Source organism: Scardinius erythrophthalmus, assembly GCF_964197995.2.
Source record: "Scardinius erythrophthalmus genome assembly, chromosome: 21".
Classification (NCBI taxonomy): Eukaryota; Metazoa; Chordata; class Actinopteri; order Cypriniformes; family Leuciscidae; genus Scardinius; species Scardinius erythrophthalmus.
In genome coordinates, this window is record NC_138241.1 from 20,685,238 (window position 1) to 20,757,326 (window position 72,089).

General features: G+C 38.6%; 1 protein-coding gene across 4 annotated transcripts; it reads right to left on the reverse strand.

Annotated features, from left to right (window-relative positions):
- Nucleotides 1-22,335: 22,335 nt before the first annotated feature.
- pax2a (paired box 2a) lies at nucleotides 22,336-48,080 on the reverse strand (the record flags this gene model as incomplete). 4 transcript variants are annotated; one of them, XM_081351176.1, is made up of 10 exons in its annotated part: nucleotides 22,336-22,457; nucleotides 22,808-22,894; nucleotides 25,523-25,624; nucleotides 33,032-33,152; nucleotides 35,138-35,313; nucleotides 41,738-41,857; nucleotides 41,999-42,081; nucleotides 45,360-45,557; nucleotides 46,253-46,418; nucleotides 48,032-48,074. In XM_081351176.1, 10 exons carry the CDS (start codon nucleotides 48,072-48,074, stop codon nucleotides 22,336-22,338), a joined length of 1,218 nt encoding a protein of 405 aa, XP_081207302.1. The 4 variants fall into 4 exon arrangements, with proteins under 4 accessions (XP_081207302.1, XP_081207300.1, XP_081207303.1 ...); XM_081351174.1 differs by having other exon boundaries at nucleotides 35,138-35,421; XM_081351177.1 differs by having other exon boundaries at nucleotides 22,400-22,476; nucleotides 48,032-48,080.
- Nucleotides 48,081-72,089: the final 24,009 nt, after the last annotated feature.

Genomic DNA, 72,089 nt, shown 5'->3' on the forward strand with positions numbered 1-72,089 from the left:
TCTCTCTCTCTCTCTCTCTCTCTGCTTTGCTTATGGCATTTGGCTGTAACTGTACTTGCTTTGTTTTCACGCGTTTGCAACTTTTAATTGCACACAAATTAAAGCAATCGGCATAAAAATGGAAAGTCATTTTTGGAACACAAAGTAAATACCATTCACTCGAGACATCCTTCCTCCAGTTTATATTGCTCTCTCTTACAGAGCACAGTATTGCAGATGGAAGCTTTCCAATTGATAGTGAGGCCACTGATCAGGAAAATTATTTCAAATAGTTTTCACCACTACCCTCCCCACAGCATTGGCCTTTGTAATTCCGCAGGAATGGCATGTTTATGGATGTTCTGCGACGGGAATTTATTGAGATAATTGTAAATGTAGAAATATTTAGCCTCTTAAAATCCCACATATAAAATTCTATTTGGAATTTATATGAATAATATATTCGTTTGTTTTAAAATAGCAGTGACGCACTTGATTCGGCTTATCTCTTTTTGCCTCTCTTGTAACAAATTCTAACTTTTATTTTATTTTGTTTTAAATAATTTTTTTTCCTTTTATCACTTCACAAGCTCAATGTGTTTTTGTATTTTGTAATTTTGCATAATGAAAACCCAGTCTGTGCTGAGCTCTGCACTGTGATCTATGAATAAATGTGTAGATTTTAACTCGTTCTGGCAGTTTATTTCTTGAGAAACAGTTTTTTTTTTTTTGCTAATAGGGGGACATGCACATATGGATTAGTTTTTGTCACCGCTGTCACTTTAAGCTCCAAATTAGTACATCCACCCTCCTTTTGTTAGAAACCCTGAGAGAGACTGCGCTCCTTATCTCAGAATCTTCTCAAATCACAGAGCAACACAAGCAGACAAACAAAAACATTTCCTCCAGTGAGAGGCTCGTCTCTTGCAGGGCGAACATTAACAGCTCCGTATGCAGCTGTGCTTGTAATTGTGTTTTTTCTTCAGAGAGTCGTAAAGATGAACTTCAAAGACTTGGTTTAGTGCTTTAAACTAAAGGAGAACCATTCCGATCCCAAAGCGCTCCCCTTTCTCAATTACAGTCGGTTCTTTGCTTGATGCATTTTAAACTGATAGGTTAGATGAGGGTTACTTTGATCTCAAAAGTCTCAAAAGTACATTCCAAACCTGTCCCACTGCAGACGTAAATAGAGCAAGTGGACATCATCCTGGCAATTTATAGGCCTTCAGTTACCCCCGGTTGTCGTTGGCATGCCTAAACTCCGAGCCTGGCTCTTCCTGTCAGCACCTGTTTGTTGCTGGGCCAAAGTGCCTGGGCCGTGGAGCATCTGGAAGTCCCCACAGCGTTAACCTGCCTTTAGCACCTCCTCCGTCATGCTGCCGGCCGGCCTGCGTGAAGGGTAAATTCAGGCCGTGCGACGGCGGGCCCCACTGGAGCCTCCGACCAGCAGGCTCACATTAGAGGACATTTGTTCCACAATATTGCTGCCTCCTGCTTTCCCTAGGCTGGGCTCGGCGCAGAAGGTAGAGGCAGATATTTGGGTTGTGGCCAAAGCATCTCCATAGCCACCTCGCTAGCACTGCAGGTGCTGAGCTGGGCTCCCCACTGCTAGCACTCAGGGTCCAGAGCCCACACCGCCTGATGGAACAAATGCCGGCCACACGCCGAATAAACTTATCTTGCTTGCATGACAACACATACCCTCGGGTTAGAGCACTGAGCTAGTTTTGCAAAGCAAGCGGGGTCAGGAGCACATCTTCGGCGCGAGGGGGAGGACGAGGAGGAGGGGTTCCTCCACAGACAGAAGAGAGGATGAAGGATGGCGTCCTTCTTGCATTCGTATTTGGCTCCAATATGCATTTTTGATAAATGAGCAGATACAAAGTGTTTTTTAAAGAGATAGTTCACTGTTCACCCAAAATGAAAATTCAGTCATCGTTTGTCATATCATTCCAAATCTCAACTTTCATATGTGGAACACAAAAGATGTCTCAGCGTTTTTTTGTCCATACAATGAAAGTCAGTGGGGTCCAGTGATGTTTTGGACCCCATTGACTTTCCCATTGTTTTGCTTTGAGGGCACTTCCCCAGTAACAAGCTTTTATACAGGTAAGATTTAAAAAAATTTTTTTTGAGTGTTCAGTGAAGTGTCTTTTTTGTTTGTAATCATCTGAAATGATTCGAATACACAACGGAAATTCCATCCTGGCAGATTGCAGTGATTAACTAGGTTTTAATGTGAGATCAATGACTTAAGTTGAAGTATAACGGTGTTGGCATGTGTTGAGTTGAATGGCTCACTTCTCCTCTGCTTTTAGAGCCCAATAAGATTTCATCAAGGTCCTGATGTAAGGGTGCCACGGGCATGATTGATCACCCCCGGCAGACACCCCCCCACACACCCCCCAATCCCGGCCGCAACCACCAGAGGCCAGCCGTGTCTGGGCGTAATGATTTGCAATGATCGTGGGAGAGGAGTTTGGTGATGGATGAAGCTTTCTTAAGAGGTCAAAGGAAAAAGAGCATTGACCATACGGGGTATTGACACAGGCCGCAGAGACTGAATAGCATGGTGCCGTATGTCTTTATCATAATTAAGTGGGGATACTTAACCCTGGAATGATGTGGTTCCTCTTGTCCATTGGGAGGCACGAGCAGGCCTCCTCAGGGAAGCTCTCCCACAATAGCCGGCCATATTGTCAAATGATATGCTAATGGTTGTGACCCCTGGTTCCGAGGGGCTATTCCCACATCTGAGAGGTTACTCTCATGAACTGAGCCCACTTAATGAATTTTAGGATATCTTTTTTTTTTTTTTTGGTTAATTTGTCTAATATGGAAAATGAAAGCTATCAGTAGGATTTCATTTAGTTTATCATTGACTATACCGTTTGAAATAAAGTTTACTTATTAACATAGCTTACTTTTGGGATTTTGTTGTTGTTGATAAAATCAAAGTAATAAATAAAAAAAATCTCCCAGATCCAAGTCCAAATCTAGAATGAATATACGATATATTTGATGGTGAGCTGTGTCAAATATGCTGTATATATAAATTATCCGAAAATGAGCCTGCAATCTGAAACAAAGGCAGGTTCTGAGAGGATCATTGACTGCTGTTCTTGATAGTACACTGATTTTCTCAATTCATACATCATTCATTTTAGTTTCGTTTCTGGTTTTTGATTAGAAAAATTGTGTGGATAGCAGCGGATATTGATACAGTCCAACTGTACGAGTTTTATGCAGGCAACGCCTAAGAAGAACCTTGGATTTGGAGGGGTCGTTGCTGGCACACATGAGTGCATGCATCAGAGAGCAGGAGTGCTCAGCCAACTCCCCCAAAAAGCCTGTCCCTCGGTACGGGGAATTACACGACCTCTCTCAGCTCACCGTAACCTCCTCATTATACACACACCAATGAACTCGGATCATATTTTCCTGGGCAGTGGGAAAAAAATGGAAATGGGTGGGAGGGTGGTGCCATGCATTTGAACAATGCTTTGCTGTTTTTTAAAATGACTCCAAGTTCAGATCCCATGTTACCGTACCGACATTTCCATTTGCATTTTTGGTATTTTTGGAGTGTTTTTATGCCCCCAAATCTTAAAGCACAGAAAAGAGTGTAAAACTGGCTGTGATTATGCAAAGTAAAATATAATGTTGTGTCTCATGTTTGCAGAATTTAAATATTCATATTTTTCTTTTTTTAATAAGGTTTGATTCTCAATATAATCCTTTTTTCCACTCATAATAATACATATAAAATAGTTTCAATCTGAAATGAATAACTAACATATGTTCCGAATTAATTTTCAGTTTATAAAAAGACTGGTATTTTGCCAATTGAGAGCATGAGAATGATTGTAGTGGACACTGTTTATGAGCCTCCAGTGCTGTCTCTGACCGTGGTCTCTCTCTTTCGTTCCCCCCATTCATTTTCAAATTAACCTCCTAATAGACCTCATCTGTCCACGGAGAGCCTATTAACTAAAGATCTGTTTTCATCTGCTGGACAACTTAGGACAGGAGAGACCCCTGCCACACAGACCACCGCTCCCATGCAGAGAGTGGCGTCAGAAACAAAAATCGAATCAAAAAGGTAGTAATAAAAGGATTTCATTACATATAGTTAATTACCTCCCAGGCCCGGGCCAACCCTTTGCTGGCAAAAGAATTAGAGAACCTTAATTGCTTTATCACCCGGCCTGTGATTTCCAGCAATCAGGCGGCTTTCATTTAATTCGGCTGCCAGGGGACAATGGTGCGCTCTCTGCTCTCTACCTGCCCTGGAGCACAGGTGCACGTTGGGTGGAGTAGGGTGAGACCCAAACTGGCAAATTTAGTGTCTGTGAATTAATGAAAATCAACAGCGGTGTCTGACGACTGCCCCTGAGGTGCGTGTTAGTGGAGGACGCTGTGCTTGAGAAGAAGATGACTGGTGAAGGCCTGTTTCGGTGTAGTGGTGAGAAGGCAGGGAAAACTTCACACTGGTCGCCTGAGGATAAACGGAAGGAACCGGGGGGATTTGGACAGCTAATGATATCCGAGCAATTAACACAGACTGTATGAGGAGGAGGAAACATGACAGTGTCTTGAATGTCAGTATGATTAAAAGGCAAATATTAATTATAGAGACATGTTGCTTCTTTAGAATAAAAGGATTATAATATCATGTGTATGAATATGTTTTACATTTGGGTCTACTGGGAAATAGGTTCCTTTTTTATTTCTATTTCTGTCGTAAAATGTAAAGTGCTCATAAAACACTTTATCACTAGAATTTTTTTTTTTAAATAAAAGTATTATGCAATTATTTAAGATATTTCTCCTTTCTGGCTTTCTGTATAATTGAGACAAGAACCCTAGGTTTTATATAGAACACCAGTGAACTGTTTTTCTGTGAGTGTACTTGCTAGTAATGCTAGACAGTTGCAGATATTAGGGAGTGTTACGTTGTAAACGTGGACAAGATATTTGAACAATATAGTTTTTTTTCCCTCAACAAACGCTATACATTTTTAATATGCTGAAAGTCAACTTATAGGAAAACACTGAATTCAGCTTGATGTCTTCTGAGTAGCTGTTTAGTAGCGATAAGATGTAGAGAAGAGTCCGGTCAGTTTTATCCTGCAGTCCCTTACTTCTCCGTTTATCCCTGTGGAGCTAATAAGGTTAAATTTAAATACGAAATTCCTGACAGTACATTTTCTGACACTGCTACCTTTAGGTTCTGCATGGCTGTTTGAATCAAAGAGTGGTTATCTCTTATATTGAGCTGTTCTAACCTCTGTCCAGTCTGATTAAACAGACCGCTGTGAATTTTCTTGTTATTCAGGACCAGTTTTCAGGGTCACTTACTGTGGAAAACAAAAATGCACAGGCCAGTAAAAGACATTACACATGTTAAAACAAATATTAGTCCTTTCAAAGTTTTGGTTGAAGTTTTTAGGTTGGCATTTCCATTTCAGTTGGACTTTTGGGGTTACTGTTTGTTTTAATTAGAATGTATTGCAATAACACTTTCTCGTGATGTTGCGCTCAGTGAGAACTTTTGTTACATGTATCGGATTTTTATTTATTTATTTGAGCTCTAGTTGTCTTTGTGAGCTCCAGTTTCACTTGGCTAACTTATAAAACTACAGCAATGCAAAGGCATAATACATAAGTTTTGATCAAAAATACAGTAAAAAAACTGTAATATGGTAAAATATTGTTACAATGTAAAATAAATGTTTTCTAATTTAATATATATTTTAAAAGGTTCTTTTTTTTTCTGTGATGGAAAATCTGAATTTTCAGCATTATTACACCAGTCTTCAGTGTCACATGATCCTTCAGAAATCATTCTATAATTTGGTACTCAAGAAACATTTCTTATTATTATCAATGTTGAAAACAGTTGTGCTGCTTTGTAGTTTGGAGGAATCCGTGATATAGGCTATATATTTTTTCGGGATTCTTCAATTTGAAAGTTCAAAAGAAAAGCATTTATTTGAAATATATATTTTTTGTAACATTATAAATGTATTTACATTCATTATTAACCATTATTGTGTGTGTGTGTGTGTGTGTGTGTGTGTGTGTGTGTGTGTGTGTGTGTGTGTGTGTGTGTGTGTGTGTGTGTGTGTGTTATCCTTTTCGAATGGTTTCATATTTAGGTTCATAACATCCCCTCCTTATATGTCAAAAAACTATTTGAAGACTTTTGTAGTAATTATTACTTTTGTCTTGTGGGATGTATGTAAATACTTTAGTAGTTTCTTCTGTGCAGAGCTAAATTATAAAGCGAACATTTTTTAATCAAAATAAGATTGTGTCTTTATATACTCACTCTCTATATTTATAGTTTGTGGTTGTTGTGGTTTTAATTCACATTTAAACAGAACTCATTACCCAATCTCTTCATTTCCCATCACCTTCTTTGTCTCGGCACTAGATAACCATAGATTGTCAGTCCTTGATTAAAATGTTGACTTTTTACTCAGAATTAACCTGATTATTGTAATTGAATGTAAAAGCGTGTAGCTCAGCACAGGCCATGATCAGTGGAGATGGATTAGGAGAGAAGGCTTTCAAATTGAATACAGTTTTCCCCTCTCAGCCCATTAATCGTGCCGTTTACCACTACCTGAGTAAGTGACCAGTGCTATTTAGTTTCTCTAATGATGATGCACAGTGGGCTTGGGTCGGAGATAATTAAAAAAAAAAGAAGAAGAAAAAGCTCTGCTTTTCTCTCTCAGCCTTTACTTTTGGCCCATTGACAGCTGAGCACAAACGAAATATTGAGCTGTCCTCTTGGCAGCATCCTGAATGCCAGCATCGAGTTCTTCAAATGGCCTCTTGTGCTATTTCAAGAGCTAAAAAAACGTATTGGTCTCTGGTCTTCTGCTCATGACTGACAGAAGTTTTTAAATGTGTTCGGCTGTGTGCTTCTTACTCTAAACTGTGACAAAGTTTTCAAAGTTTTCTTCTTTTTTATGCTTTCTTGAGAGCTTTTTTTACCCCTAACACAACATTACATTTTATACTTTTAACTTTTCATTATAACAACATTAACTACATTTTTTACAGTAAAAATTAATCCAATGCAGTCCACAGTAAAATGTACAAAAAAATAAATAAATAAAATAAATCATGACATTCATTTTTGGAGACATCAACAGTACAACAGAGGAATGTGATTAAGTGATTCGATTTGGGAGAGCCGATGTCAAAGAACTAGCGGCGATGAAAGCTAACTGTGCTATTGCCTCTGCGTCTCAGCCAAAAGCTGCACTTGAACACACATAAAGGACTATAGGCGACAGTCAACGTGCATTCTGCGCCTGCTTGTAAGTAAATATCTGTCTCAGCAGGTATTAGTAGCCTTTGTCATTGAAAAAGGGAATCTGAGACTAGGACTGCAGATATAAAAAACGTAAACAAAGCAGCGCTTATTTAGCTTAGCTTAGCTTAGCTTAGCTTCATTTTGAATATCAATCACGCTGATCGCTTTCTTCATTCCAGTCGGCTCATGTATTTATGAAAAGGTAAGATGGCATAAAATTATAACAGCCTTCTGTCTGCACCGTCTTGACTTCTTTGCTCACTTTCATCATTTTTATTCTCGTGCACTGATTCGTTCGCTAAGCTGAACAGCCAATCAGAGTTCTCTCTCTCACCAACGGCCATACGCAGATTCAACATGCTGAATCGGCCCAAAAAACCCAGATGGTGTCTGACGAGAGCCATCGGTGTGGAACACACCAAAAAAACTAAGCCGAACAACACTTAAAAACGGCCCGACATTATCCGATGGCCGACCGTCGGCTTGGTGTGTCCCGGCCTTTATGGGACAAACCAGCAAGAGGAGGAGGAGAAGAATCTCCTTTCCTTAAGACCTTTGTGAAATCTCTCTCGATCTTCTCTCTCTCTCCATCTCTCTTTCTGTCACAGCAAGTGTTTTGCTATTTCACACATGACCACAGGCTAAGTGACATCAAGCCTCATTATATTCATCACATGCCACATTTGTAACCTGTTAGGGGAGTAAATTGTGCTAAAATCAGCTGATGCCCCGTCCTTATCCCCACTCTCACAGAGAAGATGTTCTCCGCTCTGAGAAGTGCAGCACAGGGTTAATTGGGTGGCTTTGGCCCCGTTATATTCTCTGCCGTTTCTGCCGTGATGCCATATCTAACACATTTCAAAGCCTGACACCAGAATACATTGTGTCTGGAGGAAAACTGCAGTTCGCTGATCTTCTTTGCAGCAAAATGAGGAATATGACATTTATTTGGAGAGTGTGGTCGGAGGTGCTGAACCTCATCTGTAGTAAACGGATAACATGAATGGATAAGTCTGTTTAATGAACTCATTTGGTTTCCATCAGAAATGACTTTTTAACCTGCATTCTCTAGAGTTACTCTCAGCAAGGGATACAACTTCTGCTATCACGTCTTCTCTTGTTGTTTTAACCTATGCCACATTGTGCAGTGCTGTTAGTCTTTGTGTCAAGAGGAATACAGGCCATAATTACACATAGACTATAGTATATAAATGCACTAGTTTGTACATCGTTCAGTAAACAGCTTCAAATAACACATTTTACTACACATAAAATGTCATTGCCATGTTATTGACATGTTTCCCAGAAAAATCTAAACAGAAGAAAAAATGTAAAGTCCAAATCGAAAATGCATCTCATTGGCAAAAACAACAAAAACACACACACACGTGCGCGCACATACACACGTGGTCCTGGTAAACATGTCCCCAAAGATGTCAATATCCGTATGATACACTGACGTTCAAAATTAAGACTTTTTAAAATGTTTCTTATGCGCACCAAGGCTGCATTTATTTGATAAAAAAAAAGAAAAGAAAAAAAGAAACAGTAATATTGTGAAATATTGTTGAAATTTAAAATAACTGTTTTGTAATTAAATATTATATATATTCTGAATATATATTTTGAATATAAGCCATCACAGGAATAAATTACATGTTATAGTCAAATAAAAAAAACGTTATTTTAAATTTATAACAATATTTCACAATATTACTGTTGTTTTATCTTTAATAAAAAAAATACAGCCTTGGTGAGCATAAGATACATATTTTAAAAACATAAAATAATAATAATAATAAGATAATAATTAGGCCTATATATTATGTAAAATAAATATGATATAGTCGCTGAAAACAAGTCTTAACTTTATGCTATTATGTTAACTTATGCTGCTTCTCAAGAAAATTGATCTTGATTTAATAATGTTTGGATGTATTTATTGGGAATATATTGCAGTGCATATTGTTGATTTGATAATTGTAATATAAAATAATATATGTTAAATATTATCCAACAAATAATAGAATAGAATAGAATAGAATAGAATAGAATAGAATAGAATAGAATAGAATAGAATAGAATAGAATAGAATAGAATCATACTTTAATATTATACAAGAATGATATCCATATTCAGGTGCGCTGGAAGCACGCTGTGTCTCAGTGAGTACAGGTGGGCATGTAACGAAGGCAGAAAGTCTTGTCATCTTGATTTTTAAATATGAAATCTCACTTAAGTTCTCCAGAGGGGAACATGCTTCACCCATTCTCTACTACAGCAGAAGAGAGAGAGAGACAGAGAGAGCAAGATAAATTTATGCCGCCACCAGTGCTGAGCATATGCTGGAATAATTAGGGGGGAAAAATCTTGCGCTTATGCAAACTTCCAATTGCCAAAAAAATAATCTGTCTCAAACAAAGGAAAGACCCCTATGGTGCTGGGGTCTATGGTTTCTGTCATACCTATTCCTGTGGGGTTTCACATGACAAAATGCAGAAAGTTGTTTTGTCCCTCTTCCTGTCATGTTACACCCCTTAACCGGAGTATCCCCCCCCCCCTCTCTCTCTCTCCTCTCATCCTCTCTCTCTCTCTGTCTCTCTCTCTCTCTGTCTCTCATGTTGTCTTGCTGTCTGTGCTGTCAGCCCATAGCCTGGCACCTGCTCTCATGTTCCTAATTAGTCTCATTTAATTAATTATATTCTGCTGCACATCTCCTTATCTTCCTCTCGGTTCAGTTTTTTTTTTTTTTTCATTTACATTAGGCTGAGAAATGAGCTGCTCAGCTTTGTCTAATGAATTTAAAGAAATGTTGCCCTTTTAACACCACTTAAAAAAGTATGAATTCTAGCGGCTATGGTTACTTTTCGACTGTAACCCTCTGATGCATGAAATATTAAAACACATGTGAATAAAGTATCTTAATGTTTCTTTCCTTGAAACAATATCGACAATACGATATTACATTGCACAATGTATTTTTCAAATATTGTTTATTTTAAATAGAATTATGGGTCATAATATATAAATACATTTTATTTTGCGCTTGACAAAATATATAATTTTGAGAAAAAAATGTATTTACTTAGCAGAATGATATATTTTGAGAGTTTTCTGTCCAATGCAATATAAAACAAGCATGCATCAAAGGGTTAATAATTAATGCTAAGCCATGCGTCTTGTTTTCTTGTTTGCCAAGCTTTGTGCTAAATGTTTCTCTCAGTAAAAATCAATAAATATTATAGCAATGAATGGCATGCAGATTGAATTATGTAATTTAGCCCACATACCATATTGTTTTATACTTCTAGGCCTTTTTATATGGTGTCTTCCAAATTTCCCATGCCAGTTTATTTGTTCGTCCATTTACAAGTCACTTAAAGTCAATCTGATATGCGCCCTCCGTCAGCAATCCCCACGCTCAAGGCCTCAGTGCTTCGCATTTAGTTACTGACACACTCATCCACCGGCTCTTTACCTTACCTAAGAAAACAAGTCAACTTTAAACACGGCAAGTGAGCCGGAGTCAGTAGCGCACTTCAGCAAAGACAGTTTACCTAAGCACCTTCTTTCTTCTCGGTTAGTTTCTCTATTTCATTTGTCAGATTCACTCAGCTTGCATGCCTCTGTTGTCTATCAGGTTTACTGAAGGTGTGATAAATAGCGTTTTTTTCTTCAGCAGAGACTGTAGAGGAGCCAGAATTCAACTGGGCCTAATGTGCTGACTTGAGACTCAGATTGGAGAGGCCGTGGGTGATCACTCATCATTTGATCTGCGATAAGGAATTTTGGTTAAGTTCCAGTGAAGTTAGAGTTCAGACCGATCTCAACATCAGACTCTCTGTGATGAGAACTCTGCTGGGAAAAGCAATTTCTCAAATTACTGCGTTAAACTCATAAACGACTCGATCCCGTGCTGTTGTTTTCCTGATAATCTCTATGTAGCCGACTATAATAACGTATTCTGCATATGGCGATGATAAACCATAAGACAGTCTCATGTGGTGCTTCCATATTGGACACCTGCAATAAATAGACTCCACTGTTTGGCAGATCAGTCCTCAATCTTTTCATCTAAGGAACGGCTATGGAAGACCATCCAAGGTACCTGGGCTTTCATTCTGGCGGTGGAAAAAGCCTCAAATTTCACTTCCTGCTGGTTGAGATGGGGTGTTCCACAGATGCCTGAGTCCCAGCGCCTTCGGCTAGAGAAAGGGCCCCATCAATAATTCAGCCTCTGATCAGACTTTCCACAATGGAGAAGAACAAACTTTTGGCTTGACGGCAACCACGTCACACTGATAGTATTTCCCATGCTTAGATAGCTTTGCATTGACCATATGGACATCATAATTACCAATGGGACGAGGCAACAGTTTCTTGATCACCAGGCCAAAAATCACACAACAACCTTAATTAGTTTGGGCTGCTTCAGAGCCCATCCTGGACTAATATGGTGCTGTAACGATGTTTTCTTATAGGCAAGATACCATAGGTACTAATTAATTCTAATCCAATTTTGGAAATGGGCACAGTGAAAAAGAACATGTGAGAGGAGATATTTCAGCTGGATTGTCAAGCTGTGATCTACTTACTCTTCGAACTCAAGCTGTGATCTACTATCACGAATTTTGTTTATGGATTTAGCATTTTATCTGTGATTTGACAGTCAATTTGCCATTTAGCTGTTTCTTTCAGTCACATATATGAATAACTAAATGCGATATTTGAAAATTTCTACTAATTATAAGCTGTACTTTATTTACTGTTTTTGAAGTGCTGACTTTAGGTATACAGTATAGTATGCACATTCCAGGGCTTCAGCTTGTGGTTATAATGATCACCAAAGTGACAAAAAATAAAAATAGTCACAATTGGTGTCAGTCAGTAAAACTTTTAAGTGTTTATATCAGATATCATGTAGTTTGAGTGAGCACCAATGTTTTCTACATGTAAACGTGAACGCAGGGATGTTTTGATTCGCAAACAATTTACTCTTATGATTGTGTTCTTTTATTTTAATGAGTCAGTCAGATTTGCAAAACAGCTTCAGTTGTGCTCAAGTTAACGGTTTGAGTCAGAATCAGTGAATCGTTCACTCCTTATATGTCAGATTTGAAATGAGCTTCGAACTATTATTGTGATGTTCATATAACAATGTGTAGTTAAACATGCATTCACAGAGTTTTGTTGTAGGATATTCATAAATTGTATTCTATAAACTTTCAAATATTTAACAAATAATATTATCGGTTATTGGTCCAGCTTTGAGGTTGACTCGACATTAAGGGACAGTTTGTTTGGGTGACATGTCATGATTGTTTGTTTTTCACAAAGGCAAAAATATTCTTACAAAAAAGATTCATATTTATGGCACAATTGGGATCACTTTAGAGCATCAGATTTGAACTCATTTATAATAAATACATCTAGAATATCCCCTCCACGGACACACTGAAGCTCGAGTTACTATTGGCTAGTTTTTTATTTTACTCGCTAGACTAGACTTTAAATGGAATGCAAGAACAATGCAAATGAAAAAAATTGACATAAATATTATATAAGTATAAACTATAAATTTCAAACTCTATTAAAATCAATAAACAGTCTGTAATAAAATAAGAACAAATCAAACTACAAGCAATAGCACAAATAAACGCATGGAAATCAAATGTAAAATAACACTGCATAGTCTTCACTGTAAACTAAATATAGCTGAATCCTTATTAAAGTTACTAAAGTTATTCAGTCAAAAGCATTGTGATTTGTTCCACAGACAGCAGCAGGAATATTAGGCTGCTGTCACTTTAAAATATAATGCACGGATCCAATATAATACTGTTACACATGCGTTTTATTTCTCGACTGTTTACGTTCACTTAACACATAACTGACTATGTTTACTAGGATGCTCGCATCTTGACATTTTGACATAATTTGGTGTGAAATTGTCAGTTCAAGCGCAAGAAGACGTTAAAGAGAGCTCAATTCAGTATTCACAAGCTGTCAGACACGACTTTCTGGGCGTGTGTTCCGGACAGTGTGCGCGAGTTAACCTCTCGCATCTTCTTGCGCTTGAATGTTTGAATTGGCAAGGCTTAAAAACACGTGCAAATGCTAAACTTTTTTCTGACGACGCAGCACTGGCCCGACAGTCCTGTCAACAAGCTTTATTTCTCTCATGGTGAGTGTGCATGTGTGAGAGAAAGCGACCAGGCATTGGCTAATTAAAGACATTTTTGTCACCTCTCGTGAAATGTGGTCGCATATGCGAGTGATTTACTCGCATTGTAGAGGGTTGCAGTTTACTATGTGTTAAACAGATAACCACAAGGTGCATATATTGTAAATAGCCACTAATTTTCAACTTATGACAGCCCCTCTGCTGGAACACTTTTTTCGTCCATTGTTTCATGAATACTACATATTCAGACATACTTCTCATTTGACTTGCTGCTTTTCACATACTATATATAGTAGAGAAGTGTGCATATTTCCTGCTGTTTACCAGAGCTGTAATTAATCACGAAATTGAAACCATCAATATGCATCCACCAAGACGTTTTCAGTCCATATGGAAGTGGCTTTACATATATAACAAATCAGAGGCTATTTTCCAATAAAACAGTTATTTATAGTATTCGAAACGATGGGGTGGGATTCTATTCTATTAACCTGAGCGCAGTGTTAAAGGATCTGTTTATGGAGAGGAAATGACAAGAAATGGGGTTGACAGGCCTGGAGTGAGACAGTTAAATGCCCCTCGCTGCTTTGGATAATTAATAAATAAAACACCAGGGGAGCCCTGCCATGCCTTTCTCTATGACAGGGGCTGTCTCCAGTGCGCTAAAGCATTAAATGACCAATTTCTGTCAGACTAACTTCCACCATGCACTCTCTCTTTCTTTCTCCCTCTCTCACTTGCTCTTTTTCTCCCTTCTCTCCGTGGCTTCCTCCTCCGGCTCTCTCTCTCTTCTCCAAAGTAAGCTACTTTGCTCTCTTTGCAGTGAGTTTTTCAGCGACTGATGGCTCTAGTTCATTTCTGCTGAATTAATTGGTCCCTGAATGAATTCTGTTGACAGGGCAATTCATCATGTGTTTGGCCTGACAGTGACTGGGTGTTGGGGAGGGGGTGGTGGTATAGAGAGGAACACTGAGCCAGGGGGAGGTTGGGGTTAGGAGGGACGATGGGGGTTGGTGCTTCTTCACTTTCTCTCCTTTTTCTGTCTTTCTCTGTCTCTGTCTCGCTCTCTTTCTCTACTCAGACTCTTAACGGGCGAGATGAGCCTCGGTGTGGAGTCTTGAGGACTGTAAAGGGGGGGATTGTGTGTTGTTTTAGCCTCTGTCTCGAACATTAAGGGTGCCCTGGGGTTGCCAACACACAAACCCCTTAGGTAGGGTTTTTGTCGGCTTTCAGAAGATATCCACTTGATTGGATGGTCGGGTCAAAGGAAAACTCTGCTCTAGGCGCTCTGTTTTCTCATCTCCTTACAGGCTAGGTGACATAATCGCGTGGAGAAGCAGATTGCGGTAGTGCTTAATTACATAATATGGCACACAATGGCCATTAGAAGCGATCGTTTAGCTGTTGAAAGAAAATGAGATTTGGCTGCCGATGGAAGTGGCCAGATTTGGAGGCAGAGGGTCTCCGATCAGATGGGCTTCTGTAAGATTCCTGTGCTAATAATACAACTAATAGTTTGTTTGGTGCAAAGGCCGAACCTGGTAGCTCTCAGCGCCACCCACACGTCGCTTTTTACAAAGCTAAATCAATCAGTGCTTGCTCATTAGGACGCTCACCAACTTATGTAACCGTCTCTTGGATGAGCTCACACAGCTTGGGTAAAAATGACCTCATAATCACAGCTCAGCCATCAAGACAGTGTCTGAGCACCAAAGCCACTGTGCTTGCAACAGAGATGATGCTGGGAATTTTTTTATTTCGTTCCCATTATTGCCACGGTAAAGAAATCCAGTGTTAAATACATATTGAAAGGTTAGGTTAATTAAAAGTTGTATATATAGTACATCCTATATACCTGCTACATTCAGTCAAAGTCCATTTCAAGGAAAGTCTGTTCTTTATTTGCAGCTATTTCGGGAATCCAAGACCAAGTCCTATCTACTTGAATGGGGGAATCCTGAAATCTCAAAAAGTCACATTATTTAAATTCATTTCAAATCAGCAACAATAACTTATATGAACTGTCCCATAAATTGTGTTTCTTACGTTTGAATAGCATTTAAAAAGCTTATATTTCAGGCTAGATCCGTCAATGCTTATGTGCTAAGCATGCTGATTTTTTATTGCAACTAACGGTACAGTACATTCATGTCAAATCGATAAATAGCAAATCTCAACTGCTTCATTTTTTTGTCGTTGCAAAATTTAACTATATTAACACCCATCTATGAAGCTGGATATACAAGTATGTCCAACTATATCCTCATACATACTCACATAGGGTGATATATACTATAGCATATCTCAACTGCTTGATTGTTTGTATTGTAAATGTAAAATATATTATCGCCCAGCTCTAATCTGCTAAATGTGACTATAAAGCATATTAAGATATTGCTTGTAGTATTGTACAAATTGTAATCAGTTACTGCTTCCAAATTACATGACAAAAATTGTAGTTAGTAAAGTACACTGAAAAAAATGTTTTGTTGACTTTACTTAATTTTATTATGTCAAGGGGTTGCACTTAATTTTATTATGTCAAGGGGTTGCACAAAATAAATTTATACATTTTTAATTTGAGTGTACTTATATTTTGTAAATTGGTTGTACTTATATTTTATAAGTAATTTCAGATTAATTATATTCATAATTTTAGCTAAACTATTTTGAGTTGAATTTACTAATTTTTTTCAAGAATCAGCCTGTGAATCTCAACAATGGTGACAATTATAAAGCATGTTGCAGTGCATTCTGGGTGCCACCAATCAAAACTCATTCATGGCTCCCATCCTGCATTGCTGCATGAATAAATAATGAGCTTATGATCAGAGGTGATCTGTTTGTCACCATTGCTGAGATTCATACGCGAATTCTTGATGTCTGTGTGTGTATTTTTTCAGTGTAAATACATTTTCGGTAATGTATTCTGGCTAGTTTGTGATTACTTTTTAGATTACTTTTGACCAAACTCATTTATTACATTGATTTGAATAGCATAATCTTGTACCATATTGATATGAAAATACAAAGAGGAAGAAAATATATTAACGACATGAAGTGCATTAAGTATTACATTAGTCAGGGTTTCCCAGACTGGGGTTCATGATGGACCTACAGGGGTTTGTGAGTTTAATGAAAAGCTATGAATTAAATCATAAAAAAAATAAATAATAATAATTAAAATTAAATGCTCAAATAAAATAAAGCATTTACTTAAAAAAAAAGTTTAAAAAAGTAAAAAAAAAAAATGTTTACCTGCATGTCATGTGATCATTAATCAGGGAACCGTGAACTTCATTTTATTACTATTATTGACCTCATTTTATTTTTGACATATTTATTACCTTAAACTATAGGGCTTACTTCAAGTAAATATATTAGGGTAAAACAATTCAGCTGAGAAAAAGTTGGGGAATCTCTGCATTGCATGTAAATATGAAATGATGTGAATTTGTACATTTTAAAGAGTTGGAAATACAAAAGCCTTCCAAAGACAGTAATACATGGTTAAATATCTCACTGAGTGATCATTTAAATAATAATTGTGTTCATCAGGAGCTGATTAGATATGCAATGTTCTTAAAAGAGTAAAATGATTTCTGTAAAACCAGTGATCAAATGCCGTGTGGGTCTCAGTTTTCAGTGATGGTCACATGACTAGTGGCTGGTCTGTGTGTGCAATTCTACCTGGAATACCTTCTGAACATATTTAAGCAGTAGGCTTTTATTAACAATTATACAGATATGGTACAAGGCTCTCATGACAAGATGCACAACCATCCAGAAGACACTCACAGATGTTTCAGATATAGGAACAGGGCATGTAAAAAGAAGTAAAAAAATAAAATACAGGCAGTCCTAGACATCAGATCTTTGGTGTAACTTATATGCAAGTTTTTTTAAATTATTATTTATTTTAATGGCAAAAGATTTGCAGCCCGTTTTTCCATCAGGTGAATTTGAAATCTGGAGAAATTACTGGCAGCCCAAAGTATTTTGTTTTTTCATGCTCCGGTTCATTGCGGGCCTGTGTTCATATCATATTTTAATTTACACGCCCTGTTCTTAAGTAGCATGAAAAATCAGTTCTTGTCATCTCACAAACTACACTTGTCTTGATGATATACAGTACCTAAGAAATACTCCATTCCTAGACATCATAGAAAATTTCATAATTAGCAGTGTCCCTAATGAGGTGTATTTGATTGACAGCCCCAGGTTGGCCTTTCCCCTCCCCAGCATCAAATATGACAGCAGTGATGATGACGAGCACATAGACGGCTGACAGGACTTAACAGCGAGTGCTGTCCAGTGCAACTCCTCTGGTGCTCCTTCTCTCTCCAGTGTGACACCCCATGACAGATGATGCCGTTTTCTCCCCATTCAAGCCTCGGATAACATCCCGACATTTTCCCATTTCTTATGAATAATGTGTCTACAAATCTTTATTGTTAGTAGGAAATTTACATAGAACTACATGGACACATTTTCCGTGCGATTACCAATGTGACTAATGCCTGATGAGATGCAGGCGATGTCACGCTGGCCTGTTTCTTGGAAACGTGTATGTTTCTATGTCAGTGATCAGGTTATTCTTGTAAAACCAGTGTAATACAGTCATACTGCAGTTCTGCGGTTGTCAGATAATTGGAATAGTGCTTACATGTGCGTTTCTGTAGCATACGTTGAGTTAGGACTGAGAGTTGCAAAATGTACTGAGTTGAAGTTCATAATACTGTGAGAATGTGTTAAAGGTTTAAAAAAAAAAGTTCCCCAAAAAATTGCTCAGTATCATTAATAATGCATTAAATTAATTAAAGTATTGTAAACATTCAGAATCTATAAACTGCAAGGTCACTTTCACTTTACAAAAATAGTTCACATAACCTTGAAATTCATTTGAGAATGAGACTGCATTTGTTTGTATAGTTGTCTCCAGTAGTACTGAGCTCGGGCCCCTCATAGTGTTTGAGGAGCCGAGAGGATGACAGGTGCTTTTTGTAATGCCTTGCTGATGAGAGCCAATCAGCTGATTCCATTCTGCTGCTCCCCCCCCCCCCCCATCTCCCCTGTTGTCATCTGGCATGCTAAAGTAAAGATGAGCCTGATTGACAGATGCATCCGGGTTCACAGTTTATTGGTTCCAGCAAAAGAAGCAGATATGCCAATTTAGACAGGGGAGTGACAAAAAAGTTTCCATCTAAATGGAATAATTTTACCACTGGGAATTCTCAGCTGGGGGAAGAACAGAGGCAGGCCTTTTTCGTTATTTTAACAAGGGCTGAATGACAAACATATACGACAGTAAGAGGCTGACAGAACAGCAGCTTTTGATGCTTCACAGGGGAGCCATGAAATAAACAATAGGCAGAAAAATTGAATTACAGCAGGGTAGGATTGTCTGCTCGAGCTGGAGAAGAGCTGCTGCAGGCACCAGTCAGCTGCGGAGGGAACCCAATGCATCATTAAATAGTCCACACTCTGTTTTACACCCTCACTGTGACGACTGCTCTCTGCTTCCGTTCCTCCACGCTTCCTTTTACTTGCTTACACTTTCACTCACGCTAAGACTCTCTTTGCTCTCATTCTTCTTCGCTTGAACTTCTTTTATGTTTGCATCTCACTGTCTCTTTCAGCCTTAAACGTCCTCTTGTGTCCCTTTTGCAATGGCATAAAAGGCCATATTGATTTTTGGTATGTTATTACATATGAATATGAAGGAATATATATGTGTGTGTGTGTGTGTGTGTATATATATATATATATATATATATATATATATATGTATATATGTGTGTGTGTGTGTGTGTGTGTGTGTGTGTGTGTGTGTACATGTTGATTTTAATTCAAATAATTTATAGCAAAACAATATTTTTAAACCAGTATTACATATATCAAGATATTTTAAACTACTACTATGTGATATTGTTTTAAAAATAGGTATAATTTATACACATATGTATAATTTTATATTGCAATTTATAAATAATACAGTTAAAATCAACATATATATACAAACACCACATATTTTATACATATGGTCTGTAAAATGTTTGATTATTTAATCTTTATCTTTTAGCCTGACTTGTTTAAAAACACTCAGTATACATTTGTTTACTAGACACTAACAGATGCGATATTTTCATAACTAGCATTTATTCAAATGGAATGTCTCACAGTTTGGAGTATCCTTGAACTCTGAATGACTCTTTCATGAAAGGGTTAATAATCACCACTACTGTCACAGGCTGACATACAAAAAATTTATTTCTCATATGCACAAAAAAAAGAAGAAAAGAGAACTGGACAGAGGTGGAATAAAGTGATGGCTAAGGCCATGTCTCTTTTTGTTACATATTTTCATCAGAAACTCTTTTTATGCTTGCAACAAATTTTGTTTGTAGTACATTTTTGCATTATTTTAATGAAAGGAGAACCATCTCCCCTTCCTGCTGCTGTGGGCTTGTTTTAAAAAGAAGAATTCTGTCAAGAACATGTTTCCAAAAGCCACAAACAAATGTGGATTGCAGTGAGTGAGTTAGAATATCTCCGTTCAATGCGGGACTGTTGTTTAACTTTATAGCTGAAATGATTTTTTTTTTTAAAAAGGAAGACCCAAATAATATTTTTTGTATTGTGTGAAATAGAACTTGTGGTTGCTCTGTGTGTACATTTATGTACAGTTGTATTTGTTATTGTTTTTTTGTTTTTGCATGCTATGAATTTTGAATCATCTGGTCTTGCAGCAAAATAACTTTAACTTAATATTTGCGACAAAAAAAGCTTCAGAATTCTGAAGTCTTGTGTTTAACTCTATCTTGACTTGTACAGGAAGGTTCAAAGTACAAAAACAATCCACAAAACTATGCATGTGAAATGTATTTGTTCATTTCTACAGGCTTATCCTCTATACAGGATTTAGGGATCATTTAAAATGAAAGGTAAAATTGAACGCAGTAATAAAGGAGAATACAGAATACCATTTTACTTGATTTGCATAGAGACTTAAACAGTATGAACAAGTTAAGTAAATGTGAACCGAAACAAAACATACAAACAGCCGCACATGTGGTGATAGCATCTGAAACCCGCCGAACGACGCAGGTCGGGTTTCAAACTTTTTGTTGTGCGTCTCTGCAAAGCACAACACATTGAAGACACAAATGTAATGTCAATCTTTTTTTTTTTTCTTCTTTCAATTGTCATATCTACAAATGGAATCAGTAAATTAGTACGATACTGCAATGGTGAAATGTAGATGATCTTATATACATAGAAGAATTGTTTTCACATTATACACAAATCATTCTACAAAGCAGCAGTTTGTTGCAAATGACATACCTTTAAGTAACAGAATTCACCTTTTCTGTGTACATTGCTGTGGGCCTAAGATGGATCTTGTCCTTTTTGTTCAACATTACCACATACAATCAGTTTTGACTACTATTAAAACATAATACTGTTTTATTGACAGATACAGCAAATAAAATATTAAATATCAAACTAAGTCTTTGGCAAACGTGGTATAAAGTACATTCACTTTACATTTCCAGGAGCGTATGTATGGACCCTTTCCATTTCTATCCTCGGTTAACATTTGGTGAAACGTTTGTTCGACCACACAGAGGGCTTACATGCATGTCTACCTCTCAGGACCATAGCCAAACTATAAAAAATCAAATTAAAAAAGCTGTAAGGCATTTGTTGAACTTCTTGTACAATTGACTGCTAATGATTACTTTGGTACTGAGCCAGTCAGAGTCGTTCTGTCTCAGTTACACGTTACAAAAATGGTTCTTTAAGTTTAAGGAATCATTAATGATCCACACGGAAGGACAAAACAAAAAAAGCCATATACTAGTTTTGTAATATATAGCAAGTGTTTTTTTTTTTTGTCCAATGTTGCTGTTTTTTTGTCAATTGGAGTAGACCTTTTTGCTTATATATAATCTGGCAAACTTACGAAGATAATTGCAATTCATTTGTACTTATAAATCCAGTAATGCAAAATAGTGCAAACGAGAAAAGAGCGGCACCGATCATGATGAAAAAATGGAATATCCTGAAAAGGTATGACACACACAAATGCACACACGCACACAAACCATCAGCTAAACCAAAACAATAATTTAATATATGGTTTTCTTTTCAGGTCATTTACAGCAACAGTTAACTTCTTCAGTGTCTGACCTGTTTTTATCTTTTTTTTTTTTATCTGTTTTCTTTACCCCGTTTTGATTGTGTATCACAGAAAATGTTAAATCAAGTTGGTAATTTCATACCACCAATCAGAGATGGCTTCTAAGACTGTTACACTTGTCTGTTTGACAGAAAATGGAGCAATTCCGCAGTTTTCTGCTCAGCTGACACGTCGCTGTTCTGTCCGTGAGAGGTAAGACACTAGTGAAATGGTGTAGGACATGGGCAAATTACTTTAAAGGCCTCAGGCAACCTTGTGTGTGTGATCTGTTAGTGATACTAAATACAGTATGTAAAGGAATGTATTGATTGATTTAAAGAGAGAACAAAACAAAAAAACAACAACACATCAATTGTTACTTCGTATTTCTTCACACGGTTCGTCTTGTTTTATATCTTGTATAATATATATATTTTTGTAGAATCTTTCAAAGTCTTTCAGGAAATAGTTCAGTCATTGTTCAGCGATTTAGAGAATGAGAGCCTTAGTGTTGATGTTGCGTGAGGGTGGGGGGTGGGGGGTATAGTCGATGTCTGGGGGGGGGGGGACCCGCTGTTGCTTGACCCTCCTAATCCGATCTCGGCCCCATGAAACTGAAGACCGCGTAGCCATCTTCAATCCCTCTGACCTTAGCGCCATTCAGACTGGTACGATATGGAGGCTGCGGCCATGGTCCTGCAGTTTGATTGGGTTGCCATGGTAACTAGTGGCGGTCATAGGCAGTGGCAGCAGTGGGAGGGGCGGAGCCCCGGGATGCGGCACTATAATAATAAGGGGAACCTGGAAGTTAACAGAAGAGCGGAGCGTTTGAAACCACAGCAAGAGCAACACTTACGCCCACTCCCAATGATTTTGCTTATGTAAAATACAATCAAACTATTCTATTACGTTCTGAAACCTCGACACGCACAAAAACACTTGCGAAGGGCTTATGCGCGTCTTAATTTAGAGATGCAGTGTGTTATGACCTTGCTAATCAAAAAGAGAAATAAAACTGTAGCTAGTTTAGTAAAGCTGTATGCAAATAATGTCATTGTAAAATGTGATTATATTAATCCCACTTTAAAGCGACTAATCCCATAAGGGATAAGCAAAAAGGGTTAATACTCACTTAATAACGCGGGGTTGCTGAACCGCCAAGCTTCATTGTAAGTTGTGTACTGCGGGTGAGAGTAGGGGTTTCCTGAAAAGTCGCTTCCTAAAATCAAACACAAAATGACAGGTTAGCAATAAAGAAAATGGTGTATCTTAAAGCATATTCAGTAGAAGTTAAGCTCAGCAGTCTGAATTTGTGGTAGTATGCCCTCTTTTATCACTGAGGAATTTATATTGAAAGTAAATGGTGCCAATTTATGGAAAAATTTAAACGCATTTTATAATTCCTAGTGCTGTCAGATCGATTAATCGCAATTAATCGCATCTAACTCAAAAGGTTTTGTTTATATAATATATGTGTGCGTGCGTGTCTCTGTGTGTGTGTGTGTGTATATATATATATATACACACACATACATACACCCATGTACGCATTAGTATGTGTGTATGTGTATATTATATAAGCAAAAACTTTTATGTTGGATGCGATTAATCGCGATTAATCAATTTGACAGCACTAATAATTTCATAAAGGCACTTAAATGTATTATTTTGTTAATTTTGTAAAGATGTTCACATCTTTTGTTGTTGTTTTAGAGTTTTAGGGATTATAACGAAGTTGGCAACAAAAAACCCCATCAAAATAATTGTTTACATTATGTGGCTTTCCTATTGAAACAGTGAGTATTTTAACACAGATTTGTATATACTTGTATATGCCTCACTGAACACTGAAACATTTTTGGTGTAGGATTTACTTTTGTATTTGTAAATTGCTGTAAATCTCACAAATAATTACAAAGAAACAGCAAGTAACATTAAATTAAATGAGAAAATTCAAAAGACTGAAATAGAATTTTCATGTTCTTCAACAGATTGTGGAGGAGGGACAAGTAGAAATGAATTTTGTGATAATCACCATTATGCCACTAATGCTGTCGATTGAGCTCAACTGAATTACAGTAACACTGTCCTTGAAATATTGCATCACATTAGTTCAGCACATCAGAACTAAAGGAACTGGCATTGTTTCGAGGCTCTAGATAGCAGATGGCTCGCCCTGTCCTCTTTCCTACGCCCTGGTGCTCGGCCATTTTGGCTGAATTTGTTACATTAATCCTGAGCTGGGGTTTGAATTTTCTTTTCTTTGATTCTGCTGTTGCGCTCTTAAGATTCTCTTTTCTTTGGCCGCACCAAAGCCCCGCTTCAAAAAACCTCCCCAATGGATTCGTTCTCGCGCACACTCGCCCCTTTTTATGCGGCCGAATTCGACTTTCAGGAAGCGGCCCTGTCCATGTCAGTGAGCAATGCTGTTGGTCCCCCACGTTTCTTTCTTTTATGAGACAATAAAGGCCGGGTTTTATATGAAGCTGGTGAGGAATGGCTTTTGCTTTAACAGTGTTTGGGGTCTGTCACTAAATCTTAGTCGTTCGAGGGCCAGATGAATGGAAGTGCACACAAAACCCATGGCTCTAGGATTTAAGAGGATTTCTCAGCATGTGTGACCAATGAAAATGAATCTTTGATGAAAACATATTTGATGTACCTGTAAAGATATGTTTGCCCAGCAAATGAATCCTGTCACTGAATTAAATTTGCCCCTGCGAACCATTCATGTTTGTGGGCCGTGGAAGCCCAAGACAGACTTGAATCTATCTGAGGCACTCAACGGTGACCGAGAGAAGAATCCCTCTCTGTGCCTGATGTAAAATATTTGTTTTCCAATTTTCGCACACTGCGTGTTTGTGCTCACAAGTCCGACTTTGAGCGCTGATGTTATCCCCTGGCTCCGAGTACAATCGCATTTACACTTTTCCAACTTCTCTGCGGCATCTCTCAGGCTGTCCGTTTGCATACGTATGTGTGTGTTTGTGCTGTTTGGGGAGAGGGCACCGTTCTTGCTGCCAGATTGCATCCTGTCCTGGCAGTGAAACTCAAGTCAGGTCCCTCTGAGAGATAGTGATTTAAATATTTACAGGCCTTCCCGCCCGCTGTTTTGTGACCCTTAACTGTTTGCTGTGAACCTGAACTGCAGGTTAAGTAGAGGGGAAAAGAGATACGCTCTGCAGCACTGGAGTCTGGGGTGGAGAAAGCTGTGTTTATCGATGGCCTGTGAGAGCGTCGAACGGTTGGGGAGAGGGAGGGAGGGAGGGAGGGGAGTAATGAGCACTGGAACCCGAGTGGAACTGAGAGGAACTGTCCTATATCCCGCACTTATGTCCCTGATCACTTATTGAGAGGCGCTAATTTTCTCCTCAGCAGCCGATAAGCTGAGGCTCCTACTCGGGTTATTGACGACTCGAGATCGAAATCCACACTGCCTGTCCTTGTGCTTAGTTGGACTGCAAATCTGGCTCCTCATCCTCCTCATTATTCTTATCCTCATTAATATTATGCTCCTCATTAATATTATCCCATTTAATAAATATTAGCATCACCAGAAATGTCATGGGCAATATGCAAGTAGCTTTTGTGTCACTTCTCTTTTTAAAATGCAACTCTCATTCTTAAAATGTTACCTGGCATTCTACACTAATATGTTAAAACATACAAAAGCAAGCTTTGGGCTAGTGATAATTGAATATTAATGCACAGTGTTTTGTGCAAATTCAGGTTGGCTTTGCATGACCTCAGGTTTCCTGAAAATGATCAATTGCACAGGACCGTTCCCTGAAAATATTACGAGCTCTCTTAAAATTAACGTCCTCGTAAAAATAGTAATTAAACTTACCAGGGACCATTCCAGCAAGTGTAGAGGTGGGGTAGCTGCCCTGCCCAGTGGGGGGAACGTGAGGTGGGTACCCTGGTAGGGTTGTGCTTGCCATGTCTCGACCTGTAAAGAAAGTAAAAATTGTAAGCGCACAATTACACACACACACAAAATAATAATAATAATAATAATAATAATAATAATAATAATTCAATGGGCTATGAATGACCAAATGGTGTTGATGCCCCCTTATGATTATCCAAAAATCTTTAAAATAAAATAATAATAATAAAAGAACAAAGTTTTACTACTACAATTTTTAAGTGTACTACAACTAATGAGGGAAGTTAGGCAGAATGCAAAATTTTTAGATCATACAAATACTAGATATATAGGGGCATTAGAGTTACTTTTTGATTTGCTGTAAAAATATAACATGAACACCACATATTTTGGCACATTAAAATGTATGATGCATAGAAGTGCCCTAAGCATTAAACCACTTACAGTGTTACACATCATTAACAATAATACTCAAACATATTTGTTTTTTAAGCACAACCCTGTAACCATTTTCACTGAAAATCTAAAGAAATCAGCTCAAGCTTTTTTGTTGTTGACAAATAACTAGAAAACCCACATGCCAAGCATGCACTGGGTAAAGTTCACCTCTCCTTAAATTCACAACCTGAAAAACTGTTGACCCTGCAGAAGCTAAAACACCTCCACTGCTTTTTTTCTCTTCTAGGTCACTCAGCCTTTTAACTTCCTTTATTACACAGAGTGGCGCTGCTGGCCTGTTTTGACTGAAGTGTTTTAAATTGCTCAACAGAGAGAAGCACAGAATGCCCTCGGCCTCCTGGTGGCATTGCTGCTGCTAAAAAGCCCAAAACATCACGAGAGTGCCTCCATATTCAGTTCTGTAATTGAAGGTGATGGCTAGCAATCCTGCTGGATGTGCTGGCTCAAACTTTAGAGCACGTAGGCCTTCGTCAGTCCCGACTGGACACTCGTAAGGTCCTGCATCATTGTTTGAAAGGGGACCGTTATAAGGGTCGGGGGGAGCATTCCCCCGGTCCAGCTACTAACAAGAGAGCTGGCAGTCAAACAGGCACACCAGGATGGTAAGCAATGTGACAACTTTTTAGTTTGATATTGTGCTTTTTGTTCAATTAAAAGGAACTGAAGGCAAATTATAGCCATATTGTTGTCTTGTTTATGGTCATTATCTAAAGCACATGAATGAAATTTGTGCTTATAGAGTATCACAAGAGACACAATCCCACTCACACGTTAACAAGCATGTTGGAAATATATATATATATATAGTAAATAAGTATAATCACAGAACTAGAGGCTAGAAAAGTGTTAGCAGTGTTTCTCAGGACAGTACAGGACAGAAGCTCTCTCCAGAAGCGGCACCATGGAATGTGCCCCAGTAGATAAAAAAAAAATTATATATATATATATATATATATATATATATATATATATATATATATATATATATATATATATATATATATATAAAAAATTATATATATATATATATATATATATAAAAAATTGTTTTGCCGTTTTATACACAAGTGTATACCTCAATATATATACACAGACACTACCTTTCAAAAGTTCAGGGTCAGTAAGGTTTTTGAAAGAGGTCTCTTTGGTATCTCTAAGGTCTCTTACGCTCACCAAGGCTACACTTTATTTGATCAAAAATACAGTAAAATAGTAATATTGTGTACAATTTTCGATTGTAATTAATTTATGAATATATAATTTATTCATATGATGGCAAAGCTGTATTTTCAGCATCATTACTCCAGTCTTCAGTGTCACATGATCCTTCAGAAATCATATGTTGATTTGGTGCTCAAGATTCTTTAATGATTAAAAAGTTCAAAACCACAGCATTTATTTGAAATTGATTATTTTAATAATGTAAAAGAATGTCACTTTTATTTAATATAATGCTTAATTGATTAAAACGTCTTTCAAAAATATCTTACTCTCCTCAAATTTTCAAAGGTAGTGTAACACTTAAAATTAGTTAGATAGTGTTTTTTTCTTCCTTTGATAATATGTAGGGCACCAAATGACCTTGGACTGCTATTGGTGCCCTCTCAAAAAGAAACAGATGCATGACGCCTCTGGCTGTTTCCCCCATTTACCAGCGCAAGTTTCTAATCTTTCTTTTCTTTTCTTTTTTTTTTTTTGTAGGGCTGTACCTGCTATAATAGGCTGGCTTGCATACTGGCTGTAGCAGGGGGCATGATGGGCATAGGCACCGTAGCAGGGGGTGGAGGCATCTACTGACACGCTGGGCTGGAGGGGCAACAGTTCCGCTAGACCCGAGACTGCCAGTGAGGAAGGGGTGAAAGGAGCCAGGGAAGCCTCATGCGGCTCCTGCTTAACACACGAGGAGGATGAATGTGACTCTGCCAGGTGGAGAAAAACAACAAAAAAAGCCACACACACACAATCAGACAATGCACAATCACTCGCACTCAGCAAAAAAAAAAAAAAAATGAATCATGACAGATGGAAGTACTGAATGGAAGCAGTAAAAGAAGAGGAAAATGAAGTTTGGCTGACAGTGTTTGGTGTTGTTGTGATGCTACATTGCGTTTAGGAGGAAAAAGAAGGATTTATGTGAAGTTCCGAGTTCTGACTCAGTTCCTCGGGTGTGTTCAGGAGTTTTAACAGAGCCTCCAGAGGCACACGCTCAGAAAACAACATTTCTACACGCACGAGGGGATTTGGTCATGGTAAGCCAGGAAATGTTACTGTGTGCTTTTGCGATGTGTGAGTTTTATGTGCAAAGACCCATCCACAAATAATTACATCAAAGATGCTTTAAAACTTTTGCCACACATATTTGTGGGCTACAATTTTTTTATCATTAGACTGCATTTTGCGTTATTTCTGTAAAACTATTTTTTTTTTTAGTTTATTAGTTTTTTCCGTATTTTTACAGCTGTCATTATTAGTACTCCCAGCAACTCTCAGTGAAACATCGCCTCTCACAAAAAGGATTGATATTTTATTCCTTATGGTGGCTTGGTGCCTGGAATGCATCTCTTTAAATTCAGGAATTGCAACATAAATTTAAAATAGATCAAAACTAGATACATTTAATTGTGGACATTTTTTGTTGATGTTAACATTGTATATATGTATAGATGGAACAGTCACTGATTTTATCTTCAGTAGACCATTTAAATCTCTAATTCAATTTGCTCACATTGAGAGAGAAATCAGATTTATAATATCACAATTTTCCATAATTTGGAAATTTCCATAATTTTTGGAATTCCAAGAAAAGTTAAAAGTGGCCAGTTTTATTTATTTGATAAAACTAAATTTTCCTTGAATTTTACCTGCGTTGTGAGTCTTAGTTTTGGGCCCTGCTTACTCACACTTACGAACAGGATAGATTAGAAGTGAAAATATAATTTATCATAGAAATCTTTGCTTCCATTGTTTGTTTATTTTTTTCTATCTTTTTTTTTCAGAATGGAAAGCAACTTATAATTTGCTCCATAACAGAAGACACTTTCATAGTCTTCTATCAACTTAAGATTTATATCTGAATCTAAATAAAGCAACATTTTTATACAAACCTGATTGGAATTATTTATCCGTCAAATGAGCAAAAAATGAGCAAATACAAGCAGGTAAATCACTTTCAAACAATATCTCTTGAAGAGCATCAGCAAACAGCAGCATGGCTCGCAGATCAATCAAGCTCAAATACAGAGAAATTTCCCTAAGGTTCGGAGGTAAGAGTCGCATCTCCAAACAAAAAAAGCCTGCAAATCGCGACACGGCCCCTTTGCATCGCCAGCCCTAATATCATTTGGCTGATGAGGTTTGGCATTTTTCATCTTAGCGGGTTTGCCACCGCAGCTCGAGCAATCAATGTGTGTTCTGTCTTCATCTCTCTCTCCACTCATCCTCTTTAACATCCTCTGCTGTTAACATGGTCTGTGGGGAGGGCTCTCACAGCTTCATGATAGCCTCATTAGCTGTTTCCCAACTATTGTTGTTTTACAACCGAGCTATGTGCGGAGAGTCGCTCATTAAGATAAGGCCTCCTTTTTGTCAGATGCAACCCTGACAACCCGTTCTGACCTAATGCCAGGAAATCAGGCAACTTAACTGGCCTCTTTCCCACACAAATCAATGGCAGAATTTTCTTTCCTGCGCAGGTCTGGGACTCCATACAAGCAGGAGCAGGATAAACATGACGTTTTTTTAAATCGCATACAAAAACGAGGCTGTTAGATGACTATATCTTAAAGAGGAAGATGATGGCCATAAAGCCTAACTTCAAAAAAAAAAAAAAAAAAAACCTTAGAGGCCAATAAAGGAGAAAAGGAAGAGAGGCTGTCGGAGGAATTAGGCCTCGCGTTTTCACGGCCTCTGCTTTGCCGCTGTAAAGGAGACAAGGGCGTTCGCTACACTGACCGAAGCCCAGTGTTCAAGATCACTGAACTCTGAAACTAATCAGAGGTGCTGTTGCTTATTGTCCTGGAAACAAGCAAGACCTGCAAAAAGGAAGGCTGTCAACCTCCTGATTACAGAGATGGAAGATAAACACTGGTCTATGTGGAGGCGCATCACATCTCAACATGAACCAGAGCTATAGAGTTCTCTACGTCTGTCTCGCTCTCGTGAATGCATGGTTTCACATGGGTGCAGTAAGAGAAGAGAAAGGAATGACTTCTTTTTTTTCTTTTTTTTTTTTAAACCCAACAGTTCCAGCAAAGTCACCTGCCTAATGTTTTGTAAAAGTACTGAAATCTTTGACCTCAATTTTCAACATTTTCTCACAAGATCACAGGAAAAACGGACTGCTTTAAACCGATCAATTGCAGCAATGTAATGTTTGGAAGACCAAATTGCTTGAATCCCCAATATAAGTTCCTGAAGTTATTCATTATCAAATGTGTGCTTAAAGGTTAGTGTGCTATTCTGAGGCTGAAATAAACATTAATTTGGGCTCTAGGGCCTGCCGGGGCTTCTGGTGACTCAAGACAGAGGCAGTTTGTCACCGGGCCACACATCAGGTACCTCAGTCTAGCCAGCAGCGTGTTGTTTGCTGCTCACTGGAGAATAGCGGGCCACACTTAAAAAATGGCTCTCTGTCGGATATATTTCAGCCGGAGTTCATCAGCCGCATAAGCCGACACAAAGCAGTCTTTTCTTTCACTCTGCCTGCGTATGCTGCTTTCCTTTCTTACTTTTCTTGCTTCTTTTTTTTTTAAGACATGGAGCTCTGTTGCTTTCAGGCCCGGGCTCTCTGTATTTTTTTTCTCCTCCCGCCCCCTCCTCTCCTTCCATCTCTCTGAAGAGATTTGGAACAGGGGGGATCCCTTCAGCACCTGCTCAGGTTTTCAGCGGGTCGGAGGGGTGCCCATTTACACGGTACCATCCTACTGGCACCAGGAAGACTTCCATTATATGGCTCGGCAGGAACAGTGCTTAAGAATCCGCACTAGTCATTCATTGTGAAGGTATGTGCAAACGGCCTTTTTAAAAGGCTAGTCATATCTGGAGAGCATCCAGACTTTTTACTGCAGTTTGAATAAATCATGCCATTGTTTTTCCCCCCTCTAATACATGAAAGTGTGGAATGTTCATGAGTCATTGGGGAAAGAACTGCCCCTGATGACAACAGAAGTACAGATTAGTTCCTCATTTAACTCTATCATCTGCACTTTCTGGGATTTTATATTATTATTTATAAATGAATCATATTTATTTAATTGTATATGTATTTATATATTTATAAATGATTATTAATATTTTTAAGTGTGCATCTATTCCATTATTAAAAGGAATGTACTTATATTACTTATTTATATTGTACTTATTTATATTACATTTCATCCAACATCATAAATTTCAATCCAATACATAAGCTATTTTAAAATGGCTTTTCCTTTAGGACTTTCAGCACAGAGCAGTAACCCCTAAAACTAATTGGGTAAACAGTTAACACAAAAAACACGTCTCCTATGCCTCGTAGTGCCCTTAAAATTCCAATTTCTGTTTTGTAATGAAGAGTTCATTAATCATTCATCTTTAATAGATTATGCAAATCGCACGACATAAAATCAACAAGATCAATGGCAGTGTGAATTTTAATTGGCTCAGGAAAACATTGCTGGGAATGAGCATAATCTCCAGCTCTATCCAATGAGAGGGAGTAATTTATTCAGAATTGGCTCTCAGTGTAAATGCGTAGGGTAATTTAGCACCTCCTTTAACTCTGTCCTTATTCTTATTTCCAGCTTATCACATGCGAGTACACCATAACATTACGTTATTGCGTCTTTGAACTGCTTTTCTTGCTTTTTTTATTTTAATAAATTAAGTTATTACTGCCAAAAGTCATTTAGAATACGACATGGAACAGTTAATATACACGGCTCTCGAGAAATGTCATTTGAGCCTAGACATTCTGAAAGAGCTTTAGAACATAACTACAACTGCATTTCATTTTTCAGAAAAAGCTGAATTTAGGATGCCAGGGGTAGGTATTCTCATCATGCATGCATAAACAACACTGTTTTGAAATCATTAACAACAATATAACTTAAACAACCATTTGAAAATCTCTCTAGCAGAGCCGTTCCTGTGCTCTACCAGAAGCAAGAGGTGGTCTGCACTAAGACCCCCGGTGTGTCCCGTCCCAGGTGCAAGAAAGGCCACCTGCCATGAGGGTGCTCCCTAGACCGAGACTGCTTTCATACAAAGGACAAAAACACACCTTTCTTCTCCAGAGGCCCAACTTTCTGGAGGGAACTCTACCTCCCACATATTACCGAGGGGGGAAAAAAGCCCTTTCTTTTCACATAACATTATCCAGCTATCATTTGAGAAGGGGGCAATTTTCAATCATCCTGTCCTCCGCCCACACAGAACTCATTGGCTTTGATGGCTCCTGCATAATTATGTGAATTTTATTAAAAGCTCAGCATATTAATCTCAGCCCGACAGTTGGCTATCAGTAAACTTAACCTTCTCTGAGGTAATAACAGCCGCAACAATGAAACAATCTTTCAATTAGCCAGGCTGACATTAACCACCGCATACCACAAGAAAAAAAAAAAAAAACGATGCAACAACAAAGGCCAAACCATGCTAGACCGCCATATTTCTCTCTGAGAACTATGAGCTGAAGAAAACTTTTCAGTACACAAAGGTAAAGTAGTAAAACAATCCATTGGGTTTTGCACAGTGACACTGGTTGACAGTTTTCCATAATCACTTTGAATGATTTGGACTTGCATGCAAGAAACGGCGCCTGTCTGTTTCGATCGCCTCTCTCTTACACGGGTCCTCAGAGCAGACAGCACTAATCCATCCACTTTAGATCAACATGTCACATTCCACTCTCACCTGTCCGCTCAACTTATAAAGCTCACTTTACCACATAAAACAGTCACATAGACCAGAATATGAATGTCCTGCCAGTATTCTAATGGTCAGCTGGGACGGTCGATCCAGCGCTCTTACCTGTCACTACCGGGTAGCTCTGTGACACGCTGGAGCCCAAATCTGAGCTGACGCTGGTTGACAGACTGGGCTTGACTTCGTCCAGTCCAGGGTTCAGTGCTGGTAGCGAGTATTCATTAGCCTGCCAATGAGGGGAGGGGGGACACTTTAAGTAGATATATCTTGGGATCCAAGCATCACTTTTAGGTGTCCAATTAGAAAGCTTTCTGCCTGTGAGCTGCCAGTTCTATATGTTATTTTAAAACATTTTCTCTCCTTTTTATGATATTTCTTATGATTTAAGGAAGGCAAAGTGCTGTACACAAAGTAGCAGGGATTTAATATAATGGCGGCTCAGTTACTGTGGCTTTGTAAATGGGCACCTGAAATCCAGTCCTACTACACTTGCATATTATTTTTATTTCCCCCATCAGATAGATGTGCATGTGTGTTTTGGTGGAGTTAATGTGAACTGTGTGTGCATACATTAAGGTTGTGAGCGGGACAGAGAGTAGGATTTGGAACAGACTGAAAGGAAGGGGTGTCAGCTGTCTCTTTGTGCTTGACTGCAGTCATTCCCCTGACCAGCCAAGGGAGGAGACGGGTCCGCTTTGTTAGATTACCAACATGGCCTCGTTTCGAGAGCATTCGAAATTGTTTTCTTTAGGATGAGAAAATGATGACACGAACATGAGCCCCAAAACAGCTCTCTGTTATTATTTTGGATATGTACGTTGGATCGTGCTGCATTTGAGGTACTACGACTTTCTTCAAATAGATTTCTTTGTAACTAATTTAACAAATGAGAATAGATTTCCGGCTCCCATTGTTCCACGCGTATTAAAGTGCGAGCATACATATGTCCACTCTTATGCGTATACGTCTGCGTGCGTGTGTGCGTTCGTGCATTTGCGCATCACAATAGGCCTGTGTCCCAATGGGAAATGCTGTGACCCCAGACTTGTCTGTCTCTATTCCAGATAAACTCTAATTGTCTGCTACAAATGTTCAGTTGGCCAGTAGCGGATGTTCCTCTCTATTTGGTCTGGCCTCAGATGCACAACAGCTATTTTATCATGCAGATAGGGGCAAGTTGGGCGTGGGGCAACTGAAGAGCCATCTGAAAAGGATGACCAAATGGCTGGCAGAAGTGTGGGAGGGGTGAGCCCATTGAGTTTAGCATTTCCAAAATGGCTTTTTAATGCCCGGCCTCACACACCAGACATGGCTAATAGGTCCGCTCTTTCAAGAGTTAAAAAGGGGGCATGAAAACGGACCAATAAATGGGAATGTAGTCTGATTAATATTACATTAAATTAAAAGTGATTTTTCTGGACTGTTCCAGGGCTGTTTTTTCCCTCGCGTTTAGCCTCTTTCCTTGCCTTTTTTAATACCTTCTTGGCTTCTCTTTGTGATTGCAAGTCATTTCCAATTCGTTTTGGTATTGATCTTCCAGTAGAAATCAGTTTTGTAATTAGCTGCAAATTAGGCCCTCTACTAGGGGTGAGGGCTGTCCCCCTGATTTATCACCAGTGTAATTCTCAGCGATCGGAGAGAAATTAAAATGAACTCAATTAGGCCACTGCTTTTGCTTTATGGGCCTCTACTTGAAGTTTCAAGGGAAAAATTAATAGTCACTGGTTGTTTGATAGTATAATGAAAGTAAATAAAGCTTATCTCTTGTAATAAGCCAAATGCTTTAAATACGAGCTTGTATACACAAGGTGGGGGGGGGATTGTTTTTTGCAGCATAATTTTTTTGTGAGACTCTTAATTCAGACTGAAGATTCGTCAATTATTTTTCATATTCGTATCAGTGGATTCATGTTGATGAAACTAAATTAATCTGGCTTTACTGCACCTTACACTATTTAATGCATATATTAGTGATGCTTGGGCAAGATGCATCATTTAACATTTGTCTGGGATTAAATCGTATGGTGACTTGATTTTACTAGTTTATCTTAAAGAGATTTTATTCAGAAAAATATCTGTCGGTTCAAATAAACTCTGCTGTCCGCTCACACTCCGCTTTACAATTAGTACTGCAGATTGTCTAACAATCTTCAGTTTTTTGTTTATGTATTAGTTTGTTAGTATTCGTCCATTTGCCTCGATATTACTAACCTGCTCTGGCTTGATGTGTTCTGACGTAGGGAAGACGTCGGGGTATGACGGCCGCTCAAACACCCGATCCAGAGCCTCCAGCTGTTGTTGAGTGAAGGCATCGGCCCTCAGGTGCTTCCGTAAACTCTCCACACTACCCTGAGAATCACTGTTTGGGCCAGAGCCATCTGAACCATCTATGAGAGGAGAGAGGGGACAAGGCCACATGCTAGTACCAGTCGTTATGGTCCCGTTGGTCAGGCACCCCATCCCCCTCCCCCCCCATCCCGCACCCCACACAACAGCTACGTCTAGCACTGTAGTGCACCTCTCAGCACCACTAGATGAAAGATTGGAGTATATCAGCTCAAATTCAGTCAGCACTAGCCTCAAACTGATCCTAATAGCTGTAGAAAGACAGAGCACATGAGGCTGGGAGAGAAAGAGAGGGAGGGAAAGATGTGGACAGTGCAAAGTGGGGGAGAGAAGACCCACACATCCCCCATCTCAGATCAGCATCAGCACCGTCATCATCTGATAGGCCTGCAGTAATTGATGGATTGCCTTCAGAGCAAACATATACTTGTTGGGAACGTCACGTGTTTTAGCGTGAGCCACCTTGTTCTCTTTTCAGTCAGAGGGCTGGTGGAAAATGGAGAGCTATTATTTAAAAGGCACCATTTCCTTTAGAATGTAATGCTGCTTTCACTTTCAGATTGCTTTTCCCTGGAAAAATGGGAGGCCAGTCCCGGCTTGAATACAATTACGCAGCTTGACTGCCAGCTTATGCATTTCCCTCCATCTCGCTCTCTATAAACAAATGAACAGTTTCCCCTCAGACCGTGACCCCATCACCCTGCCGAAGCAGGTAGCCTTCCTTCCCCAGTGCCTCATTTTGCTCCCCCGGAAACCCCTTCGCAAACATTCGACAAACGTCAGTGCATCCTCGGCAGCCGTACTGGCAGCCTCCCGCCTCTCGGTCTCTGAGGGTGGAGGGGCTTTTTTTGCTCCCTTACAAATCTGTCATTCTAAATTTGCAGCAGATTATGTTCTCTCCTCGGCGAGAGCGTAGTGATATATGATATGCAAGGCCCCTATTGATTGCCTGATCTGGTGGCAGGAGAGAGGCGAAATGAACTTGAAATGAACATCATGCCTCAACTCATTGTGCGTATAATACTCTACTTAATCCCACATTTTTCTGTGCTATGGAATTCAATTGATCAATCATGTTCCACTGATAGTACCATTTCAGGGGCTTTATTGCCATTCTACCCGCCAGCTTGACCTTTTTTCAATGGCTGAGGCCACAGGATGAACTGACTTTCAGGAGAAATGGATCCACAGGGAGGTCTGATAAGAGACTGGGAGATATTACGTTTGTGTGTGTGTGCATGGGAGTGTGTATTTAAGCTACACAGAAGTGACATTTTTTCTCTTCCTATCAAGTTGTGGTTGTTTTGTTGTGTTTTTTTCTCCTTGCATTATCTGAGTCATTCCATATCTGAGAGCAGGCATTTTTTATAGACAGCTCCCTTGGGGGCCTTCTATAAGGCTGCGTGTTGTTGCCGTATAAACCTCAATTGTTCTCTTTGGTACAGAAGAAAATAGAGTCATTAATTACTTTCTATCAGCTGGTCTAAGTGCAAACTGCGATCAATAAGCAGGCGTTTGTCATTTGCTTCGGTGCAGTATGTTTGCCATACTCAAAAGCCCAAAGCGTGCAGGGCCGCTAGTTGACACAGGGGACGGAGCTGCGGTTTGAGCTGTGGGGGGCTGGGCTGTTCTCCGTGACGTTACAATTAGGGGAGATTTAGGTTAGATCAGGGTTAGATCAGCGTTTCACAGTGGAATTTCTGGCATTTCTCAGGGATTCACTGTAATGTTGTCTAGACTATGTATATAGCTCCACTCCTGTTTACATCAGTGCTCATGCTATATTGATTTCATTGGAACACTTAAGTGTGTTTGTTTTGACATCCCACTGCATTAGCACTCTGGTGCTATGGGACTAGAGCTCTGTCAGATCAGATAACCAGAGTCCATAAAACAGGCCTCCCATGGGCTTCCTCCTCTGGAGAGCCCAGTTCAAATAAAACTAAGAACAAGAGACAGTAAAGGGCTTATCATGGTGAACTTGTCATTTTAAGATATGCACTGTACGAAGTCAATATGTGTAAGTGCTTTTGAACATTTTAAAGTAAAATGTCCTAAATTTGTGATATGAACTCTGAGAGAATATATTAGGTTTTAGGAAGTTGTGTTTAGGGTTGACCGGGCAGGTGTGACATTCTTTTAAAAGAACAGTGCTGTGTTTCCTGCTTTCATCTCATCAGATAAGGCTGGCTTGGATGAGAGAGCTTTTTGAAAAGCAAATGAGGGTCTTGTGACCCCTATGACCCTTGACCTGATATCACACATCCTTTGTTTTTATGTATTACTTTTATTGTTATAGGGATAGTTCACCCAAAAATGCAAGTTTTATTATCATTTACTCGCCCTCATGTTGTTCCAAACCTGTATGACAAACAATGTTTTGAAGAATTGTTTAAGTATGTTATTTTTTTCATACAGTGAAAGTCAATATAGTCCAAAGTTGTTTTAGACTCCATTGACTTACAATGTACGGATTTTTCTTTATTTTATTTTGTGTTCCACAGACGAAAAAGTCTCACAGGTTTGGCACTCCTATTTATGAAATCTACAGTGCGGCAAGACTGCACAGCAAACAACTAAATCAGAAGAAGAAGAGACAATAAGAGAAAGAACAAGAGAGATGGAGGGAGAGAAAAGGCGAGGTAGCAGCAGCAGCATAACCGGGACTGTTAATTTCCTGTTATGTTACAGCGTGTTTAAAGGCTTTATTAATTCAATTTAGCGTCGCTGAACAGTGTGCAGGCTGCCAGTAGGAGCTGCGCTTTCTCTCCTTTTCCTTTTTTCTTTTCTCAGGCTACCGCTGTCAGCATGGGTTTCTCATCTCACCCATAACACACATTTCTTTACTGTACTCACACCCGGTCCGTCATTTAGCACATCGGCCTCATGTGACGCAGCGTCCTGGAACGCAATTAATGAATGCGTATCTCCCTCGCTCTCACTCTCTTTCCTTTTAAAATCTGCGTAATGCGGCGCGCCATTAATTCTCAGCATCAACGTTCATAATTGACTTTTCTCTGACATGATTCCTCTTCGAGCGAACCACCCTGCCCTTAGATGTTTTTGTGCTGCAGATTTTCGCGTTTGCGCTATCGGCCAGGCCGGGGCGGAGGGTCTGCTTGAATGCAGATGTATCAGCCAAGCGGGGGCATAGACCTTTTGTGTCCTTTGATAAGGAACCCGGCACCTTCTTCTCTGCCGGTTACGCTCTGCAGCCTCGCTCAAATCTGGGCTTTCTCTTTCATACAGAGGCCATCATCATGATGAGATCGGTGGGATGTTCTTATTCGATTTAGACTGAGGCCAATCCATTTCTTGGTTTGGATGTATTTCATTTCTATTCTTTTTTAAAGTAGAATCCATATTGACACAATAGAATCTCACAAGCCATGAAATGGAAGCACAGGTTAAAGCATTCTAGCTGTGGGCCAAACTATTTTAGCATGGGGATTTGAAGTGTGTTGTCACTCACTCTCAAAGCAATACTTTTAGATGAACAAACAAGCTTCAAAGTAAAACTTTTGCGTACCTGTACCTCGATGGCACGGATGCAATCCCTTTATCACGTTAACGTCAAATAAATACGCCGCTAGGCCTTATAAATCAACCCACTTTAATTTCTTTCACGTGGACGCACGCTCCCACAGCCGATTCAAGCGTCAATCTGTGTTTTTGCAAGCAATTTATTGCAACCGGCCTACTCCCTATGTAGGATATGTTTGGACTCATACAGATGGAAGAGAGCTGGGTCACACCAACCTGCTAATCAGCCGACGCAAGGACAGGTGAGAAAGAAACTGCGTGGAAAAATGCGACTCGTGCCTGTACGCTAGTAATTAACTCAGTTCATTCATTTGTGTCATTTTGTAACAAAGTATTAACTCAGACAAATGAGAAATCCCAAACAGGCTTAATTTCCCTCTTTTGCCATTAATGCATTTGGCAAGAGAGGCATTCTATTTTCCATAATGAGATACACAAATAAATCTGGCAATGAATTGAAGGGCCTGTGAAGGCAGCAATAAGGTTGAGGCGCATTCTCTGTGCTGGCATAATTGGTATCACTGCTTGCAGACATATAAACCAATCTTTACACAGATAGGGCTGTGTCTCTCTCTTCCCCTTTAGGCTATTTCTTTTGTCTCCTCAATAGCTTGCACATCCACGATAGAGGAAGGGGGTGCTAATTTGTGAATTAATAGCTTTTCTCTGCAGAATTGCAAATTCTCTTAAATGTCACTATGTTCAACTTGCAGGGAGCTATTGCCACCAAAGAACTAATCTTGGGAGGCTCCCCCCAACCCCTCCCTCCCTTCTCCGAAGGTCCGCACCACGTCGAACGTCACCCGTAGCCGACGAGCAACACGCTACTTTTAATTTGCAGTAACACATGAAAATGACAGATTAATGACTCTTATGAAACCTGTGTCCCTGAAGCCCCTCTTGCAAAGACCTGGTGTACATAATGCGTGTCACACTACATTATCTCCATATCACTCTTGTAATGGGGACCTTTTCTTTTTTTTTTTTTTAAAGGGCACTAGCATCATCAAATAGAAAGACTGCGGACGCCTACGTCTCTTAAATCAAGCACTGAATGAATGCTTACTCATTACACACGACTTTTTCTCTTCCCCGAACTGGCTGTTCGCAACCTCATTTTACACGTCACGTGTTTCAAAGTGCATTTCCTCAGCTCTTCCTAAAATCGGATTAGCATATTTCTGTTATGTCATCATCTAATGAAGGGAAGATTGGCTTCACCCAGCCAAATAAGGCTCAGGTAGCCCAAGGCTGCTGGGCTGCTATGAAATTGAAACCATACACTGGCTGTCGCTCTGCCTCCCTGATGTCTCGGTGTGAAATAAGGGCTAAGTTTAAATAACACAATGCTTTTTAGACATTTGGCACTGTATCAATTACCAGCCATGAGCTCTTCATCAGGGACACGGCTTGACAAATGCCCTACAAATGTCTCTGTACACCTTGAGAGACCTGCATAAGGATGTGTGATGCCAGAGGAGGGGAAACACATTGGCAACAACAGGAATGTTTACTCTAGTCGTTATAATAAAAGGTAATCCTCACTGAAGCGGTATTAAATTTGATATTGCGCACGCAAGTAAACTCGTGTTTTCCCGCCTAGTGTTTTATGATGCAATTACACTCAAGCCCTTCATCCACTCTTCATGTCGTGTCAGTTCTAATCAAACTAGGAATAACTACCGGCGCTGGCGTTTGGCTGGGTAATCCCCTCTCGTCACGTTATGTCCTTTCTCTGTTTTTAGAAGCAAACGGTCTATGACAGTGACAGAGGAAAAGCCCCACGATGGTCTCTGTAAGCGCATGCCACGCTGTAGCAAATGTGATTTGCCACAGTCGCTTTCTCACAGTGTTTATATATGATCCAGAGCTCTTTCCATAAAGATATCATTAAGCGTCAGTGCGCTCCGTTTCATCCCCCTCCCCTCGACACACAACCCTACACGTACACGTGCACACACTCACACACACCCTCACAGAGCACTTGATCAGACTCGAGTGGCTTGTGATTTAGCAAGCAAGAAAAAGTTGGGCTAACAAAACTTACAATATCCTATTTTCCTCCCATCCAAGTGGTTGCCACTCCAGAGAACTAAAGAGACGGAAACATAAAAGAAGCAAGTAGCCCTGCTTTGATAAATGTTTTAAGAGATCATTTCCAACCACTTCAACCTTCCTCCCTTTGACTACAGCACTTTCTGTGTTCTCGTTCGGCCCAGTGCCACATGGATGTTTATTCACTAGCATTCAAAAGGCGATTGTATGAAGAGCTGATCAGCCATTAGGCCTTAGGCGGTATGTGCCCTCTCATTTATAAAAGGAGAGGGAATGTTGGCATGAGCAGGTTGGCAGCTCCCTTTTTGCTGCTATTTCAGTTCTTCAAAAGCAAAAATACACAGCCAGAAAATTGTGTGAAATTAAAATATCAGAATGTGTCTAGAGTTGTTTTTAAGTCAATTAGAAATCGCACATCAGGTAGTTTTGTTCTGAGCACATTTTTTTTTTGCCATTTCCTAATGCATTTACGTTGCTGATTTCTTTGTCTTCATTTCCATTGACCTGTATTATTTACAAAAGCATAAAGCCGTATCCCTGATGCACTACCTAAGCGCTATGCTGTCATGATTCGGATGTAGGCATATTCTTGTTTGCGCAGAGCTACTGTATCATCAAATAAAATGTGCTAGAGCCGTACAAACACCATAGTATCAAATGGCTGAATGTAACAGTCCAATCTGCTTTACTACATAACAAGTCACTTGAGAGCCCTTTTTTTTTTCTTTTACAAAATGCTTTGTCCAGTGCTATCAAAATGCCATCTTCATCTCCTCACACAAATTGGAAATTACAGGGGGCTGTAGAGAGGCCTAGAAAAGGAGTGAGAGGGGAATAAAAGCGATGGAGAGAAATCCAGTCTCTTACCATCATCGCGTTTTCTCTTTTCGCCGTTGGAGCGAGGGATTCCTAGGATGCCATTAATAGAGTAGGACCCCACGGGGTCATTGGAAGCGCTTGACACAGGTGGGGAGGCTGTGCTGGGCACTGAAAGAGCACAGGAATAGGTTAACGTATATGGAGTGCTCTCAAGATCACCTTAAAAGAGAATGAATTAACATTAGGGCACAGGCATAATTGATGTCATTATGATTTGAATGTTTATATGCAAAATGTATGCTGTCTCACCTATAGTGTGTCCCGTTGTGGAGAGAGGCGTTCCTGTGCCGTCGGATGGATGGAAAGGCTGCTGAACTTTGGTTCGAATTATCCTATGAAATGACAGTTAAAAGAACACGATGAGTTGAGGGAGCAGCTGGTTCGCTGGATCATTTTACGCATAGCCTGATGCGACCCACTGCGTGTGTAAAACTCGCTCGTTGTTTTGGGGCCTTCTGTCACAAATAACCAATCTTGGGGTATTAGGGCAAATCATGGAGTAGATGTGAGAGAGCTACCGCGGAGAGAGTGGATTCAATCAAATGGGATCCTATCTTTAGAAATATGATAAAGTCCCACTACCTCGAAGGTGTGATATGGGGGAAAGTCTTCATTGCACTTTGGTCTGAATGATCTTGCAAACAAAGCATGAAATCACATCAATTCACCTCAATGATGAGCTTCACTGCCCCGAACTGGCCTCAGCTTTAATAATCTTTCTCCCTCTCCTTCTCCTTCTTTATCTATCTCAATCTCTCCCTCTATCCTCTTCCTCACTGAAGCAAGTGAGGATTGCTTGTAGAGTGTGGATACTGACTTCCCAGATCCGACATTTTTTTTCTAGCACAAACATGCAAAGGTGCCAGCATGATGAGGCCCTATTGATTGGGACTTGGGGATAAAAAAGTTGGGAATTAGAGACAGAGAAGAACAGATGCAAATAGAGGGCTATAAATTATATGTGACAGGAAAGCAATAGTGTCTTATTGCTTCACCAAAGCCCACTGCAGCATCTGATGTCTTTAATCTGGGACACACTTTTGAGAGAAGAAGCTGTCACCTTATTCTAGGAACACATTTATACTCGTTGGCTACACATTTTCACATTTGTATAAACTATAATATGGCTGTAAATTTCATTACTAAGGAAATCCTAATCCTGTATGTTCTAATGCACTTAGAAAATCAGTACTTATGACAAAGATTTGATTCAGTGAACTGATACACACTATATAAAATGACAATATAATAATTATTTAATACTATTTTATATCTTCCTAAACAAACACCATATCAGTATTTTGTGATTTTTTTTTTTTTTACATCCCTCCAAAACAATGATTTAACCCTGTGTCTATAGCAACACAAATTCAATAGCTTGGATCCATGTTCTCACTATCGAATGAGCTATTTGGAAGGTGTGAATTAATGACTTGCCAGGGTGCTGAGAATTCCCTGTAGAAATATTAAAATATGAATCGATGCTATTGAAAGGACGCTTAGGATTCAGGCGATAGAAGGGCTCAGAACTGGTTGTGTGCCAGTGACTTCATGCTGTGAGGAGGACACAGAGAACACCCCAGACAGTGTGTAATCTTTAATAATTCATGCAGAGAAAATGTGCTTAAAGCTGGGACATCTTCTAATGTCAACAGAGCAGAGGTCAACCTCTTAAGCGCTCAGTGCATGAGGGTCCTGCCTCTGAAGTCTGCTCACTGGTGAGGGAATACTTTTAGACAGGGTGCAAGAACACCTGTTTGAAATGGCACAAGGCTTACAGTTTGACTGGACGACTATACGACTGCAGCCTGCTATAATTATAGGAAATGTGAAAATATTGTATTTGCATTTTATTTGTACTTGGTCGCTTTAAGGACAGTGTTCTGGTTCAGTACAATCCAGTTCACTTAAAAACACAGCCCACACTGATGTATAGCAACTCCTAATTTATTAAATAATACAGGCAAGTTTTGAAATAATTAGCTCAGGTATGGTTTATCCGATCTGTGTTCCCTGAGCATAGAAAACCACCTTTGTATGATTTAGAATAACAGTCCAAATCAATTTGTTACATCCCTAAATGTATTCATTTGATATATAAACAGAGGTCCTTTCAATGCCCTCCTCTGAGGTGATAACTTTAACATCATTGGAAACAAAGGTTTAGTGGCTCTTCTTTCATGTCATTAATGCAGATTAAAAATTTACCACATACATGTGTTGAGACCTGTTCAAATTGCCCTTTTTAAGCAGCCATAGTGCATGAAATGAATTTTTTCAGCCTCTCTCTCCCACGTTTTTTTTTTTTCTTTCTTTTTCCGAGGAAATGTCTTGTGCGGGTCGGCCCATGATCTCTCTTCAGCTCATTAAAATGTAATGCTGCTGGCCAGCTCTATGGAACAGTGCCTCCTAACCAAAGTTCATTACTCCTGCTTGCAGGTAGGCCTTTTTCACCTTGTTCTTCCACTCTTAAACCCCCCTCCCACCACCATGTCTCCATCTCACTTGGGATAGTCTTGCTAGCCTTTGTATTTTAATAAGAAATAAGAATGAGAATGGTAACTTAAGACTATTTGTTTTCAACTGACTGATTTAATGTAGGTAGGCATATCTGCATATAATCTCCTTTGCATTATTTATGATAACATAAGGACTACAGGGCCTGATTGTTAGTCCTTGGAAAGTTAATAACTTACTGAAATTGCTGAGGTAGAAGCCCAGTTACACATCCACCCATTCACAATTATATTTTTTTGTTTGCACTATTCTTATTTAATAATATTATTAATAATAATAATTTAGATTTATTCATTGTAATTATGTATTTTAGATAAATTGCATTTATTCATTTAGCAGGCGCTTTTATCCAAAGCGACTTACAAATGAGAACAATTGAACCAGAGAAACTAACAATAGGACAACAATATGCAAGTGCTATGACCCTTCCCAGTTTAATCTAAGGCAGTAGGCATGCCCTTTTTTTTTTTTTTAAGATAATAGATATAGAATTGATCATATGTAGTATTAATGAATCACACACATTACTTATACACATCTCTTTTTTCAACACATTTAAATAGCTTACAATAACTTTTTTTTGTCTTGCATACTATATAGCCTATATATATATATTTTTTTTTTTTCTTTTTTTTTACTACTGAGATGAGATTCCGTATAAAGCACTGAGGTCTGTTCGCGCATTTCCCAGTGCCACTGGATCTGGTTACAGAGTATTGATTGGTTTTCATCGAGACAGATGTGATTTTCGCGACCTCAACTATAGATCCTCTGCAGGCTGTGGACAGATTTGGGATTGAATTGCACATTTGAGACCACCCCGAGAGCAAGAATTTAAAAAAGCAAAAACATCACCCATGGAATAAGCTATTGTAAATTGGAAACGATAATTTTCAGTAGCAAGGCCTCTAAAGGATTTTAAATTAGCTGACGGTAATTTGGCCGTTAGTGTTTGGAATCGCCGTTTTAATAACAGTAGCTGAAGGTCAGTAGAGAACGGATTTAACAAATAGTTCTATTCTGTCAATGACATCACGCTTTTCAAATAAATTTGAAATTTAAGGTGTGAAAATGGAATTTCAAACCGCTTTACCTGTTTATGGATGAAACACTTGGTACTGTGTCGTTGTCACAAACGCCCTCGGCCAGGAGTCGGTCTCGGATCTCCCAGGCGAACATTGTGGGATTCTGCCGCTTGTATTCTGCGATTTTATCCACAACTTTGGGCGTCGCCACTTTTGGTTTGGACCCCCCAATAACTCCAGGTTTAATACTGCCGGTTTCATAATATCTGGAAAAGATGAACGATAATTCGTTATTTAAAATTGTCCAAACGTCTTAACGATGGCGTTTTTTGTTGTTGTTGCGTGTGGCATTGAGGCATATTTATAAACAGTGAATTATGAATACGGGCCATAAATACTTAGGCTATATAATTTATTGATTTAATTATATTTTGACTTTTAAATTAACAGATGTTATTTTTTCCCCAAGCCTTGCGACGGGAAAATGTGTAATTTCTATTTTAACACGTACATTCAATAGTTTTTGCGTCTTCAATCATTAGCATTCGTAGGCTGCGATCTAAAATCGCAATCATTCATTTATCAAACGGTTTCCTCAGCGACTGATATATGTCCCATGCACCCCACGATTAATACATGCCACCAACACATCTCATAATTTCTAAGGAACATTTAAAATGCAGAATACCTTATAAGATCCTTTTGATAGCTGAAAAATATTTCACAAAATTCAAAAATCTATAACAGTTTCCTAGAAAACATATCCTTCCTCCTTAACAATGAATTTAAGGTCAGTGAATTTAATATTATACCTTTTCACTAAAAGGAAAAAAAATCTTACTAATACGATACATTACAGTACAATATTGTTTAAGATGTTAATTTATATGAAGCAATAACATTTGACTAGTATTAGTTCTCTATAATAGGACAAATTTGCTACATCTGTAATTTTTCGTACCTTCCGAGAATTTTGCTGACACAGCCATGGCTGACCCGTAGTTGTCTTGAGATGTCACAAGGTCTGACTCCTTGGTGCGCGAGCTCCACGATTCTTTGCCTGACCACGTCAGGTAGGGGTCTGCCATTCACAAACACCCCTCCTAGCTGGTTCACACCGCCGTGCCCTATATGGGATACAACAACACAGACACAAAAAGCATAACATTACATACATATAGAAGATAGGCTGTGTCGTTAACATGGCTACCACACAGAAGCATTTAATTTTCCCTTTCTCCCCTCACTCTCTCTCTCTTTCTCTTTAACACTCTCCGCATGAGAGAGCGCGCGCACACACACACTTACCTGTATGTGCACATGTGGACAACCATAAACAATAAGACAGTTATCTATAATGTATATATTGACTGAGAAATATAATAAAAACGTATACGTAAATTTGTTTTGAACTGCTTGTTCTTTTTTGTTTGTTTAGCTTACTATTTATAGGCTATGACAATATCAAATATCATTAACAGGTTCACGGGACAGTTAATAATGGTTTCCTCATAGGCTAATGTTAAAACAAATTAAATTTATAAGTTGGGCATGTATTTTTAATTTGTAGTTGAATAAATGTAGTCAGCACAGTAAATAACTAAGCTAGCCTACAAATTGTTATACAGTTGTACTGATAATATAATAATAATAATAATAATAATAATAATAATAATAGGCTACATTATTATTATTCCACCCGTAACCCATACGCAATCATGATTGTAAACATTAGCAAAACGTCATGTGCTATTCTACCCACAAGACCCATAGTTAGGTAGTATTTTCCTCTTCTATTCCATTGCAGCCAAACACATGTCGCATAGATTATGTTTCAACCTGTTTAATTTTCCTTGCACAATTATTGTAAATAATTAAAAAGAGCTTTGATAACTCATATTACAACCAGGGAGTAGGCTACTGCAAAATAATTAAGAATTAATTATTTAAATTAAACCCAGGCCTTGTTTCAATAGGCTACCGTGTTTTCAACAAATACAGTACACATATAACTCCTTTAAAAAAAAATAAGAATAAAAAAACGTATTATTGTGCCTAACAGCAAACCTTTTCTCCCTGATTTTCAAAATGTAGCGCACATTTATTGTGATGGGAAATTCCGCGCTTTAAAATGTAAAATTTTTAAAGGCAATGTTTTGTAAAATAATTTAATCTTTAGCAATTTTTTTTCTGGTATTTTAGCGTTGGCACATGCTAGATATTTCTTGCGATTTTGCTTCATATTTTTGCAGTAGGTAGGCTACATCTCTCACATGTGCCAGTAATTCATTCAAGCATTGGACTTAAAAATAAGAAATAGCCTATATTGCGTGAAATATGCACTAATCATTTACGTTTGACATACAACGCATAGTGAGTAATTTTAAATTAAACCACGCTAAATATTGTAATCGACTTTTTGAGCGACTTTTTGTCGGAACAAACGACTAAAGGGCCGCTTAAAATAACATAAGCGATCGCTGATATTTCTTCACGGTGACTACTTTCCGTATTCGCGTTACTGAGCGAGAAGTAGGCTAGCCTATAAAATATTAAAACAATTATTTTTACATTTTTGGAAGACCTTTAAAAACTTGGTAAGAGTGAGTAGCTTAATGCGGACAGGTTATAGGCAATAGTCTTACAAAGCCAACTCTACCGGAACGCTAAACAATTTAGAATTGATTTATGCTAAACAAGGTAGAGATTTTGAAGGGGAAAAAACTGATATTTTACTCACGGTGCATCGCCGAGAAGGGGTCTGCTTTGCAGTGAATATCCATGGGATAGCAAAGGAAGGAAAGATAATCGACTGAGGTCGCCGTCTCGCCTTGATTATGTAGCTATAATTGGAATTAATAAAGATCGCTATCCGTTCAAAGCACAGTGCTTCCGATGCCAGTGTACAGGAGAAGTTCTTCAGCGAGCGACGAACTTTATCTCGTGCTGATCAGTCCATTCAATGAAGACACGAGGCTGGTCAGGTGCAGATCATGTCCTGCACTAGTCTCTCAAAAAAACAATCTTTTACGCAGGAACGCTAGCGTAATCAGTCGTTCAGTTAATATGTGTTAGCTACATATTTAAGGGAACGCAAGCATTAGTGGTTGCGTCTCCTCCAGTGTCCTCTGGTGAAACTGCAGTGTAAATTCCTCGATATGGAGAAGCGTTTCTGGTAAAGTCTGAGGGGTACAGTCAGATTCGTCCGGGGATGACAGGAAAAAACATGGACACGGCGAGTGTCTCTCGGTCCCCCTCTCTTCAAGAATGGGATGTGCCTGTTAGAAGCTTTGGGCTGAGACTGAAACCCCTCTTCTCAGTGTGTCTGTTTCTAAAAGCTGCAGTCCACCGCCCCCCTCCTTCCCAGATCCCCCCTCGCATAGAGATGGATGACATGTCAGACAAAGGCAATAGATTCCAACACTTTGTGATTCGCCAACGCAAAAAGCTGGAGCACCAAATGAGGAGGTCTCTTCATCTGACACTTCGGAAGGGGAGGGATGCAAACAGGGAAATGAGGAGAGATGGGTTTAAAAAAATCGAGGAAATTAAAAGACAAGTGGAAAGGAAGCGGTACCACCAGCGGCCAGGCATCGTGGTATTTCTAAAAATGTATGTTGTCAAACTACATGAATCATGTTTAAATCATATGACCTAAACGTATAGACTGAATGTATTTTTGTGTGTGTTGTTGATGGGCATTATGTTGTCAAGATGAGACTAGTTAAGGATGACGGAAGGTCTTAATCTTCATGTTTTCTATTTCTACTGTATTTTTTTTCTCGATTAGCCTATAGGTATTGTCGGATGTTTTCACATTTTTTCCGAACATCGATTAGCCGCTAATGGATTGGCGTTAAATATTATTAGATTGTTAAGCAATATTAACCTCGCTGGCTTTTTTTTCTAAAACACATACAGCCCTACGCTGTTTTAGGAAATACGGAAAATGTAAACAATACAATGTAGCATAAATATTCGCCGTCTGCAGATTTAAATAGCCTAGACTTAAATATAGCCATAATCTCAATTTTTGACAAAGATTTGCTAGTGCATCTGAAAGCTATCGGATAAGGAAGAATTACTGTATTATCGTTGCATTTTAAACTATGTCGACCCTACTAAGTTTGGCCTGTCAAATGTTAGTGAAAGGATTGTCTCTTTTGACCATGCTGTTTGGGCTGCTGTATTGTAGGTATTTCTGTAGATGGCGCTGCTTAGTTTGCTTTATTTCACTGATGGAGGCTTTGGAAGTTTGTTTTATGGCTATCCAACTAAATTCTTGATTGCTGATGACAATTGATGAACTTAATGTTTGTAAGTTTTGTTTATTTTTCTTACAGCCTACGTATTGTTTTTATTTAAAGCTCAGATGTAAGATTATTTTTTAGAACTGAGATCGATGATAGGTTTTGTCAGTTAGTTTATGCTATCTGATTAGAGAGTAGCCTAGGCTACCTATATGCTTCACTTGACGTTTCTCTATTTTTATTTTATTTTAAACCAGATCTATCTATCTCTCTATCTATCTATCTATCTATCTATCTATCTATCTATCTATCTATCTATCTATCTATCTATCTATCTATCTATCTATCTATCTATCTATCTATCTATCTATCTATCTATCTATCTATCTATCTATCTATCTAAAATTCGTAATAAAATGTTTATATTTCTTATCTCAGAAAAATAATTTATTTCAGAAGAATCATACATGTTTTTATTCTGGAATACCGGAATACATAGTGATCATGTTTACATTTTTTCCCCACTTCTGAAGCAAGCGATAAAGTTAGCTTCCTATCTTAAATTTCATGTTTTTTTCTGGAAAATGTATTTTTAAACCGTTAAAATACAAATAGAAACGCAGTATCAATTATCGCAATTAATAATTATTATGCTGTTATTATTATGTTATTATTGTTGCCATTATTATTGCTTTAACTGTTTTCGTTTTTAGTAAAATGGCACACATAGAGCTGAATTTAAGCACCATAAATGCTGTTAAAAAAATGTAATTGTAGTAATTGGTGAAAAGTGTAGGCTTTGGCTTGACTGAAGAAGGCTCTTACACATTTATAAAGTGTCAGCACTGTGACCGTTGTAGGTTCGGCTAAAATAACAGGAGGGTATGTTATGTTGTGCCTCCCGGCTAAATTTGGGGACGATTCTTCTTTTTGTTAGTATTTTTGGAGGGAGCTTCTGGTACAATATGTAACACCATGGGCTGTAATTTCACACTTGACTACACATTTCCCCTAAAGCTGCTTTTATTTCCCCGCAAGACCCCAGCTTTTTGCCTCCACTCCCCTTTACTATATTAGTTACTTCCTCTGTTAAATGATAGGAAAACTAATTGCAACTGATCATAGTGGCCACTGAATTCTAAAGGCGGGATATTAAGACTCAAATTTCACGTGGCTCATCAAAAAAAAGTAGGCTACTAAATGGGGAAAGGGAAAATATGCAATAAATTGCAAGAATGGCCTTTTAAATAAACAGGCAAACATGCAATATATATATATATATATATATATATTATGTCTGCTTTATGTGTGTTTGAAAACGTTTAATTTTGTATTCTTTTCTTTAGATCAGATTTTGTGAACAGGAGGTTTTACTATTAAGATAACTATTATGAGAGAGTGATCGAACATGTCACAAGAGAGCCAGACAGAAAAGAGAGAGATAGGCTACTCAACTGCACGAGGAGGTGCAGTGATATAGTGCATCTGTTTTTGACAGCCTATACGCCACATAAGTTTGTTAGTCAAAGTGAACAGCGATGAACGTCCAATGAGAACGCAGAAAATCACTTCTTTCCAATATTTCTATTTCCACTTTTAAAAGCCCATAGGTTTCAACTCATTCACTGTAATATTGTCAACGTCACCAATCGATACTTTCCACTCCACTAGACCTGCTGTCCACGTCACTGTGCCACAGCCTAGCTAATGCAAGTATCCATAGCTTTTACAGCAGGAGTAACCTATAATGGAATTTAAGGAGTCTGATACGCTTACTGCGATTTTCAGTCGCTGAATTGTTTTAGAATAGCGTATTTAGTCGTGTTTTTCGAGAGGCACAGACTGAAAAAATTATGGAGAAATCGTTTTTGTTTGTTTGTTTTGGTCATTTTTGGCAACAACAACAACAAAAAATTCTACGTGGAAAGAAAGTTTAAACTAAAAAGTAAGTTCAAATTATTATCATAGAAATTAAATGGTTTGCCAAATAATAGGCCTACTGACATTAGCCTAATAATAATAATAATAATAATAGTTTTTGTTGTGTTGCCCAAAATATCAAAATGTTATAGCCTACTGCAAAAACATAATTGTATTCCCAAATGACTCTTTCCTATATTAATTACATATCGAGATATTTTAAGATCTAGTAGCCTACTTCAATCAACAAAAAATATGAGGTTTCCAAATATTTGACCGCTGTAACCAAAACAACAAAACGGCATTCACAACACCAGAGTCATGATATCAGCTGTGTCTTTAGATTACCCATTCATGGTGTCTATAGAGTGAACAGATGGACCATCAATTGAGTTCTGTCCACAGCATCAGAGATTGATTTTGTACTTGCTTTTAATTTTACCATAATTAATTAGATTATTACAAGTGTTATATTGATCTTCACATTTACACCCAAAATAGAAAGGCGAATTAGCATATGATCTATGTTTTCAATTAAGCGAACTGCATAAACAACGACGACAACAGCAATATTAACAACAACAACAACAACAACAATACTAGTACCCTAATAATACTATTTAAAATATCAGTCTATTTATGCGATATTAATATTGCTATAAAAACAATGCGATTGCAAAAAGGCTGATGTTTTGGGGAAATTAGAATTATGCAATGGGAAAGCCCGCAGTAATACAAGGCTATTATGGATTACAGTGAGCACAAATGTCAACACACGTACGGGCCCAGCTAACATCCCATAATAACATAATTCCAGCGTGAATCAGTTGCCACTTTAAATGTAGTCTATAGATTGGCAAGGCATAGGCTATGTCAGAATTTCCACCACGCAAATCACAACCGTAAGAGCAAACGACTGAGCTTGCAACACTATAGGGCGGTCAATAAAGGTTAGTCGCTGGTCAAGTAGTTTGCTTTTGAAAAGTACTACAACACCTACTGTATGTTCTTACCTGAGCTGACGGCGACTCACCCCTACCGCTAGAAAATAAACACTCACACTGTTTGGCGAGACGAAAAGAGAGCCCTGCGCTTACCTGATCGACCAGAGCTGTGAGCCATGGCTTTTCCCTGTCTAATGGTCCGTTTCGTCGATGCAGCCCACTAGATCTGTCCGGCCTCCTGCGTTCCCTCCTCGGCTGGGCGTCCTGCCTCTCCCCGCTGCTTTTCACAACCTTTGACCGATCATCCAAAACTAAACGGTTTAGACGACAACAAAAAAGGAGAGCAACCTCTGCTCCATTGAACTAGATTGATAAAGGAGGGAAATAGCAATCAAAGCAAATAAAGCGTTGCAGGTGTTATATAAAAAGAAAGAATAAAACTTGTCTGCTGGAAGTAAAGGACTAAGAGTATGGAGATATGCTAAGATCCGCACGCAGGCTTTTACGTTCATGAGTCTCAAAGGTAGGACTTATACCGATAAATATTCATGATCTTTTGAAAACATAACTGTATGCTTACGTGTGTACTTAGAAGCTTAACATTTTCTGATCGTGAACTTGTATGAAGTTTGCTCAGAAGTTCGCGTAAAGGCTGCGCTTGGAATGGTTGTGAATGATGACTGATTCGTGCAGCTCATTGGCTGAACTTTAAGGTGAACCTGTTCTCAGTAGGAGGGTCTAGAAACGAGCTAATACGATATTTGAATTCATGTTAATGTATTACGAGGTCAGATTAATTACATGTTGTTATATTAAGTAGTTTTGACGTGTGTGTGTGTGTGTGTGTGTGTGTGTGTGTGTGTGTGTGTGTGTGTGTGTGTGTGTGTGTGTGTGTGTGTGTGAATATCTATCTATCTATCTATCTATCTATCTATCTATCTATCTATCTATCTATCTATCTATCTATCTATCTATCTATCTATCTATCTATCTATCTATCTATCTATCTATCTATCTATCTAATTTGTTGTTTAAATGTAATAATAATTATATAGCTCCAATATCGTATTAGTCATGCCAATAATTTAATTTGATAGATAGATAGATAGATAGATAGATAGATAGATAGATAGATAGATAGATAGATAGATAGATAGATAGATAGATAGATAGATAGATAGATAGATAGATAGATAGATAGATAGATAGATGGATAGATTTAATTAAATAATTCCCTAAATTGTATAACATTGATAATGCAATGTTGTTGAATAGTCATCTTTATATTGCATATTTAATTGTCAGGTCAATTGAATTAACGCCTGATGACATACTTTTATTATTGTTTTGTTTTTTTATTACTGCAGAATTCATACACGTCACACCAGTGTTTCGTAAAACTTTAAAAAGAGGTAAGATACTATATAGCCACCTTACAGCACAGTAATCCTTATCCTATACCCTCCTCACCAGCCGGTAGAAGAAAAAAAAAAGGAAAGGCCAAACTTTTCAGTTGAGCAGTCAAAGGTGTGCTCCCCCCTGTCACGGAAACAAGCCTTTACTCATTTGTTGGGGGTGATAGTAGGTTGTATTTTAAACCAATGTAACGTTTCCTGCTTTGCACTAAAATAACGCTGCCGTTCATAGCTAATTTGCCATTTTGTTGGAATTATAATAATTTTGTATTTTTCCTTGAGAACGTAAGATTAAAAAGTCATTTTTGGTTTAAAAATATATCTGATTAGCATATTAATGCCAGTTCAAGTAAAATTCGTTTTAAAAAAACTTGGGCAACTCTGCATGGATAACTTTAAAAGTTTAAAATAACATTTGTCGCACAGGGATCAGATTTATAAATCTTGAGAATGTCAGGTAGCCTATGTAGGCTATGTTAAGGTTGAATTAAACATTTATGTTGCTGGCTTTATTCCTTAGAAACATTATAATAGTCACACGTCTCTGTCACTAGTAATTAACATTCAGGACAATTAAATTAGTCTGATGTAGAGCATTGCACATGTAACAAGGCGTCCACCCATGTTTTAATGAAATCGATTTCGCCGGCCCTCTCTGGCTTCAGTAACCACAATTCTGACGTTTTACATCCCTAAACTCTGACAACAGCAGATTCACACAAAATGTTTGTTAACTAGCCAAAGCGAGGCCATAATAACTTAATGTACAGTTTTATGTCTGCACCACGCTCCGTCGTACTTTTAGATTTTGTAATACGGCATATTTGCAAGTTACTTGTCTGTTAATGTTCCAGTTAGTAGACTTTATCATCCCTTTCTTTTTCTCTTCGCGATCGCTCGCGCTGTTAAGCTCTGACGGAAGTTCCCACTCATCCGCTCTACTTATATGTGCATTTGTGATGGGGCTACATGCATCTGCATCGAACATTTGAGCCATATTGCTCACAACATAATTCCGTGTCGTTTTGCTACTTAAATGTACTGAAGCCTTGAGTGGCCGCGCGACTGTTCTCCTCGCATAGTTGGCGTTTTGCAATAAACCACATCTATGGTTTTTATGTCGAATCAGATGAACACGCTTGTGATTCGTTGTAAGAATGTTTCAATGCAAAGATGATGTACAGAAATAAATATAGATACGAAAAGTACTGATTTTATTATGTAGTTTCTCAGAAGATACAATTATTTTAAATTGTTGTAGCCAAGGTACTTCTTTTATTTAAGCAAGGGCTGAATTATGAACTATGGATTATAGTCTGTAGCTTTTCTTTTCTTTTCTTTTCCAAAACAAATGATTGAATGAAGCAAATGGAAAGAGTCCCAGAAAATAGATAATTATGAACTTGAGCATACATTAATGTTCTTCTTCTTCTTTTTTTTATTTGATATATATATATATATATATATATATAAATATCAAATAATAATATATAATGGTTATGGTAAATAAATAAAAAAATCTCATTCATTTACAAACCATAATATATTTTAATATTTCTGTATAATGAGTTTCCAATTGCATTTTGTGCGTGTCTGTGTGTGTGTGTGTGGAGTGTGTTGGACCCTGAGGCAGCCCAGGGTGCTCTCAAGCCAGCTGCCACTGTTCAAAACAGACAGGAAACAGCTTCCACTAACACGACTGCAATATGGAAAGCAGCGACCTCCTCAATGCACCCCATGGCATGATTCTAATATCCCCCCTCACTCTTCACCCTCACTTACATACATGACTGTTAAATGCAATGGTTTAATATCGGACCTGGTTTGTCATTTATATTATCAACAGCATCATATTGTTAATATTTTGGAGATCATTCATAGGACCTTGACCTGTTTCAGCGGTAGCTCAGGAGCATTTGGGGACGTGTACCTGGAGTGCGATAGACAGAGACTTTATTTCCCTGTGCTGTAGAGATGCTTTGTTTCACTGTAAATGTGTGCGTGTGTGTGTGAGTGCAAATCTATTATCCTTCTGAGAAATACAGAGCCGCTCGGCTCCCACACTGGCCTCTGATCATCTCCCTGTAAATGCAGCCTGTCACCTTCAGTGGTGTAATGATCACAGAAACTGTGACCTTGATCTATGGCAAGCCATAACGGAGAAGAGAGAGCGTCTCCCACACACCGTACTCAGATATAACAGTGATACAGGGAAGCCGAAGGAGGGTTCAGAACAGGGCCATTTGATTGGCAATAAAGGTTGTTGGAGTGTCTGTAATGGATGTGAGATCTCTCCGGTTATCATCCATTTGGATAGGGCATCGACTGAAGACGACGTGATTCCAGATTGAAAACTCAGGGAGTGGCTGATTATGGTTTTATTGCATAGTCCATTACACTGGTCAACACTACACACTGTTTCTCAAAGCAGAGGCTGTGGTGGATTAATGGGGCAGCGCTTCTGTTCTCTCCAGCCCCCTCGGACATACGCACCTTTCCTTCCCTTCAGCAAGGCTTTTTGAATATGTCCCAGTTCCTGCCACATTTAGCTTTAAATAAGTTTCACCCTCCCTTCTTCTTGGAAGAAGGGCGCAGTGGGTTCATGCACCCTGTGAGTTCAGCACTCACCATTTATCATCCCTCTCTTTTTGGAAAAGATGAACAATATTATGTCAAAGACTCCTCTTGCGATATAGATACATTTTAAACTATGTGAGAAATTAACGTGTTGTTTTTATAAAGGCTGTATAACATTTGATTCGATAAATGTTCACCCATGATTAAAATTGTCATCATTTACTCACCCCCATGTCATTCCAAACCTGTATGTATTTTTTTTTATGTGTTTGTTTTATCAATGCAGTGTAAATCAGTGTTTCCAGTGTTTGTTTGGAAATCATTTACTTGCAATGTATGTGCAAAATCATTTGATACATTCTTCAAAATATATTGTGGTTCCATCCCATCCTCTCACTCTCTCTGTACTGTACAAAGGCAAAAAATGTAAAATATAAATATATATATAATAATTCATGCAAAAATGTATTTAAATTAATGTAATACATTATTTATCTTTTGTATTCCACAGAAGAAAGTCAGATGGGTTTGGAACAACATGAGGGTGAGTCTGATGACAGACAATTTTCATCTTTTGGGTGAACTAACAAACTAACTTCTGAAGTAAAAGTTAGTTTGAAAAAAAATAATAATATAAACATTTTGCATTATGTGCAAAACCTCAAAATCAGATATGGTGACAGAGTCAGCAAACTGTAAATTGGCTGGTAAAGGGCAAAAAAACACTTGTAAGAGACAATAAATAATGCAGGAAAAAGTAAAACATTCTCCCTGTGGAAATCTGGATGCTTTTGTGAAATCTGGTCCCCACAACAGCGAGCCCCATCAACTCATCTCCCCTTGCCAGCTTTTCATATTTAAAGCCAGTACGGGTTTAATTACCAAATGATGACAGTGTCATATGGTGCCATGATGGCACAGGATATGTGCGAGACACTGACTGACAGTGGGAAGCTGGAAAGCAAAACGGGGGAGAGAAAAAAAATAGCTGAGACAGTAAAACATCTGTAATTTGCAATTCACTGGTGTTCAGTGGTTGCTCATGGATTAAAGATTAAAAACTATTGTCTAGCAGATGGAAGAGAGAGAGAAAAAGAGAGAGAAACATGGAGGGAGGGGGAGCTTCTAAGCAGCCCATTTACATTTGTATATAAGCAGCACTGTTAGGATAATCACATGGAAAAAATAAGCTGTCTCCATCACACACCCAAGGCAATGCCTCCATTAGTCCCTTCTCCAGATGCAGATGCTTCTGTTTTCAGATCGATTTGTGGTGACAGCATGTTGCCCTCTGTAACAGCTTGGCATATAGTTTGGTACAAGTGTAGTGAGAATCTTTTAGTTATTGTCTTTGAGCTGCCACATTTGTAAATGCTAAGTGCAGCAATCTACAGTATAAAACTTCCTATAATATACAATACACTGTGTTTGGTTGACCGGTGTCTAGAATAAAATGTGAGCTAGTTTTTCTCCGTTGGTGATTGAAGAGACCAGCTACACCTGATCTTTTTGTAATTGTAATTAATTAGTGTTTTGTTAGTCTTGCTGTGCCTTAATTAGTTACAGTAGCACTGCCCAGTAGAGAGAATGAGAAACAGTACCTGGTTGGTACACAGCAAATAAGTATTAGAAATGGCTATAAGCTAATGCTTTCACTGTGTAGTTGACCCTACTTTGATATGCTCATAGGTTCCTTTGATGCATTCGGGTGTACGGGGGTAACGGGCAACCTATTGGAGCGTGGCAGACCACCTGAGAGTTGTTTTCTGGACTCTGGGAGGTCACCTGACACCAGTGCTCTGGAAAAGCTGCTCAGGCACTGGATTTCACGTGAGTTAAAGGACCTCTTCAATAAAACATCACCAGCTTTCAATGGTGCACGCTTGAGCTGCTTGTGTAATTGACTTTTTGACTTTTTTCGGATTTGCATGGACTCTTCAAAAGTAGCTCACCTGGCAAGTATCGCTCCGCTCCAGAATTACAGTAGCTATGTGTTATGTTATAAATAATAAGAACTCTCCACTGGCTACAGCTACTCATACCGTCTTACCTCTTAAGGCTCGTTCACATCAAGAACGATATTAGCGTCCTCACCATCGCATGATAATTTTGTGTTTATTAAAAGTAGCCTATGTGCTGCTGGTCAGTCTGCTGTTTTAAATGCTCACCCTCTTTAAAGTCAGGTCGATTGATTGACCGTCAATGTTTTATCCTTCATCAACTGGAAAAAAATCGTTATAAAAGTGATTCCAACAATATCGTTCCCCGGTGCCTTATCGTTAAGTGGTGTGGACTGAGATTCTACTGACGCATTTCCAGTAGAATCTCAGCCAGCGTCTTTACTTCTGCATAGTGCGTTCTACTAGCGGCAAAACTTTCATAAAATTCATTTTCTCAGAAACGGAGACAATGATTTTAGAAACCGATTCGCTAGTCGGATTTCGCATGATATGAGAGAATACTCACCCTCGAAGTTGTCGATGTATCTCGAAATATATAATTTAAAGCCCTTCTCTTTCTTACTCTTAGGTGTGACAGCTAACTGCCTCACAATATAGTTAACATCATTCACGTTAACCGCTGGAAGTTCTTGTAAACAGCAAGTGTAATTTACCATTATCTCCACCAAATGCAAAAACGGCTTCCGACGCAGCACCGGATGTAACTGGACGGGCTGAGACAAAACGCGGCAGCGATCGTGCATACTGTAGAGCCTTTTGTTTTTATTATAGCTATCATCCTTAGTGCAAATGGGCCTTTAGACAAGCTATAGATATAATGTATGTTTGGCGTGAATGAGAGCCTTCTCCTATCCATGCAGTTCCAATAGTGTAAATTAAAGACATAGTTCACACTATAATGAATATTGTGCCAGTATTTACATTATTTGATATACAAATAACATTGGACCCCATTGAGTTTTGTTGTATGAAGAAAAATCTTTTTTTATGTTCCACAGATGAAATAAAGGTTTGGAATGACATGAGGGTGTGTAAATGATGGGTGAATTTTCATATTTAATATATTTAAATAGCTCCTAAGGCCGCTCAAGTGAAATATGAGATCGGAGAATACTATAATTGTATTCTCTTTGAAATGATGGAAGGTTCAAGCAGGATGTTCTGTAGGTGAAATTTAATATGGGCAAACCATTTTAGCCATCTTTGGAGTGAGGTGACGAATCATTTCTGTTCTGAATGGATGATTCGGAGCCAGAGGTGAATCATACAGGGGTTTGTTTGTATCTGTGCCTTTGATCCCCCTCTGATAGTCCCTACACCGCACAACATCTGTCACGCCGCATACCACAATCGCTCACATAGAGCTTCAGGTGATGCGGATGTATGGTTATTCCTGCCACACGGTCCGCATGGGCATCCCCAACGCCAGCGCTCATTAGCAGGCAGGTGGCGTTAGAGCTTCGACTGGGGCCGAGACGAGAAATAGAACCTGGCAAACTGGGTTGTACGTCCGCATCGGGTAATCCCCGCCAGATTGCCAGGATATCAGAAGTGACATCACAAAGCCAACAAAAATTAGCATCCCTAATGGTCTGCCAGGCCAAACATTATTCTTCATGATGAGAAGCAGTCATGCCTGCCCAGGGCTCCTGATGATTTGGCCAAAAGCAGTGGAGGCCCCCAAGTTCTCAGCTCCAGCCAAAACCAACAGGCTCTATTCTCCAACCCATGAAGACAGGTTCTACAATACCCAAAGGATGTTCCTGTGAAAAATCCTCGGTGCATCCCCATCATATACTGCTGATGCCTTCAGATTCTAGAAGATCCTTGGAAATATTCTTGAAGACTATAGCCTATATACAATTGAGGTTCTCACCTGGCATTTGACTACCAGTGAATAACACCTTGACTAGATTTGGAAGCTAAAACCAAGAAAGATCAATGAGAGGAGAGGGGGAGAGTGGCAGATTTAATTAATTACTGCACATTAGAATGTTTGTTTACAAAAGTGAACAGTTACAAGGGGCCTGATGGTAATTAATTTAAAACGTACTTCCCCCTGTCCCTGCCTCGTGTCGGTAGTAGACGTGGTTGTTTCATGGCAGGTAAGCCTACGTCTCATTGGATTTCCATCAATTGCTCAAAGGTGTGTTTGAAAACAAAGATGCATGGTGCGCAAATTAGCCTGAATGTTAACATGATTGCATATTAAGAAATCTAATTAGTATTCCAGGGAATCAAAAGGGAAGAGCTGCATGATGTTGAGATAATGCATATCTAAGAGGAAAGTTTCACCATTTTCCATGTAAACCGTATTTTCTTTTTCATTCTCTATTTAAATGTAACTTAACTATTTTAAATAGATCTGTAAATTCTCTCTGTGAAGATGACTTTATTTCTCCAACAATGTCACAGTGGTTGCATGTGTGTGTGTTTTCATCTGTGGTCAGGAGGTCTCTCGAGGTCCCCCTCCAGCACAATGATGTATTTAAGTCCCCTAAGAGGTCAGATGGACTCTGTCCAGAACATCACCTGCAATCAATAGTGTTGGTAAACCAGGCTCAACTGAGTGGCCATGAAGACTCCCCTTATAAACACGCTCGCAGAGAGGCCGGCATGGCCCATTGCTTTGCTAAAACTGCAACCAACATCCTGACACACACACACACAACACATGCCACCACTCTGAAAACAAGTGTTGATGACAAAGAGAAGAAAAATAACAGCACCTCAGCGGTAAGTGGAGAGCCTCCAGGTGATGAAATCCTCTCTAAAGTGACACAAAATTGAAGCAAATTAACAGCCATGTGAATGTGTTTATAAATGCTAGTGGGTGGTACTCCCGTGGAGCAGTGAGCTCACTGGAGTCAGAGTTTTTATTTTATTTTATTTTATTTTATTTTATTTTATTTTATTTTATTTTATTTTATTTTATTTTAAAAAGAGATCCACCTTATACTCTTCATTATGGTATTTTGCTTCATTATTCTTGCTATTTCGATAGCTAAAATGTGCATAAATGTATATTAGCATTATTTCTGTCAGTCTAATAAATAAGGAAACTACTGTATACGCTGATTTCACGCAGCCGCCATTTTGAAATCGAAAGTGAGGCTCCGGTGGGAAAAACCCCGGAAGTAAAGATAAACAACAATGGCTTTGGACTACCAGCCTGAAGCTGCTGCCGCGATTTACACTTTTGGATGTTAATATCCAATATAGGATATTTATATAGTTCATTCCTGCTTCTTTTTTTACTTTCTGAATAATATAAAAAAAATATTTTATTTATAAATGAATTTCACTGTATATAGTCTAAAGTATGAAAGAAATGTATGTACAGTTTTAGAATTGACAAAACATCATTAAACACAACAATACGCCATCGCATTCACGACTCTCCTATGATTAAAGGCGACACTTCCGGTTTTCTTCCCACCGGAGCCTCGCTTTCGATTTCAAAATAACGGCTGCGTGAAATCAGCGTATAGCGCTTTTCACAATAGACATCATTTCATAGCAGCTTTATAGAAAATGCATGAGTCCACATTACAATTTAGACATTACAATTACAACTTAAACATAACTGTTATGTATTTCAGAAATGTACATATACAAATAAAGCTAAAAATGTATTAATTTAAACAATGTAATAAGTTTATCAATGTAATAATTTTATAAACAAACAATTAGTTGCATATTTAAAAAGTTGAAAAAGAACTGTTTTGGTGGACTGTTTTTACATTATTACATGTCTATTTGTTTATCTACTGTGCCTGATTATAAAAATTTCAGCTTTTTGTATTTTTTATTTGCCAGCAATACCCTATGCATTCAGCTTCACTCTGTCATAGCAAAGGTTGCGCATTCTCCTTAACGCACAGGTGAATTGGGTGCACTGCTTCAATCAAGGCTTCACTATTGGGTTTGAGAGTCATCTGAGCCCAGACAACAAAAGCAAACGCTACAGTGAGTGTCTCTACTGTAAGTGGCTTTTGAAGAATTGGCACAGTCATCTGGCGAACACCTCACATCTCTCACAAACAAATGAAGGCCTGGTGCTTCAAAGTGAGATTGATATCTCTCTCTGAACTTCCACCAGAATATTCTGAATATTGAGAGAAGTGCACTCCTCCCACGGGACCGCCGAGGCGCCGCTCTCCTCCCTCGTTCCGCCAAAGAGGGGAAAAAAGATTGCCCCTGTAGATCTTCCATGTTCATCAACATTCACTCATTCATCGTGAGCCATGGCAGCTGAAATTTGGCCTAGTGTTTCTGAATAGATGACCCAGGGATCCACTTTGCTGCTATGAGGTTGTCTGCAATTGAGTTTTAGGGTTAAAACAGAACAATACACAATTTTTATCAACTTCAGAGTCGTCTATATATTTTACGCTGTGACAGAAAACTTTTCAATTTGCTCTGCAAATTCTTAAGAGTACCCAGCCATTTAATAAGACTAGAATAGTAGCTTTGGAATAGATGTATCTACTTTGTTCTGTTTTCTGATTGTTTGCCAAATATACATTTTTTTTCTATTCTTTTATTTTTCAAATGAAATGGAGAAGAAACTACTGCTAAAAAAGTTTGTCATAAATCAGTATGTATTATTTGAACTTTTTTAAGCTGTATTGTATATAAAACTGTATAGTATCGTACTGAATTATTGTTATTAAACTAAACTGTGCAAGAAGCACAGATGTCTTTGCACTTGCAATGTGCATGTAGACAATGTAACATGTACTATGTACCAATTTATGACAACACAAATGATCAAACTACGTTTTTAAGTTCACTATATAAAACATTCAGCAAAAAATGTATCTTAACACAAGCAAAATGCACTGACACTTTTTTTTCAGGTTTGCTTCTCTGTTAGTATCTCCACAGCTGTATGTCTCTGTCAGTGCATTTTTCAGAGAACTCCTTAGTAGCCAAATGAAGAGGCAAACACAGATGATGATGATGATGATGATGATGATGATGGTCATGACATTCATAGCGTAATCACTTCAAGAGGAATGCCAGCTTAAGGTGAGAAAATCTTAAATTCATGTAAAAACAATCTTATGTGAATTACTTAGGATTACTGTAATAAAGCTTACTTCAGAAGACCTAAGGCAAGGAGTGCCTTAATATTGTCTTGATTGTGGTCAGAGGTGGACAAAGTACACAACTTCCTTACTTGAGTGAAAGTGGTCCAAATACTACTACGGTCAAATATTACTCCGTTACAAGTAAAAGTTGTAAAGACCGATTTTTACTTAAGTAAAAGTACAGAAGTACTTGTTTTTAAAAGTACTTAAGTATCAAAAGTAAATGTCAATGCATTGTTTTATCTAAATCTATGCCTGACCTACCCTCACATCAATATCAAATTTATTTCTAGAACATAGTTCCAGTAGTGGGATTGACTGTGAGATTGAATAAGTGCACTCAATAACGTCCACAATGGTTTCGGACACCGACATTGCTGTTCCCTCAAATAGTGCCTTATTTAAAGTTTTTGGGCTTTTAGTATGAATATGTTAGCCTTACTGTTATCTATAAACTACTAAGCTCCAAAACAATGGCAAAATTCACATTTAGAAGACCAAACCCAACACTGAAAATGAAAATCAGTTTGATGTCAGAATCCAACGCCAGATTGACAATCTCCAACGTTGGACAGACGTTCAGTCGCGTTCTGATGTCAACCCGACTTTCATTTCCAACCAAAATCCAACGTCTGTCCGACATTGGATGTTGACGTCAATCTGACGTCGGGTTCTGACGTCAACGCGACTTTATTTTCGAACCAAAACCCAACGTTTGTCCGACGTTGGATGTTGACGTCAATCTGACTTTTATTTCCAACCATAATGCAACCCCTGTAACCAAAATGATCCCCTGACTGACGTTACTACTTTCTACTCAAGTACCTTGACAGAATTGTAGTCGTGTAAAAAGTATGATATTTGTCTTTCAAATGTAGTGAAGTTAAAGTAAAAAGTTTCCAAGTAAAAAAAGTACTCAAGTAAAGTACAGATACTCAAATGTGTACTTAAGTACAGTACTCAAGTAAATGTACTTGGTTACTGTCCACCTCTGATTGTGGTATAAATTTTGCTACGAATTCACTGAAGTAAAATTGTGTGATTTTGCTATAAAATAAATGTTTATCGTTTCAGGCTGAACCACAAAAGCGACAAAAAACGAAACATTTAACATTTATTAGTTCATCCTGCGAATCCATACTCCAGGTAAATTTTCATGTGAAAATGACTATGCGGTCACTGTGAAATGTATTACCACAGTTGCATACATTTTCAATTTTCCACAATGCATGGGTCCACATGCGTGCATGTTTTAATCCTCGTAACGAACAACAAAAACTACTCTATAATGATTTCCCCTCAGAGGTAAATCAATAATTGCAGAGCTACAAAAGAGTGTTTTGTCCTAAAATGGTAATTAGCACGGGTCTTGACCTCCCTCATGGCATCTCTCAGTCGCCCATCTGAGAGCCAGGGCATGTCCAGAGCTGACACTTAATGACGCTAACATTACACACTCGCTGAACATTGTCGGGCTTTTGTCTTCATTCACATCGAAATGAAGTTCTTGGGGCCCACGTTTATCAATCATGGTGGGGCTCCAGCTGTTCGCCAGTCTTTGGCCTGACTTCAACAGCCGCGCTTACAAATTGTCTCTGAATAGTGTGGAGCTCTGCCTCCCCACCCTTCCACCCCCTTTTTGTCACTGTCTCCTGACAAATGTTCCACTGCAGCTTTTCCCAGACATGGCCGACCCTACCTTCTGCTCCTCGCCATTCAGAGGGGGGTTCTGGCCTCATGTTCCTCTCACAAGATGAGCATGGTAATCTGCAATGCTAGCCATTCAGAAATGCGTAGTGTTGTGATGTCGTGGCGTTCATTTTGTCTTGGGTATCAAGAATGACACTGAAAGAGAACATGAGTCACCTTTATTTATATAGCGCTTATACAATACAGATTTCAATTTCAAAGCATCTTCACAGTAATAAACAGGAAAATAATGATCGATGCAAACTTCAAATTCAAATTCTGCTGTAAAGCATCTCTACAGAAGAGTGTCATTATTCGGCTCAAGTCAGTTTGTGTTGATTCAGTTCAGTTCAATAATTGTGTAAAGTTCATCAATTATGAAATTAGTTTAATTCAGCTATAAGCAGAAGGCAATCGTGTCGTTCAGTTCGAATCAGTTCAGTTTTGATTCAATTCAGTTCAATAAATTTGTCAATTATGAAACAAAGTCAGATATATAAGATCGTATGAAACGGACAGATTTGATAGAGATACTCAAAATGAAGTAATGGTCGCCTGATGCATTAATTATGAATTGCTTGATAAGATGTGTTTATCTCTCTGCTACCTGACGTCCATCAAACATTTCTCTTGAGTTAGGCTGGCAAAACACAAAACAAAAGAAAACAAAAATCAACATGGGTGAAGACGAGATGCGGCTTGCCTCAGAGGGCTGAGTGACTGATACAGTTTCTCTTTCACTGTGCTTCGAAAAGTGAAATAATTAAGATAGATGGGCAGATGAATTAGTTGTCTTCCAAGGTCAAACGCTGATTGCCTTATTACTCTATTACTCCACTGTTGTGAAACTGTTACCGCTGACACTTTTTCATGATATTCTTTACATCCACAAAAGAGAAGGAATGAGTGAAGGAGTGAGAGAGATACAAATTGATTGTTTGGCGGCCAAATCAGTCATAGTCATCTTGGGTGGAAGGATTAATGGGTCTGATGGCTGTTGCAGGTTCAGGCAGGGAGACGGGCAGAAAACAAGAGAAATTGGTTTGGGCCCCCGGGAGCTGAATCGATGTGAGTAGCATGTAAGCAGCGCACTGTGTGTGTGTGTGTGTGTGTGTGTGTGTGTGTGTGTGTGTGTGTGTGTGGAATGAGAGAGAGATATAAGGCTGTGACACATTTGTTTTTTAATTAAACATATTAAAAACAATTGTTCTAGAATAACACTATTACTGAAATATTTTGGGTTCAATATAAGCTCAATCAACAGCATTTCTGACATAATTTGGATTACCTTGACAATTAATTTCCACTCTTTCCTAAAAACAAACAAGTTTATGTTGAAAGCACCTTCAGTGAAAGTAAACGGGGACTATGGTTGTGGAGGATTTATAAGTAGAAATGTGAAGCTTGCATAATTTCTTCTGTTAAAACTTGTGTATTATTTGATCTGTGAAATTGTTCTTTTCATTATCATGGTCATTTTAGGATTTTATGTGTTACACTGTCATGGCAAACACATTTGCAAAAGTATATAGAAAAGGTGTGACCAGTTTTTTTCACATTAAAATCAAGGTAATACGCATATTTATGTTATTTGCTATGTAAAACATGTTATATTTATGGATTGGCCCCATTTATTTCCATTGTTAGTGTCTCACTGAACCCAGATTTTTGTTTGTTTTTTAAGAAAAGGAGAGACAAATTGAAATTAAATTCTGTGATAATCATTGTGCCTCAAATGCTGTCGATGAACTCAGGTATTGAACCTGCAATATTCATTTAAAGTGAGTACAACTTTTATTTTATTTTATTTTTTGTGTGCAATAAAATCTTCTTTAAATGACATAGATGATTCTGATGTGTTTTTCTCAGCTCCAGGTTTCCTCAAGTCTTCCAGAAATGGGCCCAAGGAGGTTAGCAGCTGTGACAAAAATCAAAATCCATTTTCTGTGGCCAAATGTAATGAGGACCAAATGGTGGATGTTCCATTCATCTCTCCGGCCTGTCTGAGCACTCTTAGGCCACAGGCAGCAGGCTTGTGAAGGCAGGTGTGAAAGCTGCGGGGAGTCTTATGAGCAACCCCATGATGCTCTATGTACAGGCATGGCATTTTTTGCTAGTGTTTTTACTGGATATATAGTTATTTTATATGTCTATTTTTATTAAATCACCACATCAATCCACGTGTGTGCAAGATAAATCGTTCTGGTTTGAGGTCCGTCTAATCAGGCATCACAAAATAAACTCTATTCTATAGCTTCAGGAGTGGGACGTTGTTCCCTTGAAATTGTTCCTATTTGTGGACAAAATAGGGTTTGCTTCGCATACTGAAAAACAACAGATGAAAATTGCTCCAGGATTATGACTGAGAGCCCCTCTTCAATCTTCAGAAAGCCCACCCACACAAAATCTGGCTGAGCAATTCACTACGGTGAAGTTAGACCTTTCGTGCGACCAGAATATATTTCTCTCCTTCACAACCGAATTCATGTAAAATTAATCAGCACCCCACTGTAATTCCAAATATTTGCCACACGGACTGATTGGGGTCAACGGCTCAGTTCGACATCAGAACTGAGAGCGCAAACTCCCCATCATGATTGATTGCCAGCATAGTCACACATATTATTATGAAATGAGTTTATTAGCTTTGAATCTGTTGGTTATGCACCACTGTTTTAGGGCCTTGTGTGCAATTTTCAGAGGCAAGCGTTGATCACGAGAGTCATGAAGGCTTTATGATGTCATTTTGGAACTCTCACCTGGTTAATCTGGAAGAACTCTTGTTACAATAGTGATAAAATAGGCCTGAACTACAGGAGATTTCTGCCTGTGATTTGTATTTAGACTGAACACTCGGGAATCTCACTGAGCACCAGTCAAGGCTCGTTATTCCCTCAGATAAACAGGCGGGTCAATCATAGACCACCAAGCCAATTCCCAATTCCTCTGGTTTATGTTTTTTTTTTAATACTTTTTTTTTTTTGCCATATTTATGTTGCAATCTTCATCATGATTTAGGTTGGCAGTCATAAATCATAATTGCAAAGACTATACAGGCACCAATTTACTTGCGGATAATAAGGTCTTTGTATTTATAGCTACGCTGGCAGTATATTTTATGGTTATGATCATGTGCATTACACCAGTTCATTACAATCAGCATTAGCTTGAGCTTTTTAATAGAATAAGAAGAGTGCCAAATGCCTGTCTATTTTAACCTGCCTTTCTAATAGCCATATGAGTCTGATAACTAAGCAAAGAGCTTGGCGGTAATGAGTCATGTGACACCTCATGGGGTTTTCCATAACTATTTGAGTAAATGTTCGCTCTCCACCAACAATTCCCTTTGATGACCCATTAGATATTATGGGGCAGCCTGCTGTGAGCTCCATAGTCATGATCTTACCAAATTTGTGTTTAATGCCCAAGAGACAAACAATAACTAGATTTTAAAAACTTCCTGACATTATCTCTCATCTGAAAGTCTAACAAGTTTTGTTGTGAGTGACACTTAATTTTTTAGATATTAGTGATATTGTTGTTGCTACTGGGAAACCCCCCCACCAGGAAACAGTGAAGAAAAAAAAAAAACTATATGACACCCCAGTGCTTTTAATCTGACAGTTTATTTTATTCTACTTTTGCATAATTTGGGGCCTTTTTCTTTTGGTATTTAATTTAAACAATAAATATTTCAATTTATTTGTATATTGTATTTATGTTTAGATATAATTATATATATATATTTGATTTTACATTTGAACAGTTATCATATTTTCACATATATTCCTCTTATTTCATTTTTCCAAATGTTGTGGAGGCTACAAATATCCTAATGACACCTATTAGAGAGAGAGAGAGAGAGAGAGAGAGAGAGAGAGAGAGAGAGAGAGAGCTTTAAGGGTCCTTCTCCTTTTGTTTTGAGATGCATTTGTTTCATTGAATCTTTTGCCACTGAAGCCTGATCAACTTCCATTGCAGATGCTTGTCAGCTGGGGAATATATAAAGATAAATGGTATTATGTTAAATTCCACTTAATGACAAATTTTTAATTTTCTGAACACGGTCATTTTCTGGCTTGTGAATCAAGTGTAAGGAGCTAATTACGTGAGGATCTGAGCAAAAATAACTCTTCATCTCAAGGATAATGGAAGAGAAATGTTGTAGATTAATGGCACTATTTATCTTTTTTAAATTTCTATCTTTCTCTGGTGATAGCTGTGCTCCCCAAGGAAAATATTCATAAAATGAAATTGAAGTCGTAACTTAATAGGTTATTAAAATTTTTGAGCGCATATCACTTCTTCTTTCGCGGCGCTGTAAATTTAAATTGAAGTTTGTGGCGTTCGGAGTCACCAGCAGAGTTTTTTATGATGGCACAATAGAGGGGGAACATGCATCTTTGTCAGGAGGTATTTGCTATTCTAATTTTATGGCAGGCCAGATTATCAAAAAGGAATGTCATGGCGCGGGCTGCTGACAACACCTCAGCCTTCAGCCATGTGTTTCCATTAGGCGACTGAGCCGTCCGGGGGTTTGTTCGTCCCATTATTTTCCATTTCTGTCTTTTATCTTGATTTAAAGTGAGGCTCACTGCATATTCCTGTGCTGTCATTTCCTTTCCTCTGCCAGAGCCTGAGATTGGGCAGCACAGGGCGCCTCAGCACAGGGACTCGCTCTCTCTCCAGGGGCCGCGTGTAGAGCGATTCAAGGTGGAATATCTTTAGCCCGCCTGTATGTTTGGAAACACTGTGCGAATGAGAGATGGTGATGGAAAGAGAGAGGGGCCATCATCACCGCTCTGGCGTTTTTCCTCAAGGTCAGGGGGCCAAATTTATTTATTTCCCTGAAAGTTACGATGAAATTTTACTGACTGCTTTGCAGTAATGATGAGGGACATCAGCAGCCATAAATTTCTCTTGCCTTTTCTTTCGCCAATGATGAACCATTTTTTATTTAGCCTTCAAGGACGTTACTTACACGGTATTTGTATGGAAGCGGTGTTATATGTAATGATATCCATTTCATAGCGTCATATAACCCGGTGGGGAAAAAAAATTAAGTAAAACTGACTAGGGTGCATGGTATTCATATTCATCTGGAGCTATTGTAATAAATAGTAAATGTCAGACAAAATGTGTGACGTCCTTCAAAATTGCAACTAAAATGCTTGTTTTTGCTCTCTCTTCCAGGATATTAAATAGTTATTTTAAAATAAAAAGATTTGTTTATATAATAATATAAATATATTTATGTAATTAACTATATATTAACAATAATATTTTTTGCATTAGACTTGTATTTCTATGATGTAATCTACAGACTGGAAATCAAAGGAGTGTCCCAGCTGTAAATGTGGCTTAACAATATCATCACCTTATTTTTTTTCCCCCAGTACCTTTAGAAATCCACAGATTTTCTCAATCTAAAGGTCATGTAATTAGCATAACATCATGATGTCTTTTATTGATTGGCTATTTAAAATCCCATTGTGGTCCTGGGAGTAATGTTAATGGGTAGAAGCCACACCTCTTTATTGCCTCTATTATGATATCCCATGAGCCCTTGTGGATATTCCTCAGTGGGCACTCTTTTGTAGTTCATTAATGGTCAATTACTTAGAGCTCATGGGCCCCACTGTGTCATCAACAGCGACACCAGCCAACCCTCTTACCAATCCCCGCTGCCTCCTAAACAAATAATAGAAAACCTTTCTGTGCGCAAAGGCTAGAATCACAGCCTCTTAACCAGACGATGCCGGGAAACCTGAAAGTTCCGGGTCCCCTGTTATTTGAGAATTAATACCATTTTGTTTCTCAATTTCAGGACGTTCAGCGTACATTTGTCATCTGAGAGATAGCAGCCTCCATTGTTTCCCCCAAGGATATTTACCCCCGTCTCTACTTAGAGATTCTGCATGCTGAAAGCTTAAAGTAGAACATATTGGAATGTTCAGACAATCCTGACCTGTTTATGCAAGCAGAGTTGATAGGTTGTCAGGCCCCCAGCGAGAGGGCCCAGAATGAGGCGAGCTATCCTTTAAACTGCCTGCCTGATATTTGTGGATAATAAAAGAAATAAATCAGACAATAGGCCTGAATATTTTATTTGCTATCCATATTCCTTATGGGCAAAAATGATACAGAAATGTAAAAACAGCAATTTCGCCCTGGCCCCTGACGGAATTGTAACACAGCTGCTGCTGTTTTCATGTCTAAAGACAAAGTGCATTCTTGCCACTCGGCTAGCTTGTGCTATGTGTGCTATAACTCTGTTCAGCAGGCTCTTATCGTGTTTTGTAATGGGGCCATGGCTACCCCTTTACACACATCACCCCCTTCAGCCTCCTAGAATTTCAGCCTTTTCCAGTAATGTCATTTCTTGCTGCGGTTTTGTATATATGTCAGTGTTACAGTATCTTAGCATCACCTGTAAACATGAACCCGAGGCCTAGCCGGGTCATGCTGACCAATGTCCGTAGCCTATTGACCTTCATTTAGCATCTCTTGTCTTGCTGTGCCATGCTGCGTCTCTGTGAAAGATGCCTCCATCAGCAGAATGGTGGTGACAGTCAGAGGGGAATGAGCTCGTGAAGTGATTATGAGAACGGGTGGCAGTCATTCAGACCCCCGAGATGACAGCACATTCAGAGGGAAAGTGCCCGACTGGCATTAATCCCGGGAAAATCGCTGGCCTCCAGGAATGCATTGTGGGCCTGATAAGATGGTCGCTGTAATATGCACTTAATCTGCAGGTCTCCAATGAGCCTGCTTGTGTTTCCAAACTGGAGGGAGCCATTGTTGTGAGGCCTGCAAGATCAGGGGCTAAATTGTAAGGTTTTATTATATTTTAATGCAAAAATGTGGCTATATCATACTACACCTCATCTGTGCAAAGCTATAAAATCGCAGGCTTGTATAGAAACATTTAAAGGGAGAATTCTGT